This window comes from Pteropus medius, unplaced genomic scaffold, assembly GCF_902729225.1.
Source record: "Pteropus medius unplaced genomic scaffold, Ma_sr-lr_union100, whole genome shotgun sequence".
Lineage (NCBI taxonomy): Eukaryota > Metazoa > Chordata > Mammalia > Chiroptera > Pteropodidae > Pteropus > Pteropus medius.
The window spans coordinates 25,926,689-25,998,777 of NW_024347791.1; the positions used below are offsets into that span (position 1 = coordinate 25,926,689).

Consider the following 72,089-nt stretch of genomic DNA (forward strand, 5'->3'; position numbering starts at 1 on the left):
CATATTAACAATAAAAGTGGAAATTAAATTAATGAATGCCATTGTCTTAACAGACTAATAATCCCTAAGAATTTAGACTTTTGTAAAATGGTAGAACAGCATCGAACACGTTGTAAAGATGTTTTTCCAGATAACAATCCCTCATTGTCTACAAATGGCTGAATGCTACCAGTGTAAACCCATCCATTTATAGGTGTGGACACAAGAACCATGTTGGAACATGCCAATAGCCATACCCGATCGGGATGTGTCTCTTATAAATGTAGACTGAGAAGCAGCCAAGTAATCTCATCTCCTGGCTAAAAGCTTAAAGCATGATCTGAAAATCTGTAAAGTGGGATAATGGAGAATCAGCCAAGTAGTTTTGTAGAGAGTGAGAAAAGTGAGGGACAAAGGGGAAAAGAGTAGGAGAGTCAGAGAGATGTGGCAAATGGCTATTCATATCCTATTCAGTCTCTGCCTATGGCCTGACCTTCTTTCCTATGAGTTTTAAGAAATCTCCATGTCTCCTAATAATAAGTAAATATTTTTTCCTCAACTTGATATTTGAACCAAACTCATGTTAGAACAAATTATTTGAAAAAAATAATTTGGAAGACAAACCACAGACTGGGGAAATTATTTGCAAAAGACATAACCAATAAGGGATTGCTATCCAAAACATACAAATGGCTCTTAAAACTCAATGATAAGAAAACTAATAACCCAATTTAAAAATGGGCAAATGATCTGAATAGACACCTCATTAAAGAAGAAATTCAGGTGGCAAATATGCATATGAAAAGACTGGCATCAGATGCTATCAGGGAATTTCAAAATAAAACAACAATGAGATATCACAGCATATCTACTAGAGTGGCTAAAATCTGAATCACTGACAACACCAAATGCTGGTGAGCATGTGGACCAATAGGAACTCTCATTCATTGCTGGTGGAGATACAAAATGACACACCCACTTTGGAAGACAGTTGGCAGTTTTTTACAAAACTAAACATGCTCTTACCATATGATCCAGCAATCATGCTCCTTGGAGTTTAACCAAAGGAGCTGAAAACTTATGCCTACCCAAAAACCTGCACAGAGATTTATAGCAGCTTTATTCACAATTGCCAAGACATGCAAGCAACAATATGTCCTTTGGTAGGTGAATGGAAAAATAAACTGTAGTATATCCAGACAATGAAATATTATTCAGCACTTAAAAGAGCTACAGAGCCATGAAAAGACATAGAGAAAACTTAAATGCATATTACTAAGTGAAAGAAGCCAACCCCAAAAGGCGATATATTGTAAGATTCCAACTATACGACATTCTGAGAAAGGCAATACTATGGAGACAGTAAAAAGATCAGTGGTGACAGTCGTTAGAAGAAAGGGAAAAATAAATAAATGGGGCACAGAGAATTTTTAGGGCAGTGAAACTATTCTGTATGATGCTGCAGTGATGGATACAGTCGTTATACATTTGTCAAAACCCGTAAAAAGTACAATAGTGAACTCTAATGTAAACTCTGGATTTTGAGTGAGAAGGATATATCAATATAGCTTAATCAATTGTAACAGATATGCCATTCTGGAGGAAATGTTGATAGCGGGGAAGACTACATATGTGTAGGAACAAGGAGCACATGAGAACTGTCTATACTTTCTGCTCAATTTTGCTGTAAACTTAGAACTATTCTAAAAAAAAATGTCTTTTTTAAACAAGCAATTTGAGAATATTTTTAAAACTTTAAAAATCTCATAAGACAAGTTCAATAATCCTACAACTAAGCATATATCTTAAGGGAGAAAATTCAAAACAATCCAACAGCTATATTGTAAAAATGCATTGTGTAAAACATTTTGAACAAAAAAGTTAATTGCATTGTTATGTATAAAAGCAAAGAGCAGGAAAAAAATACAAACACTTAACAAATTAAAAAATGGTCAAGTTGTAATAGATTTATACAATTCAATATTATGTAAAATTAAAACCATAAAAATCTTATTTAAAATTGATAAATTAATAGTTTCTAGTACTAGGTGAGAAGATTATAATAGGAACATCTATTTCCTGGCTTTACATAGTTTTAACTGTAACATTCTGGTTTGCATTTTACAGCACAAATAGTTAAATAGTTTAAAACCATTAATAAGAAAATTATGTCTAAGATTGCAATTTTAGAATTTTAGGTAGTATGGCAATCTACTGGGAAATTTTTTGTTTGTTTTGTTCCAAGCAGGTTTTACAGTGCTCTTTATTATCTTCCATTTGATTGCTGCACTTTACCATTATATTCCAATGACTCTAAATGACAAGAGCAAAATTATTAGGAGCAATTTTCAAGTGCTATTCTCTCTAAATATCATTTATTTAATTTTAAATATATTAAATGACTAATAAACATTTATTTAGTTTTATTAGCAAATTCTCTTTTTAAACACACTGAAAAAGTACTTTTTCATAAATGTAAAGTCTAAAAATTATAAGAATTTTGCAAGAGTAAAATAAGTACTTTTGATTGCCTATAAACTTTTCTCATTAGAGCAGACTAACAGAGCTTCAAAAATATAGAATTCAAAATTGAAAAATATGTCATTTTAAGAATATATATTTTCAGGAAATATCTAATGATTTGGGCAACCTTATAACATCTTTATTATTTTTTTTTTTATAAAATATCAACTGGCTGTTAACAAACCAGCATTTACCTTTCATTTTTTAAAATGTATTCTTGTCGATATTAACATTAAATTAGCACAAAGCAACCAATATCAAGTTATCTTGAAACATTCTATAATATAAAATTATTTTAAAAAATCTAAAGTATAGTCTTTGTTTATTTCTAAGCCTGTCAAGTTACTTTTGCTTGCTGTATTATCCCTAGAATACACTCTAAAAATAGTATTGTATTTATTCATTTATATATAGAAATCATGATCATTGTAAAATCTCAATGCTGTTATTTATTTTTTACTCAATTGTTTGTAGCATATATTTTTTCCATTCTCAGATAATGTCAATATACTCTGTTTACAAAGTTTGCACCCAGTGCTACCATGGTTATTTTGGGCTCTGGAGCAGAATGGCTAAGATCGGAGGCTCTGGTACAGTCAAGTGTAGTGAGGATGGTATGATAAATAACTCACACAGATGTGAGATTTGCGTGACGTAAATGTAGAAAGTATCTAGTATCTGGTAGGTATCTAGTAAGAGCTTATTAAATATTCATATAATGAGTAACTGAAATCAAAGGAGAGATGTTATCATTCACATTTATCTTCTGTACAGATTACAATTTTATTCAATAATTTTTAATTTTCCATTTGTAATATTATAAAAATTAAATTAGTTTTCATAGTTTTTCAAAATCACATCATTGTCAATCAGTAGTTGGCAATATATTCATTCTCATATTTAGTTTTCTAATCTTCAATTTAAACGTAAATGTTTATACTTTCTTAAAATTATATAATGTTCTCTTGTTATTTTGCAAATTTAATGAGAAGTTAGCAAAAAAGAAAAATGTCACATATAAATTTGTCATTGGTTAGTAATGAAAAGACATCTGCTATTTTTCAATTAATTATAGCATTATTTCTTTGAGGAATTTTTTTTTTTTTTTTTTAAGTTCTTGATGACTTTCTAAAAGGTCTCAATTACTGAAGTTGTCAAAGAAAGTTTCAGCTTTCTTCCTTTCCCTCAGTCCATACCCCAGAACCAGCTTTCCTCTTGGGCATAGATTATACTTGAGTTAGAAGGAAGGCAGTTCAGATTGATAAAGCAATACCCCTGAGAAAAGATGATTAACATGCATAAAGGGATTTCCCTGCAGTATAAATACCAGCACGCGCCCTCTTGGTGCTTCAGAGCCTTCCTGATGTATATATGCAGGTAGTGAGATTTGAAAGAGCCCTTTGAGACGGTAATATAATAAAACTCTGATTTGAAGAGTAGCAGTTTTCCTCATTTTTCTGCTCTCTTGTGGGGATGAGTTGCCAACCTTTTACTTCGGCTGATACCTTTATACCTCTGAATTCTGAGTCTTCTGCAACTCTGCCTCTGATAATGCATCACAGTGCTGCTGAGTGCCTACCAGTCTCCAACCATGCCTCCAATGTGATGTCTACAGGTACTGACTTCAATAACAATCTACAAGTAGCTGGGCGTAAAGATTTTCAAATGGATACTTTGAATCTTGTTAGTTTAGAATGTGTTTGTTTTCTTTTCTTTTTTTTTCCCCTTCATTTAATATGCTTTCAGTTATATAGTAAGGATATTAAAGAAGTCAAATGTCTAAGAAATCTTTCAAAACATATTAATAAGTAATAATTTAAATATTGTTGGTTTGATTATAAAGATCTGTTCTTTACATAAGTAAACAATGAGTTTGGCTATTTTTAATTCAAAACCAATTTAATGGAAAGTTTATAAATAAAGGGAAAAACTAAAGAAACAGTCTAAAGAAATTTAGTGTTTTACAAGTGTTACTTCTGTAACTTAAAGATTAATTTGTTTTGTTAGGTTACATTTGTTACTACTCTAAAAACAGCCATTTACCTCATAGAACATATTACTAAATAATTCCTACTACCAGCAATTATGGATGTCAAAGAATAAACTAATAATTATAATAAACTTACCTTTTTAGCATAATTCAAAACTCAAAAATCAAAACTAGAAGCAATATATAACATTTAGAGCCCATGAACTGAGTTAAATTTTCCCATAATTGAGTTGTGAAGAGATTTCAACTTCTAACCAAGTTTTAATATTTTCTCGTATAACTTTTTTAAGTGAAAATTAAACTTGAGAATCCAAATATATTATCTTAAACACAACCAAATAAATGTCTTGCTAATGTATAATCCATTCTTTATGTAGTAACAAGTGTTTTAAAGTAGAATTATAAATAGACAAAGTCTTGAATTGAATAAATTTCTCCCATTAAATAGCAATATACTGTTAACTTTTCACTTGTTCTGAAAGCAATCAAAATATGAAATAAATTTTATACCTTTTGAAATTAAAATCTGAGTTGATAAATTTATATTCTGATTTCAAGAGTTAAGTTTTATCTTTTATTATAATTAGGCAGTTTCTGAATACGTATGTAGTTTTGGCATTAATCTTCAGCTGAATTTTAAAGATAAAATTACGTAAAGATAGAGATTTGGTAAAATTATTAGAGGTTTTTTTCATCTACCTAAGATTCTTATAACTTAATTGAAAGATAATAATGGAAGTGCACACAAATATATTTTTGAAAATATAATGAAGTATTTTAACCAACATTATGTACCATAAAAAATTTAAACTATGAAAACATAGCTAATTGTATATTTTAAATAATAGATCTTTCTATAAATAGAAGATGAGAAGAATAATATATTGTTTGTTTAATCTAGTGTATGATTATGATTTGGCCAGAATTAAAATAAAATTTAGAATTGAGGTAATGATATAGCATATTTAGGCTCAAAATCTTTAATTTATTTTTAAAATGTATTTGTTTTCAAATAAGTAAATTACACATTTAGCAAATTGGCCTCACATTTATCTAACTTCCCCAAATTAGCAAAACAAAAGGTATTTAAACATTATGAAGTAGAAAACTTTATAATGTGTAAAAATGACCTATTTTATTGTATCTATTATTTAAACATGTTTTTAATACTAATAGCATTGATTTTTTTTTATTTTTCCATCAAATTATAATCATATACCTGTAATTATCTAAACAAGGAATTAGAAATAGTGGTTATGAGAAAAGCACTTGTGTATTTAATGTGTTTTATGGTTATTTGTTTAATTTTCAAATGCATAGTAAGGTTTTTATGTGTAACATGTTGTAAAATGACCAGTTCTTTCTACATGTCATTTGTAAAATAAAAATTTATAGAGATATTTTAAAATATTAAATATTGTTCTATAGTTAGAAATATTTTACTTTTTGAAGAGACCTCATATTTTTAATCACTAGATTATATCTTAAAATTTTCAAAGGATCCACAGTCTACACTTTATAATATTGTTAATATTTATTCAAGAAGATATGATTATATTATATTTCTGAAAAATCCAACACTATACTTAGGATATGAAGGAAAATAAGAATAAAATACATAAGGAAACATTGGCTAATGATTTTATTGTCAATAGTCCATGTTTTTAGTCAGATGTTTAAAACTTGATATAAAAAAAATTAGAAATTCAAATTTACTTCCAAAATACACATTGATTCCACAAAGTATATGACTATTTACGAACAAGTTTATGTTTATATACCAGGCACAACCTTTATAGACATCATCACTCAATGATCAATGAATTTATTTTTTGACCAGCATTATTATTAGAATTGTTAATTGATTTTGTGCATTCAGAAAACCTTCAATCTCAAAATTTCAAAATCAATATAAACACATCATGCATCGTTAAAAGTTTTTCATAAACCTCTAAATCTACTGGGATTTTTATGATTGTATCCAATAGGAGGCTAGTTGCTCTGCCATTTCCCCTTTAATGGAATTAAATTTGTTATGAGAATAAGCAAAAGTAAAGACTGTTCAAGAGTCAATTTCTCTATTTATTCTTTCAGAGAAAGAACACTTTGTAATACTAGGTTATGCAAGAATTTTAAGAGACTATTCTTCTAGTCAGTTTGTTGCAATGTCTGTACTAGATGGAGTCTATAAGAATTCTGCAACTTTCAGTTAGCCAAGATCCAAACTGGTCAGTCATCTCTCACAGAGCATAGGATAATCAATGAAGGCTATATATAGTCCACTGTGATGATTTAGGATCTCATTATTTGAGACAAACTTTAACTAGTTTTAACCTATTAGACAACTTCCCCCAAATGAGAATGAAAAATTAGCATGTAAATTAAAGAATTAGCATGTAAATGTGTTATTTTTTAAAATGAAATGAATATGTCTTGAATCCTCATACATTTTCTTACCAGTCCCGTCTATTTTGTCTTTGACCCAAACTTCTAAATGTTTGTATACGTATTTCTCCGTGACAATGTTGGGAAACACAGCAACTGGACTTCATTACTCTGTTCCTTCCTGTCATTATGGAAACCAGCCATCAACCTATGGAGTGATGGCAGGTAAGAAAAATTGTCTTTACATATAAGATTTAGTTTGGGGACTCTTAGATGGACTTCCTGAGTCTGAGGCAATCTTGACCAGAGTGTATCATGAAATTCTGATCTCTTAACTTTGGCAATTACTGGTAAAACTACCATGTATTAAAATGTTCCCTTATCTCTGATGCCTGATTGCTCCTATGCTGTGCTTTACTGCTGTGATCCTTAACTCGTTTGCTTTGTATGATTTTTATTCTAATTTACTACTGTTGAACCGCTGATTGTCACTTGTCGATGCTGTTGATTGGTTTGCTGCAGTAATAGTATGGTAGCCATTATCCTCAAATGGCTATTTAAATCTAAATGTAAATTAACTAAAATTGAGGTCAAACTTAAAATTCAGTTGCTCGGTTGCACTTGCCACACTTCAAGTGTTCAATTACCTTATGTGGCTACCAAAGTGAACAGCATAGATTTCTAAAACATCTCCCTCACTGCAGTATTTCTTCTGGAGATTTGGTCCATAAAGATAAATAAGATATTGAAGGCTAGAAGTGATTTGCAGTGGCTTTAACAATAGCCCTTGGAAACTGACAGTTCTGAGTTGATTCTGAGTCTTAAAAGAGAGAAATGGTTGAAATTACACACATTTCTCTTCTGAATAAATAAAACATCACTAGATCAAGACTATCTATTTATTGATGTTTGAATGAGGGGTGGATAGCACCACATTTTGATTATGAAAACAGGAAATGATAAGCACATGGTCATGTGCTGCTCTCTCTTGGAGGAGAGGACTTGCTGTTCTTTCAGTGATTTCCATGAACCCAGGTGCAACTTTATGCACCCTTGAAACTCAGCAAATGCAACAATAGATTGAGGTTAGCACAAAGATAAAATTAGCCACAGACCAAATATTTGTGATGTTTCTTGTTACCACCTCTCTCCCCACCAGATCAAGGCCAGAGCCTGGGAGCCTGGTAAGTTCACAGCTGGCCTGAAAATTCTAACATCCTTACAGTTTCCAAAATTGGAGCGAACAGGTTCAGGTTCACATTGACAGTCCACAGGCAGCTCAGGTTGTGCTGGCACAAGTTCTCTGGGCAGCCACTCAGCAAACCTGGAGTGTCTTCTGGAAAAGCCTTTTAAAATGACTCAAAACCCGGGTTAGTGACATCAAAAGCAAATGGTTATCCTAAGATTTAGAGGTATCACTGTGGTATTAAAACAAAATTAAATATCTTTGTTACTGAAAGAAAAACTCACCATAGTAACCTTAGCGAGGATATTTGAATATTTTTTTAAAGCAATATCAATAAAATGTGATATGCTTTGTAATTTCTTAGACTGTCTCTATTTTGACATGTATTCAATATTAGTATTTGCATCATGGCAGATTAAATTCAGAGAATCTAAACTCTCCTGCCTTCATCCCCCGAGAAGCTACCCGAATTGAGTTATAAAACACAGGAATCCAGAAATAATATAGGAAAGGTATAAAACACACAAGAGAAACCTGGTTATGTCATTTGAATTTTCTGAGAAGTCTCAAGGCGTTCATCAAAGCAGCCTCTTCCACACAATCTGGAGAAGTGTCTAATCATCAACAAAAAAGACAGATTCATTGTCACATACTTCATATAAAAGTGAAGTTACAGAAAGCACTATATTTCAAAGGATGTGAAATTGCTTTATTTTAATGTGGTTATTTTATTATCCATGCTCTGATGCTTACATTTAGTTTGAGCATTTCATTAAATTAATAATCCACTGGAAGGGAAGAACGATAGCAAATATTTTGTTAAGGTTAGTAGAGAAGACTTTAATTATCATATTAATCCACTGTGCCACATAGTCCAGGTGTGGGCATACCAAAGATAATGACTAATCAAGAGCAATGAATTGGCCACACCATGAACTAATTATAAACCTTGTTTGTCACTTAACATCTCTTGAGTTTCAGTCTCTTCATATTTAAGTTGAGTGGGTACCAAATCTCTGTTGGATTTCAGTTATAGCTAATTCGTACTGACTCAAGCTGTCTTTCTCCTTTGGTCTTCTCTTTAGATACACTCGCAGATAAATTCCTCTTCAGTCCCTTTACTTCTGAGAATTTCGGTAATTCAACTGCCAACAGTATAGATAAAAAAACCCAGGAATTGTAAATGCTATTCAAAATCTCTTCTGGATAAACACAAACAAAACAAAATAACAACAAAAACCCTCTAAATTTGGATTCTTGGGTACCTGAGATTGTTTCTGCTCACTAGTTTTTAAACCTGGTGAAGGTTAGGAAATAAGCTCAATGAGCTGCCCACCCTGCCCACCATCCTGTGGAAACTGAGCAAATCAGCTCTACATGGTAATGAATGCTTACTCAGCCAACAAAGTTATATTACATGACGACCGAACCAAGACCTAGTGCGAGTCCTTGTTTAAAAAGTAATTTTAAGAGGAAAGCAAAATAACTGAGGTTTGAGAATTAACCAAAAAGATCACTTATTTTATGAGAAGTGGATAAGAGAAAAGATTACTATGGCTGAAAGTGCTTACTCCAACCAGACTAATGCAAAAGACAACAGAAATCAGTTTGATAGTTGACATAGAGAAATAGTCTACCTTGGGGGTATCTCTTCATTCTTAATCTTTTTTTTCTTTTCTCTCTTTTTTATTTTTTTCTTTTTTGTGTGGGGTAGGGAGGTTATTTTTCCTTAACTTGTTCTGATTATGTTGACTCTGGGGGAAGGAGTAATTCTGAAGATCTTTTGCCTCTGGATTATGAAGGGTCTTTCAGTAGCAGTAACATGATGCATTTTTCTTAAGTTTTTTAGTCTCTGTCTCAGCTACTCAATTAGGTAATTTTTAGCAGCAAAGCAGCCATAGGCAATATGTAAACAAATGGCCAGGGCTATATTCCAAATAAACTTAAATTACAAACCCGAGCGGAGGAACCCTGATGTACATGGTTAGGATTACCAATGTACAAAAGAGAAAATATAACAAATTTATGTGATTCAAATGAAATTCAAATTTATGATTTGCTTCACATTGTCATGCATGGGGAGGATGAATGAAAATATTTAAATGAACATTCCTGTACATGTCTATAGCAAGGTGATATATTTTACTAGTTCCCTCTGCTTCCCCTGTTTGTTCTTTTAAGGCTTCAAGTCCATAATCTCAGAGATGTTGTCAGTTAGCATTTGGCAGAGCCACATGCTACAGAAGAGCAATTTGCCCCATATCATGGTACACTGAGCCAGAACCCTGCAAGGCAAGCCAGTCCTCTGCATCCTCATTACCTGCTTTAAAAGATTTATCTCTGTTCTCCCACCTTCACTACACAGAAATACATACCGAGCAATTCAGAAAGGCTGTAATGTATTAATCCGCAATATGAAAATTTACTTTGGGCTATAAAGAACGTGCAGACACTTCCAAGCTATTTAGATGTGTGCTTGTCTAGACTTCTAGACAATTTTGTGCACTAAAGATTTGGCAATTGTATATGAGACCTCTGACGCACAATATTCACTACATCTTTCATCCTCTTCTTTTTTTCTTTTTTCAATAACCCAGGCTTTAGAAAGATTTAAAAAATATCTTGTTATATATACCATACCACTGGCTCCCTACTCTCTCCTTTCTCTCATTTGATAGAAACTGCAGTTTGTTTGGCTATGCTTATGACTGTCATTATGAATTTCTCTTGAAGGTTAGTTCCAGAAAAATGGTGTCCCTGTGGCTAATTATGGTTACTTTCACTTAAAGAAAAAAAAATATATATATCACACATTATGTTTTCCTTTTTGCTCTGGATGTCAAAACTTTAAACATGGTATTTCCTGTGTTCTTTTCATAGACTCTTGTTTAAATTTATTTTCTAAATGTTTGTTTTCCAGAGTATTTATAATGTATAAACTACCTTTAAAGTTTTCAGAAATGGAGATGGCACACTTTTAACATTTTAATGAATAATATTTTTGTATGAAAACATTTGTTTAATGTAGCCAAATACGTTTAAACAGCAAAAGTTTTAAAGGAAAGTCATTAGATTTATCTGAGCACAGACTGCCTGGAAAATGAACTAGGTGATTATTTTGATGTGGTTTATTGCAGTGTTCACTGGAGTTCAGTTCTAGTTTCAACTGCATAGTTAATTCAATTTTTTTAACTTAAGTTTTCTAAATTTTAAATTGCATTCTAAAAAATACATATCCTTCCTATCTGGTTTGTTTATATAATGATAAGAAAATGACAGATGTGAAATAAATACAGCACAAATGTTACACAGAAAATTTGTAGCAATATGTGACTATGATCAGCAAGAAAAATTGAAAATAATGATCAAGATTGCTAATAAGTTCAGATCTCATGGCATTGCATGTAAAAGATATGCAACAAATTACTTATGTAAAATAAAAATAATTTGACATAGGTTAAATGAGTTACCCAAAATGCATTAAAATACATTAAATGTTCAAAATCATACAGCAGCCTGTCTTTTTCTCTCTGTTTGTATTGTTTCTTAGAGTTTTTCATCATTAAGTATATTAAGTGACGTTTTTCTGAATAATGACAGAAGTGAAAGTTTTTTCATGTATATAAGAAGCAACTCTGTAAGTCATAAGCAAAAGAAAAAATGAGATAAATATTAAGAAATGCTAAAATAAATGTGATGAGTTTTATATATATATGTATATATATATATTTAGTCATTCTTTTATTTTAATGAGCAGAAATCTAAAACTCATAGAAAGCTAAAAATGTGCCCCAAAAGTAATGAACATTTTCAATAATGAGCTATGTAATAAATTTTAAAATAATACTTTTTAAAAAAATTTTATCTAGTCTGATCAATATACCACCCACTAAAGCACTAAGTAAATGATTAACTGACATTTTAGAAAGTAAAACTGGATAATTTGGTTTGTAAAAGCAGCATGACACTTTCTAGACAGTAATTTCTTTCAAATATTTTTTACATCTGTGAAGCAGCTTAATTTATTTTATGACATTTTGTTTAATTTCTCACTTGTATGTTTACTTTGCCTCAGAAAAAGAATATGATCTTTAGGAAAAAGGGACACTATAATTACATATTCTCATATAAATAATATAAGCCAACAATTTGCTGACTTACACTATTCTTTACTCATTACATATTGATATATTACTGTAACATCTACATATTCTGGCAAAATACATTATTACTCACATCTTTGATTTGTGAATGTATTTATAAAGAAATTATAGATAGCATAAACTCTTGATGTATTTTTTCATTGTTTCCAAAAATGATTATTTCATATATTCTGTAGTAATTTATTTGTAGCTTAAATATTTATTTATACTCATAAGAAACATGATTAATTACTAAACATTTTATTTATATCAAATGTGTTATTTAATATAAATTATAACGTGTCATTTAATATAAATTGAAGTGAAATCTCTACCAATTAAGATGTATTGTATTGATGAAGAAAACATAAATAAAATGTGTGTGAATTGGCTTATATTATTCCCTCACCCATGCTCCGCAGCTGAGACAGACTCTTCTTTACTAATGAAGAATAAAATCTAGAAGTAATTTAAAAATTTTTAAATACTTTAGTTATTTTGTGATTTACCATTTAACTCACTCAATCAATAAATACAATGCTTCATTATTTATGGGTGATTACCTATCACACCTAGAATTCCACCTTTCCTTGCCACTTATTTTTGCTTCTTATATAATTATCAAAAATCACTTCATTGTACTTTTCAAGAAACCTTGTTAGTGACTTTTTAATGGAACTTTAAAAATTGCCTTTTGGTCACTCCTCGGATCTATTTAACCATATTAATGTAGTTTATATTCCCATAATTCACTTTTTACCTGCCTTTGTTAAATTTTAAAAAGACCCAATTATTTCTCCTTGAAGTTAGGCATTTACTGATAGATAACATTGTAAAATAAATTTTCTAATTCTAATAAAACTTTCCAGCATAGCACTTAACTATGTGCCTTGATTATAACAAACATCACAGATTATTTGTTCAATAAATTAAGAAAATAGAGATCAAAATATATATTCTGGTTAGAGATGAACCTCAGATTCCCAGGAATAGTGTCTTTAAGAGAAAAACTGATGGGAAATGTACGCTTCTGAGAGAATTTGCTTATTTCTATTTTAATTATTTGCAATTGCCTACTTCTTTCCTTTGGCATTATCTTTGTTTTTGTTGCTCTGAGAAGGTAGAAAATAAATAATCACATTTATACTAAGATATTCTGACTTCTACTTCAGAAGACTGAATGTCAGTTAACCTTTCAGGATTGAAGCTGGGTATAGCAAAATAATGGGCTCTCACAAACGAAGACCTTGCTTGTGTAGAAAAGGGGAGGAGTAATTACAAATGTTCCTGTCCTTTTCTTTCTTTGTTTATTCACAGGTAGCTTAACCCCTTGTCTTTATAAGTTTCCTGACCACACCTTGAGTCATGGCTTTCCCCCCATGCACCAGCCTCTTCTGGCAGAGGACCCCACAGCAGCTGATTTCAAGCAGGAACTCAGGCGGAAAAGTAAATTGGTTGAAGAGCCAATAGACATGGATTCTCCAGAAATTCGAGAACTTGAAAAGTTTGCCAATGAATTTAAAGTGAGAAGAATTAAGTTAGGTATGCACTTTTTAAGAACAATGGGGAACACAACTTGGTCTGCAAATCCTTACTATATCAATGTTCAGTCTCTTCTACTCTGCTCAAAAGTCCAAGGCAGTTCTCATTCTACATCTCTACTGTGTATTTAAGTTAGTCCAATTGCGAAAATCCTACATAAACCTTTATTTCCTTGTAAATTCTTAATAGCCTAAAATACATAGATTTTTAAATTAATGGCACTTATTTTAACTTAACCACATCAAGATTAGTTTAGAAGTGCCTGGTTTTCTCTATATTTTAATCGAACTTTTGAATAGATGACACATTCATATGATTCAAAGGTGTAAAATTATAAATAAAATTTATCTCTTCTGCTTATCTTTCCTGTTTCTCAGTGTTAGTTTTTTTTTTTGTGTATCCTTTCAGAGATATTTTATGCATATATAAGCAGATACATATATTTATTTCTTTATACAGATTTTAAAAATTTAACTTTATTTTGAATATTTCTATATTAGCTTTTCAAGAGTTTTTCTTTTTCTTTTTTATTCCATTTTACAGTGTATTTAGTCCCCCACCGATAGTATATTTGTGTGGTCTCCAATCTCATGCTATTAAAAACAATGCTGCAATGATTAACTTCATAAATGTCATTTTGCATATATATATATATATATATATATATGCATAGGAAAAATGTTAAAAGCAAAATTATTTGATCAAAGAGTATGTACACTTGTAATTTTGATAAATGTTGTCAAATTGGTCTATCTAGAAGTTATTATTAAATTTTACTGCCATCATGTTTCTTTTGCTACCCTCAGAATATAATCTCCATGAAGGCAGGAGTTTTTGTTTTTGTTTTCTCTTGAATAGCATATCCTCAGCAGTTAGTGACTGGCCCATAGAATAATTAATTGTTGAAGGAAAAATATGCGGTTAGCTTTTTGGATCTTTGCAAATCAAATAGGTCAAAGTGATACCTCATGGTAATCTCATTTTAAATTTCTCTTTGAGTGAAGATTGAAATGTGTTCTTTTATGTGTTTGACAGTCATTTGTAATTCTTTTTCTGTGCATTGTCTGTTCACAACCTTTGCTCACTTTCTATTGAAAAGTGTTTTTAACATAACTACCTTGATTTAAATTCATGAATTAGTGATTTTTTTTAATGGATTAAAAATGATAGTACAAACTTCTGTACTCAAGAAATAAACCACAGGTAATTTTGCAATAATATTTATTGATGGATATCATATGTAACTACTATATGCCTAAAAGTATATAGCCTTAGGCCCCGAATTAATATGTAGTTACTATATATGAAAAACACAACAATAGGCATTTTATAACCTTCATTTTGAGTTATTTATATTGTGAATGTTTCAAATATGGTATTGATGGTTTATATCAACTTGTACTACAGAACTTCGAGCATATATCATCATATTTTATAATAGCAAGGAGGGTAAGAATGTTTAAGTGTCTTATGAAGTGTTTATGACACATCTATACAATATGACTAAATATTATGAATGGCATATGTTCTTATCTGAATTCTTCTGATTTGTAGGAAAAAAATAATCAACCAGAAGGAATATTTTTTGAAGTATTGGACAATTTTACACCGAACCTTACTGAAAAATTCTAAATTACCAACAAATATATGCCTACAAGCAGTATTTAATAATTGACAAAGAAAGATAGACAGATTTGTGTGATATTGGACCAAAACAAATGCTTTTTGAAAGCTGAAGCTAATGGCCTTTATTGTCCTTCCACAGGATACACCCAAACAAATGTTGGGGAAGCCCTGGCAGCTGTGCATGGCTCTGAATTCAGTCAAACAACTATCTGCCGATTTGAAAACCTGCAACTCAGTTTTAAAAACGCATGCAAACTAAAAGCAATACTATCCAAATGGCTGGAGGAAGCTGAGCAAGTAGGAGGTACTAAAGCTATATCTCTAAAGTCTCTGTGATCTTTTAACCTAAAAACAATGGCTTTAGTTGGTAGGATTAATGTTAAAGTTCAGTTTGATTTTGTTTTTCATTTCGAGACAAAAAATAAATATCTTGTTTCATCACACTAAAAGAAGGCTAATGCAAGTATAGAAATAAATTTACTGAGAGGGTAGTGAGAGAATAAACTGTGTAAGAACAGCTTTCTAGACAGGGTGACATAGGTGCGAAGTGGCAAAATGAATTTTTCTAACACATCCAGGTGTTTTTTTATTTTTTTTTGCCTCTGTGCTATACCATAGTGGTTACACATGAGTCATTTTTATAACCTAATACTAGTATAACAAGAGCATTTATACACATCAAGTCTTCCGAGTGAGTAACGTAAGCAATTGCTAAATGAGCCATTTTTAAAAATTTTATTTTTCAATTACAGTTGCCATTTAATATTATATTAATTTCAGGTGTATAATTTAATGTGGTAAAATTATGTACTCCTACTAATGTCTAGGTTGGAAAATTAGAATGGTTTGAGAGCATTTAGAGCAAAATGCTTCAACAAAAGTAAGGTAGGGATATGATTTATAGACAATTGTCTTTGCAATGATAATATTTATTTCTTAATTAACATTTTTATTTAGGGCTTGTAATATAAAATGACATAGATTGAAAAAAATTAAAATTAAAATATATAGTGATTTTGTTTTGCATTATTTTATAAAGAAAACTTGAAATGCGAATCTAAACTTTCTTTAAACCTATTTTGTTTTTGTAATTATCCCTCTTTCCCCCATTACAGCTTTATACAATGAAAAAGCAGGAGTAAATGAAAGGAAAAGGAAACGGAGAACAACTATAAGGTATGCTTTTGAGATATTAAGTTACTGGAGGAAGAAAAAATATATTTTACTAATGGAATATGCTTTTAGTGTAATATAGGTGCAATATAATATGTAAATGTAAGGTGAATAAAGTCAATTGAAAAAATAAGAAAGGTGAAAAAACATATTTTAATAACTTAATCATGAGAAGCGAAGAGCTGGTAATTTTAAACATTTAATGAAAAAGTGCGTATTGTTCAATTTGAGAACACTTTCGCTCCACAATTTTGGATAAAACAAAAACTGAACAGTTACTTTTAAAAAGGGTGACTGTTTTTGATGTCTTGTTATATATGGCTTGCTCTGGCAATATGGTATCTGTGTTATTAAAAATAAAACTAGTAACCAATATTGCAGCATCTTAAAGTCCACGGTGACTCCTTACAATTTAAAGCAAAAAAGATTGCTCTTTGATCTTTTTGTAATCTCCGTGAGGCTCACACAAAAAAAGGCTAAAATATAGGTTTTGGTTGGTTGATCGTTCACTAAACATTTCATCTACTGTAAATAACAAGGGATTTCTGGTGAGACTTTTAGAAATGGCTACAGAAGTGTTCCTCTCCTCAGGAAGTCAGCACCCTCTTGTGGCATTAAGTGGGATAAACATAGAAAATCTGGGTTTCTCTACTTATTTTTATCCAGGACTCTGATAATGGTACCCTGCACAGGACTAACATCTAAAAGTTTGACACATTTATCTTTGTTGAAGAGCTTTAAAGGTGTTTTAAGAATCTTTAAGTTTGGTTGTCATGCTAATATTTAGGAAATTCAGTCTTACTGAATTTTGATCTGCTAGAAACATCACTAAAAACATAACCTCACTCTTCCTCTCCAACCTCATCCTCTGCTCCCAAACCCATCTCCCAGTATTGCTGCTAAAGATGCTCTGGAGAGACACTTTGGAGAACAGAATAAACCTTCCTCTCAAGAGATTTTGCGGATGGCTGAAGAATTGAATCTTGAGAAAGAAGTAGTAAGAGTTTGGTTTTGCAACCGAAGGCAGAGAGAAAAACGAGTGAAAACAAGTCTGAATCAGAGTTTATTTACTATTTCCAAGGAAAATCTTGAATGCAGATAAGATTTCTTATTGTGTAATCGCAAAAATTTCTATTTTTTGTTCCTTTCTCTTCTTTAACAAAAATTAGTTATTTGTTTGGCTTCAAAATTATATCAATAATGTTTGCAGAAGCTTTTCTTTTTGATGTTCTAAGAAATAAAATTTAAGTTATATTGATAAATTATTCTCTTTAAAATAATTATTCTCAGAAGCCACATTGTACATTTTAACACAAAGATATAATAGGAATAAAACAATGATTCTCTTTCTCAATCTCTCTCCCTATCCATTCACCCACCTATCTATCATCTATCTGTCATTTGTCTATATACACACACACACTGACTAATGTGCACAAGTGTCTTCTAGTTTAAAGGTTCCTTTTCTAAAGGATGTATGTTAGCTTTTTAACATTTTAGTCAGTAATATCGCATAGTTAATCACCAATGTCCTGCTTACCATAAGTTCTAATAGTTTAACGTTTTGCACATAAGAGCCAGAGGTGCCTTAGAATTTTATTATTACATTTAGGAATAACCCTAATCAGAAGTGATACCTCTGAAGCTAATATAGTTAGGGCATAGCACTCATAGAAGTGTTTCAATAGAGATTTGTAGAAACATTATGATCTTTTTATTCTCCTTAGACATTAATTTTTCTAATGTTCAGCTATAGAAAATACACTTTATGGAGTCTCGAGCCCCAAAGTACTATTCTATAGGCTACATCAGTACAGGGGAGATGCCAGCTTGTTTGCTGTTTTTTTTCTCCAGTGCCTGAGAAAGCATTTGGTCATAGTGGGCATGCAATCTTTAATTTGATTAATGATTTATTCATTGTTAAATGAAGGGGTGTGCTGTTAATGGCTACAGACTTGAAGGGTGCCTAATTTAATAACATAATTTATTTTTGAAATCTCACAACCCACCAAATTGGGGTCCTATAAGAAAAGCTATTACTTTTGGTTTAATTGGTTGGAATATGATTTATTATTAATAAAAAATTGATATATTGAGCTTTTAAATTCAAGGAATTGCATCTCAAGAAACATGTTAATTTATTAGAATGCTCTTCTTTGAAACTTTCAAGTAAAAGCAAACTATAATGTGATATCAACATCAAATAGTAACTTTTTTTGCATTTTGAATATAAATCTGCTAGCAGTGTTTATCTAATTTATTTTATATAACAAAAATAAGAATTAAGCCAAATTTTATTATTGACTTAGAATGCTTACTAAGTAAATTGTACTGTCCCGTCTCTTGCTTTTTGTGATATCAATAAAAACCAAGTATCATACAGGTCTTAATCTATATAGATCATGTATATTTGTGCATATATAATCACGATCAATTGGATGATAGAAACTTTGATATATTAACAACAAAATTTTCAGTGCCCTGATCACTCATGCTTAAGTACACATCTAGCACCTAAAAGGTATTACAATAAAATAAACATATAAAAGCTTCTTATTCAAGAGTAAATTCCAAATTACTCAGCTATGTAGATGTCTAAATTTCTTCTTTTGATAATTCACCTGCTTAAAACATACATTAATTGAGGAAAGAATTCTTTACTTTGCAAAAGGCAGAGTAGGATGTACATGTATACATACAAAGATAAAAATATATATGTGCACGTCATTAAAACTTGCAAATAGCAAAATATAATGCCATATAAATCCAGGATAGTGATTTTTTGCACTTTAAATATGAATTTGCTGGGACTGTTTAATCTGATTTATTTTATATAACAAAAAAAAGCATGTATGCATGCTTAATCATCACACATGTACATTTAAATCATATTATCATCAACATTCACCCACAGATCATTATTTTCAGGTTTAGATACAACTAGCATTGAGAACCAATTTTTCCTCTTAAATTATTTTAAAATAATACTTAATATCGAAATAACAATTCTTAGGTTATTTAGATATTCATGTTAGTTGTAAATGTATTGGTATCTACTATTAATTTATTTGTATTGAGTTTTAAGACTACATTTTCTAACTATATTGAGATATTTTAATAGATATTGATCTTTTCAAAAAATAAAAAAAATAGTTATTTATAATTCTAAATTGCAATTAAATAAATGACAAATGTAATTTACTGTGCAGTATCTATGTGCTCATTCTTTCGGGAATAAACATTAAAAGCTGACTTTAGCCATACAGCCTTTTTATCTTATTTTCTTGTGAGCTCTTCTGTGGTAAATCTTCAATAATTCAGTAGAGTAGTCCATTAAAATGAAAAGATCTGTTTATCACTTATACTTATTGGTTCATTCAATTTTATCTGGTAGAGGTGGTTGATTACTCATTCATAAAATTGATCTTCCCATCTCTAATCATTGAAAGATTTGTCTAGTTAAAGAAATTCTTTGTGTTTACAGATGAAAGTGTGTGTGTGTGTGTGTGTGTGTGTGTGTGTGTGTGTGTGTGTATTTTCAAGTTCGTGAGAGGATGATGTTGGTGGGAGGAAGGTAATGTGTGTGGTGTTACAACAATAGGGTACCAGAAATCAGACTTCACAATCCTCAGGCAAATTGGATCCAATTGAGTCTTGAAGGAATTAAGAAGAAATGGTCTTAAATCCTTTTATGGGACTCAGCTTCCACAGAGAGGAAATTGGAAAGTTGATCTGTTTTTCTACAGCAGCAAAAACCTAGAAGAGTAATAGCATCAAAGGAGATAGTCATCATGATCTCTTTTCACCCCTTGATGCACACCTTTTTAATGTGTGTTTGAAATAGGAGTGCATATTTAAATTAGGGTCACAGGTATCAGGCTAAAAGTGTGGCTACTGGGCTAGTAAGGAATGTACACGTGGCGGAGGGGAAAGTATTAAGCTTCCCTTAAAGGCATTCAAACACAAATAATAAAATAGAGGTCACCATGCATGTCAAATAACATAAAACCCATTGGCTGCCACATTGCCCCCACTAATTTATAGGGTCACAATCGTAGGCCCCTTTCCACCAGGCCCTGCCATAACCAGGTATTATACTCAGGGCATAGGATCTGTGCAACACAATTGTCTGACAGATGGTTAATTTTATGTTTTCTAAGATTAGATACTATTATTAGTATTGACATTTTTGTACCACATCCTACTTCTCTTGATACTCTGAAATCTGCTCCATCCATGTCTTTTACATTCAGCAACAGAATGTGACAGTGGGTTGCATCCTCTTCAGTAACAGAGAAATTGCTATACCCTTCTGCTCTACTGGCAACCTCTTGTTTGAATGCAGTTGTTAAAAAATCCTTTTGCCAAAAATGGGAAGTTAGGAAAAGCAAGTTAAAAAAAAATCAATATTTTCATTAAACTCAATGTACAAGAATCCTTGTTTTTGAATCTTAAAGGAACAGTTTTATTTTTAGGAAAAATAGCATAACGTTACAAATTTATAGTGATTGTGAAAACTGTCACGAGAGCATTTTATAAATGTAGCCGAGTAAGAATGACTACTCTCTCCTTTGGGTCCCTAAATCTTCTTTGGTATCCACATTTGACTGAAATGAATGACTTCACTAAGACTAATGTGTTTAAAAAATTTTTTTTCATGTTTATTTCCTGGAAGTGCTAGGAAACAAATTTTCAGATCAATTTCGTGTGAAACCACCTAATTCTTAGGCTTACTCCATTCACAATCACTAGTCCTGTACCAACTGCTAATTCTTTTCTTCAATTAAATTTATTGCGGTGACACTGGTTAATAAAATTATATAGGTTTCAAGTGTACAATAACACATCATCTGTATATTGCACTGCGTATTTGCCAAAGTCAAATCTCCTTGTCACCATATTTGAGTCTCTTTATCTTTATTTCTCTCTTCTCCTCACTAAACTGTTATTTGTGTCTGAGTTTTTGTTTGTTTGTCTAGTTCACTGTTGCTTTGTTTTATATCCCACGAGTGGAATCATATGGTTAACTTTTTATATCTGACTTATTTTTCTTAGCATGATTATCTCAAGATCCATGTTGTCACAAATGGCAGTATTTCATCTCTTCTTCTAAAATTCCATTGTATATATGTATCACTTCTTCTTTATCTAGTCACCTATGAAAAGACATTTTAGTTGTTTCCACGTCTTGGCCACCATGAATTTGTTACAATGAACATTGGGGTGCATATATCCTTACAGATAAATATTTTCATTTTGCGCGGAAGGGTAGATACCCAAGAGGGATTGCTGGGTCATTTGGTAATTCTATTTTTAATTTTTCAAGGAACCTCCATACAGTTTTCCATAGTGGCTATACTAATTTACATTTCCACCAGCAGTATATGAGGGTTCCTTTTTTCTCATAACCTCCCCAACACTTGTTACTTGTCTCGTTGATGATAGCTCTTCTTACATGTATGAGGTGGTATCTCGTTGTTTTGATTTGCATTTTTCTAATAGCTAGTGAAGTTGAGCATCTTCTCATATGTCTGTTGGCCAAGTGTATGACTTCTTGGGAGAAGTGTCTGTTTAGGTCCTCAGCCCATTTTTTAATTGGATTGTTTTTCTTTGTTGTTGTTATTGTGTGAGTTCTTGATATATTTTGGATATTAGCCCCTTATCAGAGGTGCTGTTTGCAAATATCTTCTCCCATTCAGATAGTTGCCTCTTTGTTTTGTTGGTGACTGCTTTTGCTGTGCAGAAGCTATTTAGTTTGATATAGTCTCATTCCTTTATTTTTGCTTTTACTTACCTTGCCTTTGAGGCCAAATTCATAAAATCCTCTCTAAAACCAAAGTTTATGAGTTTAGTACATATATTTTTTTCTATGCAATTTGTTTCAGGTCTTATATTTAGGTCTTTGATTCATTTGAGTTAATTCTGGTATATGTTGACAGATATTAGTCTAGTTTCATTATTTTACATGTGGCTCTCCAATTTTCCCAGCACCATTTACTGAGGCTTTTTTTTTCTTTTTTCTTTTACCATTGTATGTTTTTGGCTCTTTTGTTGAAAATTATTTGCCCATATATGTGTGAGTTTATTTCTGGGTTCTCAATTCTGTTCCACTGGTCTGTGTGTCTGTTTTCCTGACAATATGATGATGTTTTGATTATTGTTGCTTTGTAGTATATTTTGAAATCAGGAAGTGTGATACCTCTGGCCTTTTTCTTTTTTTCTAGGATTGCTTTGGCTATTTGAGGTCTTTGTGATTCCATAGAAATCTGATAAATTTTTGTTCTATTCTTTTAAAAATGCCACTGGGGTTTTGATAGGGACTACATTAAGCCTATATATTGCTTTGGAGATTATGACAATTTTAACTATGTTGATTTTTTTCAGTCCATGAACACTGAAATATCTTTACATTTCTTTGTGTCTTCTTCAATTTCTTTTAATAATGTCTGTAGTTTTCAATGTATAGGTCCTTCACATCCTTTGTTTATTCTTAGGTACTTCATTCTTTTTGTTGAAATTGCAAAAGGAATTTTCTTTTCATTGCTGTTTCTGAAATTTCATTGTTTCAACTAATTCTTAAAAATATAATTTTTGTTAAAATGTAAGTAGCATAGTTATCTAATTTTCTTTCCAGGAAAATAATAAAAATCATTCTTTTGAAAAATTACCAGATATGCATAAAAATTTTAACTTTGGCAGAAGCCAAAAATAGAGCAAGAGATTTTAAAAAAGAAAAATAGCAATAAATCTTTATTGGGATTTTTTAACAAAATAATTTTTAAAAACAAAAGCCCCCATGTGTAAACAAGAAAGTAAATTAAGTTAGTTGGCATTACTATGTACATCCAAGAATCAAAACAAGTTCTCAGTTAACATTCCATAATCCAGAAAATCTTGATTCATAAATGTTCTGGGTAACGGTATTTAATATTATCATAATGAAACCTTACCTTTGAACATTATAAAAGGGTTTACAGATTATAAACTATGTTGTTTAGCTTTTCATTTTCCCATCAATCCAAATACTAGATCTAAAATGTACTATATTGTCAATGTTAGTCTAAAATGTCCATCATTCCAAATTAACCAAGTTACACCTATCTGATCTCCTCCAGGAGTTTTATGGTGGGATGTGCTAGAACCTATATATTACAATATCATTTTTCAAAACTAACCTAATTCTAAATTCTACTTCTAACTAATCTACCATTTATTGATTTCTTCTCACTTTCTATACATACATTAAATACCAAAGGAACTTTATCTTAAAAAAATACTGCTAAGACATTAATACACATTTAGGCAGTAATTTCTAACAAAGTTGTAGTTTATTCACTAAGAAAAAAGTGCTAATATTTATTTTAAAATTTAAGTCAAGTATTGTCATAGTGGTGTTACTTAACTGAGAATGACGGCTTCAATTTAGAGGGTTCAATATGCATATTAATACAGTTCAAAATTAAATAGAGATTAAATTATAATTCATATGGAGAAAATCTCAGTTCTTGGAAGACCAAAATATATTGTTTTTTTACTATTAAATGTTATTAATTTACTGTCTGTTTTTGATAACACATTCAATTCACTTTCATAAGCTTTACAAAAGACAGCCTGGATAATTTTTGTAAGAAGTCTCAATTTTATTTGAAAATGTAATTCTTTTCTGTCAGTTAAAATAATTTAAAGATGTGCACAATATGTTTGTGCTGTTTAAGGCAAGTGCCAAGCACATTTCGAAAAGTAATAAACTTACCAACTAGAATGTCTCTCAAAGGAAAAAAAAAAGAAAAACTCATGACAGTTTTTGTTTAAGACAGATGTTTAAACAGCACTCTTCATTTAGGTCATTTAAAAATAATTTAGTATCTTAATCACCTATGTTCATAACACATATCACTTACAAAGGACAAGTAACAGACACAGAATTAATGATATACTTTTAATATTTTTACAAGACTCTTTTAAGTTGGTGCCTACTAGCATTTAACAAGATTTTTGTATTCATTGTAAAAAGATTTAGAACATAAACTACGCAAAGTAATGAACATAATTTCTCTATGCCATGCAAAAAGAAGTCAACTTTTTACACATCAACACTCCTAAATAGTTCTAATTAAAATCCAAAGTGTTCTCATTTTCTAACGCTGTCATTCTTTGGCAAGATTCAAAATAGCTATGAGTTTAGGAAACAATGTTCATTTGTGGTCTTCATTTTTGCAAAATCAATGTGTTTTGTAAAAGAAATCTTCAATGTACCTGGTTTCCAGTAAATAATTATAAGCAAAATGTTATGGCTTTTTGGACTAATCTACTCCTAAAGCTTTGAGTTGTCGTTCAATCTCTTCGTCAGAGATCGTAGCCTTTGAAGTAGAGGCAGATGGTAAGCTTCTGGCAGCTGATGGAGCTTTGGCCATCTATATTAAAGAGAGAAAAAGAAAAAAAAAAGAGTATTACTAAACATTTGGGATAGGACATAAAAGATGTGCTACAAAGAGGCTTAATTTGCTTTTCAAACAAATATAAAATCACGAACTTAACGGTAAAGGACAACTTAAAATAATTAAGTGACAAAAGCAGTAGAAACTATTTCCAGCTGCGAATAGGTGACACTCCTACCTTTCCAGAGATTTCAATTCCAATTTCATCAAGAACTTGATTCACAATATCTTGGCTTTCTTCTTCATCATCAGAGTCATCAAAGATGTCATCAAGTGTGTCATTGACTTGTGTATGGGGGAAGGGGTGAAACAAAGCAGTTACTTTCAAATAGATTTCAGGTTAGATTTACATTTTTAGAAGGTGGTCCAACTATGTGTTTATAGTTTGTATATTACAGAAAGGCAAATTTAAGTGAACCAACAAATTACAAAAGTCATTTTCAAATGTCAATGAAGTTCATGATAAATACATTTTTGAGGCAATAAATCTGGAATAACATTCATTTCAACACAAATTATCCTATAATAAAACAAATATACTCAGATTTTTAAAAATTATTTAACAAACCTTTAATGAACAACTATACAATATCCATAGCTATAGGATTAAAATTTTTTAAATATGATTCCGCAAATTGAATATGAGCTATTAAACCTGACCATGGAAAAAAATATAAGAAACAAATATCCTATAAACATTTGGAAGAAAATTTCCTCTTTTTATGCCTATAATTATAATTTCAGCTTTCTTAAATTTACATTCAACATGTAGGTAGAATATTCTAACAAAGTGTAAGGTTCAATATTTTATTAACATTGCAAAGCATAGGGAATATAGTCAATAATATTGTAATAAATATGGTGTCAGGCGGGTATTAGACTTATTGTAGTGATCACTTTGTAAGTTTAATTAACACCTAATCGTTATGCTGTACACCTAAAACTAATATTGTATATAAACTATAATTGAAATAATTTTTAAAAATCTTTGCAAAAATGTTGCTAGTTTTGAGATCATCACATAAGTAATAATTTAATGTTGACTAGGATGCTGAAAAGAGTCACTCATTCATTATGGTGAAATAATAACTGGTATAGTCTTTCTGAGAAGAATTTGGTAATATGAACCAAAAGCCTTATAAAAATTCATACTCCAAGGAGATTTAAAAAATTTACACAAAGATAATACATACTGAAAATTTAAAAACAATCTTATTGACCAATGTAAGAATGTTTCAATAAATTAGAGTTGATGTTATTTAATATTAATGTTATGCAATAATAAAACATTTTTTTAAAAAAAAGACCAAAGAAGATTTAAGATCATGAGTACATGCTTATGTTATACTATTGTTTTTTAAAAGTAGGATGAAGTTCAAAATTGTACATGTAATATGATATAACTATTATAGGTTATGGGAAAATAAAGAAAAAAACACAACATCAACTATATCTGAGTGGTGTGATGATAGATGTTTTATAATATACTTTTCCCCTTTGTTTTCCATATTTTCACCACAGCATGCAATAAGTTTATATTAAAAAAAAAAGAAAACTAAATTTTAAATAACTTTGGGAGAGGAAAAAAAAAAAGAATGAAAGAACTCCATCATCTCTGCCTCCAAGATCTACAGTATGAAAGAATCAACACAACTCTGAAACCACCCAACTTATACCAGGAAGAGTTATTTTATTCACAAGTTGGTTTTGGTCCACTAATCAATAAAGTAAAACTGCTAGGGCCAATAAGACATAAAAATATGGCATTTTCTATTTATCCTTCAGTTAATAAAATTTTGAGCCTTATACATTGCCAATTTAAAAATACATTAGAGTTACAATAGAGATGTCTATCTAGAAGGGTCCTGTATCTTTTTTCAATATTTGTGCTTTCATGGATGAAAATATGAAGTTACTTGTAAATAAACTTGGATAATTCAAAGATGAGAAAACTGTACATTACATTAAAAGTTATTAAACTTACTCATTTCTTCAGTCATTTCCATTTTCATGTTTTCCTTCTGAAAATTCTGCATTGTTTGTAATGTCTTTTGTGGATCCATCTTCTTGTTAACTGCCTGCATTGTCTTTAAAATATGAAAACATTCATATTAGCCACATAATTATGAAAATGTTACTGTGGATAAGTCCAAAGGGAATACATCAAAGAGAGGTGAGCTTTGAAAAGTTATACGTTCTGCTATAACTACACATAAAAATGTTATGTATTCTTGAAAAAAATAAAATACTGGTTTGGAAACCATCTGTTTAACATTTATATAATAAAGACTGGCATAAAAAAAACAAACAAAAAAACTCATCTGAACGGTAAGCAAAAAATCATGTAATAAAAAACAGTATCAACAAAATCCATTGCTATTCGAATGGGAAAACTATATTTATTTATTATGTGGTATGCTTACCACATAATTTAATTTATATAATATCTTAATTAAAGCAAATTTTAACTTAATTTTTACAAGATTTTTCACTAATTTAATGTCTAATTAAAAATGATATATTAGCATATGTACTTAAATCCATTAATGTATTTTAAACCATGGTTTAAAAATAGAAAACACTGAATTTTGCAAAAATATGTGCAAAGAATTCTCTTACATTTAATTCGCAACTTATTTAAGAGGTTAATGCCATTAGTATAGCCAAAATATGTACATATAAAATATATAATTTATATGTGTTATGTAAAGTTAGTTCAGTATTAAAAGACACTATGCAGTATAAAACATTGGTTTCAAAGATGTAAAGCATACAGTCTTTTCTCAGACAATCTGTAGGCAATGCTGCAGCCAAGGTAATCTTTAGTTACGACACTACATACCCCTCGGCTCATACACACCTAACTCCCCAGTGGCTTTCCATTACTCTTAGTATTAAAAGTCAAATTCCATAAGGAGCCTGTGAGACCAAACATCAATTAAACTCTACTTAACAAGCCAGTCTTATTTCACACCATTGCCCTCTAATCACACTGATCTTTCATTTCTTTAAATATATCATGTTCCCTCCTACTACAGGACCTTTGAAAATGCTACCACTCACTTCTACATTTGTTTTTACGATCAACACTTCAGATTTCAGTTTATATATCACTTTCTCAGAGAGTAGTTCCTGATATCCCATATTAGAATATGTACCTCTGTTAAATCCTACTCACTATAGATGAAATTTTTTATTTATTAGCGTAAATTATAATACTTTACTTGCAACTTATACTATTATACATACAATTATTTATTGTAAAGAAATTATTTTCAACAATAATAATTATAATACAGCATTTAATGCCTATATAACCTGTGTGTCAGACACTATTCTAAGCACTTTATATATATATATCATATTTAAAATTAAATGACATTTATACTTGATAAATCTTTATGTGCTAAGTACTACCATTTTCCCTGCATCATTAATGGAAAGTGAAGGCACAGAAAGGTGAAATAACTTGCCCTGGTCACACATCTATTTAGTGGAGGTGAGATGTGAACCCAAGTAATCTGGCTCTAGAACTTATGTTCTTAATCACAGCACAAAACTCTCTCTCGAATGGGGTGATTTTTAAACAGACTGCGATCTATTACAGTTTAAGCCCTTGGTTTTCCTTTCTACTTCATCCTTATCACTTGTTATAGTTCCTACCTTTAGGATCTAAACAAATACTTGCTGAATTAACTCATTTCTAAAAAATTTAAGTAAAAATTCCAGTCCAGACATCTGTATATGGCAGGACCATATTAGGTATCTTCTCCTTCTCTACCACATGCAGAAAATTGCAAAAACAATTATAGTCGATCCTCATTATTTTTGGATTCCATATTTATGAATTTGCCTACTCACTAAAATTTATTTGTAACCTCAAAGCAATCTCGCAGTGCTTTTGTGCTCATTTGTGGACAAGCACAGAGCAACAAAAATTTGAGTTGCACAACAGGCACATTTTTCAGGTGAGGTCAAACAAGGTAACACTGCCTTCTTGTTTCAGCTCTCAATGTAAACAAGTATCCTTTTTGCTGTTTATTTATTGACTCATGTGTGTGCCATGTTGGTGATTTTGCTCTTTAAAATGGTACCCAAGCACAGTACTAAAGTGTTACATAGTGTTCCTAAGTGCAAAAATGATGTGATATGCTTATGAGAAAATACACTTTGTTAGATAAGCTTTGTTCAGGCATGAGTTATAGTGCATTAACCATGAATTAATGACAGTGTTCCCAACTTTATAGAGTATTAAATACTGCAAATAAAAAGAATCAACTGCATATATCATCTTCCGAATGTGAACCTTATACTTTCTCTCCTTTGTGGCTTTTTTTGCCTTTTGCTTTTTCATATTCATACTTCTTCTTGACTGTATATAACACCTAGTGAAGTTTTTAAGACCTAGGTCTTCTACAAAGTCTTTCGAATCATTCCATTCAAAGATCTGTGCAGTTCACTAACGTTTAGCAAAGACTGACACACAGTGTGTTTCCTTCTCAGACAGATCTTAACCACTCATCCCCAAGTGAACAATAAGATCTGTGAGAGCAGAGTTTTTGTCTTAAACTTCTTATTCCTCACAGTACTTCATGTGCAACGAGAAGCTCATTATTTATTAAAAAATCAAAAGGCTCAGAGCACTTTAAATTCTATAGTGGAAACATTTTTTATATAAAGACTAAGCTAAACGTAAGTTCCTATTAAAATTAACTGATAAATCCTCCTGATAGTATTCATGTGTCCTTCTGACACATAAATAAAAATGAATCAAGAGGAAATTACAACTCTAAAGTAATCAAACCTTACAGCTTAATGAAATAATAACCTCAAAAATCTCTGACAATTTAAGAAAAAAAAGCAAACACTGTTTTAAGTCAATTTAAAAAATTTAAAAGCCACATGTGAGCTTGGGACAATGGAAATGTCCTTGAACAAGACATTTTATATTAAAACAAATGAATAAAGTATCTAGAAGTAGTTACCAGGATTTTCTAATACTCTAATTCATTTTACTAAAAATTACAATTTCTTTACTACATATATTTCAGGAGGTACTTTTAAATCTGATTTGAATATTGATATTTAAATATCTTAAACTCTAAGCCTATAGACATAAAGGCTCCCACTTACTTTTGCTGTAGTAGACATTGCTCCAGCCATCTTCATCTGGGAATTCATCACTTTTGTTTGTGTGGACATAGAAGTGACTTTTGAACTTACAGCAAAAGTTCTTGTTTTCTGTTTCCGTAGATGTACAAGCTGTTTGGCTAAAACTCTGCAAGCTTCTTTATTACCAATTTTGGCCATTTTCTTAATTTCTAATTCCTAAGAGAGGAAATAAAAAGAGGAAAATAAAATCATTAAGGGGTAGGCCTCAATGATTTATTTCAGAAGAACAGATCTAATGTATATACCCTACCCTTTCCCCTGATCATGAAGTGAGGTAGAGGCTGTCATAAAATCATAGAAAGAAAAGAGTAATTTGAAAGAGCAATTTATTCCACACGTTTACATGAGAAAGAGCCAACTAGGACCTTCATCCCCAAATACATAGTTGGTCTAAAAGAGTACAAGAGTACTCATATAGAGCTCAAAAGATTAAAAAAAGTTAAATAATAATAATAATAAAAAAAACCTCAACCCGAAAATAGGTAGAAAAAAAGAATAAAAAGAGTTGGTGAGACACAACAACAAAAAAAGAGGACAGTGGTAGATTTAAATTTAATAATATAGACATAGTAAGTGAAAAAGTCTATCTAGTATTTAAATAAAAGGAAACTTGTCAGATAAGAACCCAAATATGTGCTATCTCAAGAAATCAACTTAAAAAAAAAGTTAAATAAAAGAATAGAAAAATATATTCTACATAAATACTTATTAAAATATGGAAATCTGGAGTGGTTATATCAACATCAGATCAAAAAAAGCCTTGAGAACTAGGAATATTACCAGAAATAAAAAGGAGCCTTTCATAATGATAAAGGAATAAATATCTAAAGGTGTCAAAACAACCCTAAATGTGTATGTACCTAATAACAGTGCTTCAAAATAGATGAAGCACAACTGACAGAATTGAAATAACAAACAGACAAATACACAATTAGCATGAGGTATATCAACGACTCCTTTCTTATGTATATTGCTATAATTGTTAGAACAAGTGGACAGAAAATCCGTACTGACACAGATTTACAAAAAACACTATTACCAACTTTAACTAACAGTAATATATATAAAAAAAATTCACTAAGAGCAGCATAAAACTAATTTTTTACAAGTGTACACTATAAAGAAAATTACCAAAATATACCATATTCTGCATCGGAAAACAAGGTTCCATAAATTTAATGATATAATGATACAAAGTATGTCCTCTAACCACAACAAATTAAACTAGAAATCATTAAGGAAGATATGGAAGGAAAATCACAAACGAGTAGAAATTAAACAATATGATTCTAAGTAAGTCATAGGTTAACAATAAAAAAAAAATCACAAAGGAAATGAGATAATATTTTGAACTTAATAAAATAAAAATACCACAGATCAAAATATGTGTGCTGCAGTTAAAACAGTTCTTAGAGGGAAATTTCTCACATTAAAGCTTATATTTAGAAAAAAAATCTCAAAAGCTTCAAAATAGAAAAGCAGAAAAAAGAAGAGCAAATAAAACACAAAGTACACAAAAGAAAATAATATAATTAAGACATCTATAAACTAGAAGAGAAAAAAACAGTATTGACTATTAATGAAATCAAAGTGTTTTTTTTTTCTTTTTTAAACAAGTGATTGATCAAATTGATAAACCATTAGTCAGGCAGATGAGGAAAAACAACTGAGAGAGAAAGAGAAAACACTTAAGTTACAAATATTGGGATTGCAAGGCGGGGGGCATCACTTCATAACCTAAAGATGTTAAAAGATAATAAAATATCATAAACAACAATATGTCATTACATTTTAAAATTTAGTAGAAATGAACAAATTACTTGACAGATGCAAACTACCAAAGCTCAGTCAAAAAGATGGATAACTTGACCTACATCTACTTTTTTTTAAAAAAAATAAACTTGTAGTTTAAAAACCTATCCACAAAGAAAACTTTACCCCTGATGGCTTCACTGAATCCTATCAAATGTTTAAAGAGGAAATATACAAACTCTTCCAGTAAAGTTAAGAGTGACACTTTTCAACTCATGTTTTTAAGATAAGCATTCTTTGATGTCAAAAGCAAATAAAAGACATGACACGAAAAGACAACTACAAATCAATACCTTTTATGAACATAGATGCAAGCATTTTTAACAAAATTTCAGCATACTGAAACAAAAAATATTTCAAACACATTATTACCAATGAAGTTTATCCTAGGAGCAAAAAGCTTGATTCAACTTTGCAAAATTAATCAGTGCAAGTCACTATATCAACAGACTAGAGAAAAATTATATGATAATCATCTCAAGAGATGCAAAAATGGAAAAATAATTTGACAAAATTCATTCCCGATAAGTCTCAGCAAACTGGATAAAGAGGAACTTCCTCAACCTGAGAATGGGCACCTACAAAAATCCTACAGTTACTATCATACTTAATATGGTAAAAGACTGAATGTTCCCCCCTAAGGTTAGTAAAAAATATGAGGATATTTGCTATCATCACTTCTATTTAACACTGGAAACTCTAGCCAGTGTAATAAAGTATGAAAAGAGAAAGCATCAGGATTGGAAAAGAAGATGAAAAGTTTAATTTATTCACAGATAACATGATTGTCCATGTAGAAATCTAATAGAATCTACAAAAGGCTACTAGAATAAAGGAATTTAGGAAGATTACAGGATTCCAGATTAATATACAAGATATTAATGCATTGTTTTATACCAATACTAGACAATCAAAAATTGAATTTATTTTCAAAATATCATGTAGCATCAAATATATGAAATAGTTACAGATAAATCTGACAAAAGAAGTAGAGGATCTGTATAATTACAAGTACAAACACTGTTAAATATCTAAATAAAGAGATAAAGCATGTTCGTGGTTTGTTAAGGATCAATATTGTTAAGATGTCAAGTGTTCCCAAATTAGTTTACGTATCCAATGTAATCCCAATCAAAATGTGATCTTTTTTATTAGAAATTGACAACTTTATTCTAAAGTTCATATGGAAATGCAAAGAACCTCAAAAACGGCCAAAACAATTTTGAAAATATTACAAAGTTGAAGGATTAACAGTAATATAACTTTTAGACTTACTATAAAGCTATATTAATAAAACATGTGGTATCGGCTTAAGAATAGTCACATAGATCAATGGAATAGCATAGAACCCAGAATGAGTCTCATGTGTATTTGGACAACTGATTTTCCACAAAGATGACAAGGTGTTTGAACAAGGAAAGATGTCAGCAACAAATGATGTTGATGCAACTGAATTCCATATGCAAAAAGTAAACCTCTACCCTCGCCTGACAACACAGTGAAATTTACTTCAATATGTTTCATAGTTCTAATGTAAGAACTAAAACTATAATAGTTCTAGAAGAAAACAAGGAAAAAAATATTAATGACTTTGGGGTAAGCAAAGATTTCGTAGATAAGACACTAAAAGCACTAATCATAGAAGAAAATAATAACAATAAAATAAAATAATAATAAAATAAAAATCTCTGTTCCTCAAAAGACATTATTAGGAAAATAAAAGATAAGGCCAAGAATTGGGGAGAATATTTGCAAAACATGTATTTAATAAAGCACGTGTATCCAGAATACATAAAGAACTCTTAGAAGTAAATAATTAGAAAACAATTTGATGGAAAAAAAAAATGGGTAAAATATTTCAACAGACACTTTGGCAAAGAAGATATGTAAATGGAAATATGCACATGAAAAGATGCTGAAAATCAATAGTGACAGGAAAATGCAATTTAAAATGACAATCTACTACACACCACTAGAATGGCCAGGATCTAGAACAACTTTACTTGCATACATAGGTGGTGAGAACAGAAAACAGTATAGCCACTTAGCAAAATTTTTTAGCACTCTTATGAAATTAAATATACATTTAACCCAGCAATCCTACTCCTAAGAATATATCCAAGAGAAATGAAAACACATGTTCACACAAAGACTTCAACTGACTGTTTAAAGTAACTTTATTCAAAGTAGCCAAAATCTGGAAATAACCTAAATGTCTACCTGCTGGTAAATAGATAAACAAATTGTGGAACATCCACACAACAGAATAGCATTCATTAAAAAAATAAAAAAAAATAAAAAAATAAAATAATAATAATACTGATGCATGTCACATTAATTAATCTCAAAATAGTTATTAGTGAAAAAGTCATATGCAAAACGAGTTCATAATATATAATTCAATTTATATAAAATTCTAAAAATGTAAATTAATTTACAGTGACATTAGTGTTTGCCTAATTAAGGAGGAGGAAGACAAGAAGGGGTAGGGTAGGAGGGATGACAAAGAGAATAAGGAAACTTTTGGGGAATGATGGATATGTTTATTACCTTGACTGCAATAATGGTTTCACCAGTTGATACATATGTCAAAATGTATCAAATTGTATGTTTTAAATATGTACAGTCTATGGCATGTCAATTATACCTCAATCATGCTGTTTTTAAAAATATTTTAAGCAACGTTTTAAAAAATAATAAAAATATTTAAAGATAGCCAATCTATTTTTAAAAGTGCATTCATTATCACAGACACAATGATAGTTAAAATATCAAGTTAAAATATCAAGTAAGACACCTATAAGTTAACATAATTATTTTCTTGTAAACCTCTAGTTTCCAAGACTATTTTATCTTTGTTCGTAACTGAGATGTTGGCTCTGTCTTGAGCAATATTTCTTCCTAGTCATTTATGACTTTTACAAAATAAAGAATAACTTCATTTTATAATCAGCAGAACGCAAAGAATTCTGATAAAAGTCTGCAGAATGACACAATAAACAAAGGTAAGCAGAAATTGCAGAAAGACATTGCCACTTCTTGGTAAAGCAAATCACCACCTGCCATGTGTCTTTTTCCTAGTTAGCAAATTATTCCAACGCTAATTTCCAAATTTGTTTGAAAACTTAAACTGAAATTTAATGTTCAACTTACCAGCTGTTTTTCTTGTTTCTCTAACGCTGCTCGATCTCTGCTTATAGCCCTCTGTGTACATCGTAACTCTCGATTCTGCTCCTTTATTACATCTAAGAGAACCACAAAAGAAACCTAAATGTATGGGTTGTAAAATTTTCTTCAATACCATTTAAAATATTGGATTCAGACATCAATAAAAAATAAACCTTGATTTACTAGATGTTATAATTTTTTCTTGCAATATATTAAACAAATATTCGAACTTGAATTATAAATAATGATTATATAAAGAATTACAAAAGGGAGTACAAGTATGTTATAATCTGAGGTTTAGCCAAATGGACATATAAATCACAATAAACTATTCCCTTAGAGAACTGATTTGTATACAATGTTTTATATGGCACATATATATGTCACATACACACATGCACACCTTTTTCATATTTCCTTACTCCTGTATTATGTGAAATTTTAGAAAGAATGACAGGTTATGTTTTCATTAAATCTTTTTTATTTTTACACTAAGTCGTCATAACAGAGTGAAGCAGCAGACCTTCCAATGATTCCCACATCTGCCACCGGATCATTATATGATGGTTATGTTGGAAAAGTTTGTTTACACTCTAGACCTCAGGTTTCTTATAAAATAGGGGTTGTTGTTAAGGAGTAAATAACATATACAATGCCCTGCAGTACTGTAAGGGTCCATTCAATGTATTTCTAATTTACTTAAGTTATCTGGATCCATCAGTCTTTCCTTCTAAAGAATGAAAATACTAGTCTAGGCCTGACGGGTGATAAGTTAGATAGTTGTTAGTAAATAGTGATTTCTTCAAAGGATCACAGATATAGATGGTAATTCTTACACAAACTGTTGTCTCATTGTCAGGAATCTTTTAAGTGCTTTATGCATATTATACAATATAATGTCAATAATGCCATGGGGTTGATTTTTCTATTATTTTATAATAAGAAAATTGAGTGTTAGCAAGTTTAAATAACTTGCCCAAGATCACAAGGCAGTAAGCAGTAATGTCAAATTTGGATCCAAATATTCTGTTTCCTGAATCAGTGATATTAATCACTTCACGAGTACCTTCTTAGTAAAGAGATTTTAAAAAACAACAGAAAGAACAGTCTCATTTCTTTTTCATGTGGATATCCAGTTCCCCCAGCACCATTTGATGATGCTGGGGGAACTGGATATCCACATGAAAAAGAAAAACTGACCCCTGCTGCACAGCATATATAAAATTTAACCCCTAAATGATGAATGACCAAAATATTATAGATAAAAATCATAAAATTCTTAAAGAATACACAGGAATAAACATACATGAGCTGGGATTTTGCAGTAGATTCTTAAATATGACACTAAAAGCACAAACCACAAAAGAAAAAATATATATAAATTGGACTTTATGAAAATTAAAAACTGTGCATCAAAAGACATTATCAATTGAAAAGACAACCTACAACCTACATTATCAATTGAAAAGACAATTCTGCAACTAATAAGCATTTTACTCTGTAAATTCTTTCAAATAAAATAAATGGAATTTGAAAGGTAAAAAACAAACAAACATTTTTTTAGCAGACTTTATAAATAAGTCTGCTAATATATAAGGAGAAAAATATGTATATTATATGGTAAGAGTCTATTATCCAGAATATATAAAGAACTCTTACAACTCAAAAATAAAAGACAAACACCCCCATCAAAAATGGGTGAAGGATTTGAATAGACATCTCTCTAAAGAAGATATAGAGATGGCCAATAAACACATGAAAAAGATGATCAATATCATTAGTCATTAGGGAAATTAATCTAACAGAATGGCTGTCATCAAAAACCAAAAAGGAAATAACAAGTGTTGATGAGGATGTAGAGACTGGTACTCCTGCACACTACTGGTAGGAATGTAAATTATTTCAGCTACTATGGATAACAGTTTGGTGGTTCCTCAAAAAGTTAAACATCATGCTCACTTCAGCAACACACATACTAAAAAGTTAAACATAAAATTACCATATGATCCAACAATTCCACTCCTAGGTATTTACGCAAAAGAAGTGAAACAGGAACCTAAAAAAATACGTCTACACAAATGTTCACAGCAGCACTATCCGCAACAGCCAAAAGGTGGAACCAACTCAAATGTCCATGAACAGACAAATCAATAAACAAATTGTGATATATATATATATATAATATTATAATACAATATATTAATATATATTAAAATATTATTGTTATAAAATAAATGAAGTAGATACTACTGCAACATGGTAAATCTCAAAAATATTATGCTAAATGAAAGAAACCAGACACAAATGGCCACGTTTTATGATTATACACTTATATGAAACATCCAGAATAGGTTAATCCATAAAGACAGAAAACAGATTAGTAGTCACCAGGAGTTGAAGAGAGCGGGGAATGGTGAATCACTGCTTAATGGGTACAGAGTTTTAGTCTGAGGTGATGAAAATGTTTTGGAACTACAGGTGGTGGTGGTTACACACCACCGTGAATGTATTCAGTTCCACTGACCTGTTCACTTTAAAATGATTAATGTTATGTGAATTTCACCTCAATTAAAATAACAAAGCCAGCAACTACTATGCTTTTTATGATAGAGAATCAAAACTTATGTTCTATACCTTTCTATATGTATAGTGTAACTTTTTTCAGAATAAAAATAACTAATTATACTGAGTAATGGGCACTATATTAAGTGCCTCACAACAACCCCCAAAGGTAGGTACTATTACTTCACTTATTTCAAAGGAGGAAATTAATACTTGGTGAGGTTATCTGCCCAAAAAGGAGAAAAAGTGCTAAGATTCATATACAGGTGGTCTGATTCTAAGGGCTCTGATTTTAATTACTATATATTGCTGTGAAACCTTTCAGGCAAAGAAGAAATAAAGTTATCACAGAAATAATCCTTATAAATGTAGATCCATATCAATAAAAACATATAGTATTTCAAACTGGGTGAAAAATATTTCAAGTCATTATATAAAATACAACTAATCAACTAAAATGGCTTTCTAAATAAAGTTAAAATAAGATGCTAGATCTCCTATATCCTACATACAAGACATTCATTTCCCCTTCTTTGCTTACTCTGTTTTTCAACTAAGTTATAGTGGTGAACATCTCATGCTCAGGATTTACTAAGAACACATTCTATGTGCTCCTTATATATAGAAATATAAAACCATGCCATACCTTAGGGGTATATGAAGAGAGAAGGAGATGAAGAGGCATATGTCTCTCCCTCCACCTACTTTCTTCTGGATGAGAAATGTACAACTCATTTAAAAAGAAGGACGTGTTCTGTAGACAAATATGTTTGAGAAATGTTGAAGTTGAAAAAAAAAAATTAAACAGATTTCTTTGTTTCAAGGTTTCTAAGAATGTTTAACATATGAATGTGCACTGTCAATCCTTAAGGGGAGAATATATTATAGATTATTTCCCAAATTTATTAAGCCAAGGATCCCTTTTCAGAAATCTCTATTAACATTTCCTAGATACTAATGTTCCATGGAGCATTTGTTGAAATCTTATTCTAAAATAACATGATTAGTTTGCTAGTGCTGCAATTACAAACACTTCAGACTGGGTGGTTTAAAAAACAGAAATTTATTTTCTCACAGTTCAGGAGGCTAAAAGAACAAGATCAAGGTGTTGGCAGGTTTGATTTTTCTTGAGGCCTATCTCTTTGGTTTGGGGATGACCGCCTTCTTGCTGTGTCCTCACATGGCCTTTTTTCTGTGTGTGCCCATCTCTGGTGTCTCCTTCTCTTCTTATAAGGATACCAGTTCTATTGGATTAGAGCTCTACCCTCATGATTTCATTTAACCTCAATTACCTCTTTAAAAACCCTATCTCCAAATATAGTCACAAAAGGGTTAGGGCTTCAACATACTTATTTTGGGGGAACACAGTTCAGTCCACAACACACAATATCTTTCCTCTGACATCTATAGACTGGCACTAAACGAAACAGTAATGAAAGCTCTCATTTCCCTATTTTTCAAAGAAATCATCAGCCTTTTCATCCTCAATGCTCAAACATTGTCAATTTTCTTCTTGGTATGAAAACATTCACCACTTACCCTACTGTTTCAATGGAAAATATGCTCTAAATTTAAAACTGTGAAATTACAAATGAACTTTTGTATATAACCACTTTGTATACTAAAATCTCCATAAACTCAACTAGTATAAGATGAAGTACTGAGATAGTAATGATGGTCTTCTAATAATAGTAATAAATAGTAATAAACTGAAAAAGAAGTCACCATATTGATGTCACCATATTGATAACTGTGGCCAGATAACTGACACAGGTGCAAAGCAACTGCTGAAAGCCTTGACTGCTAAGATCTAGAATTCTATTAAGATAATTTCTCATTACTAGGATGGTATCATGAAAAAAATATATTTGGTCTTCGTCCCGAGTTCCTGGCCCAGAGCTTCTAAAACCCTTGGAATTTCCTGAGTGATAGTAATGTCTTTTGACTCAGGAAGGGGAATCCTGAGATAGCTTCAGGATAGGGCTCGTTACCAGAAAGACCAAATACTTGATTAGCGGGTGGGCATTTTCAGGGCCATTCCTCATAGGAGGGGAGTAAGGCTGGAGACTGGTTTATAAAAACTCTTGAACAAAGAGATTGGTAGAGCTTCTGGGATGGTGAATATATGACATACTGGGAAGGCGGCATGCCAGAGAGGGCATGGAAGCTCTGTGCCACTGCCCTTCTCCCTCAATACCATATTTCCATTTAGCTGTTCCTGAGTTTTGTCCCTATAATTAACCAGTAACAGTACGTAAAGCACTTTCATGAGTTCTGAGAGTTGTTCTAGTGAATTATCAAATCTGAAGAGGGAGTTGTGGTGACACCTGAATTTATAGCTGGTTGGTCAGAAGTAATTGTGGCAACCTGGGACTTGTGACTGGCATCTTAAGTGAGGAGAGTCTTGGGGGACTGAGGCCTTAACCTGTGGGGTCTGTGCTAACTCCAGATAGTGTTAGAATTTAACTGAATTGTTGGAAACATCCGGTTAGTGTTGAAGAATCAGAGAATAAAGAATAGATCCAGCCATCTTTGTTGAAAACAAGTATTATAACATAAAATGTTAACAAAACAGAATTTAATCAAACAGCTTGATTTTGCTTTTCTTGATTTTATGTAATTATGTGTACCATAACTGTCACAGTATATTAGAGAAGGAAAAATAAAGAAAATTAACTACTAGAAATTCCACAGCCTATTGTTAATAGACCTATTAATATTTAAACAACTCCAAGCTATAAACTGAGAGAATCTAATGTTATATACTAAAACAGAGGCATAATATTTTAAAACATATTATGTGGTACATGGAAAAAAGTAGTAAAATATTTTTTTTCATATGAAATGATATGTGTATCCTATAAAACTAATTACTTTCATTTTTTAAAACAATCCCTAACTAAACAGGAAACAACTACTATGTTTCAACATAATAAATTAGAGAAAAAAAATCTCTAACTAAATGCACGTTTAATGATTTCGTCTTCTAGATAATTCAGAAGGAATAACATGAGAAAGGTTGTGAGACACTTTTAATGTTTTGAGGCAAAGTTTATTTCCCATGACAGTTATTTCTTAATAGGTCTGATTTCTTGCCCAAGTCACAAGCTCTTTGAATAAGGAATGCATGTATTTTATTGTTTTAATCTATTTCTATTCCCACCTTTATGTCAGCTATCGCAATATATTAGTAAACAGTGATCTAAGGGAGTATAAACATATATCCTAAAATGTAAAATAATTTGCCTTATAAGCATATAAAATATATTCCCTTAAAATGTATAATAAAACCTATTGGTTATCAAAAATTTAACACTAGTAAATTCTGAATCATGATAGATATCCTTCTACAATGGAAAAATTGAGCACTGAAATAATCAGATATTTCCCTTATAATTTTCTGCTTTCCTCTCTTTTTGTTATGAGTCCAGACACTGACTGAAACATATACAAGGTGTTGCTGATATCTATGAAAGATGGAATGTTTGGCTCTTGTCCACCCTCTGCTTCCTTGTCCAACATCTGCTTCTTTCTCCAGGCAAAAAAGCATGCCCTGAATTCTTATACTACAGCACTTCATCTACTTTGTGGTGTTAGATGTGAAGCATTTCACAATAGGTGTAACAGAAAACTTTCAAATTGTGAAAATAGTAAAAGCACACGGATGTACCTAGGGTATGCTCTCTCTTTCACCATTTGGTGATGTAAAAAGGGTCTGGAGGCTGCCTCACCCACCGCCCTTTCCCCTCCCATATCCAGCTTAAGGCTTAGAGAAAGCCACCCAGGACAACTCCCTCCTTGGCAATTACAAGCCGGCCTCAAGGCTTTCAGACTCTTAGCACTGAACAAGATAACATACTGCTTATACTAGAGTCATAAGATCACAGAGTTAAATTTTGGACTTAAGATATAGACAGAAAAGGTCATTCTGCCTTCTTCAGTTCTAAGTCAATAAAGTCTATCTATTTACAGTTAAAAAAAAAACAAAAACAAAAAATAAAAACAGATCTGAAAGAGCCTCCAATTGGACCAGCCTACCTTACTAGAATTCTCCAGTGGGGTTTGAGGCTAAGCCCCAACATGAATTATGGCCGTCCTTCCAGACCTTGCTCATTTACACACAATTTACACATTTGAGGATTAAGGCAAAAGTAATTAACTGTAAATATGGACATTCATTAATCTGTGAGTATTGTTTTAAGTGCCTACTTTTTGAGAGATGGGAGGGGGCCTGTCTCAAGCTTGCAGGGTAGTTTAGGATTACTGAACCAGGAACGCTGAGGCACAACCTGCAGATGGGACCACTCAGCAGGGTACCACTAGACAGCATCCCTCTACCATAGACTGGGTTTTGTGCTTTATTATAAGGTCATGATGGACTTTTTATTCTAATATATCACACTTTCTGCAGGCATAGTGAAGCTCACCAATGACGATAAAGTAGAAAGCAGTCCCGGCTATGTGGTGATGTACCATCATCTTCTTGGATTGATGAGGAGAAAAAAACTGCAAAAATCCTACAAGCTCAAAGGTTAGGGGCAAAAAGGAAACATCAAAGGTCGGTATCTAGAAAATGCTGGCTCTAGGAAACAAATTTACTCAAAGGCAGGAGGAAAATGACAATGAGAAAATGGGTGAGAAGGAATCACAATTTGATGTGCAAAGCAAATTTGTTTCTCAGGTTTTGGAAACAGTGTATCAGAAACCAGAAAGGAATGGTATCAGCTTAATAACCAGTTTTGATACATGGTTAAAAAAAATTCAAAAATTAAAAATTAAAAAAAAAAAAAAAACTATAGGAAACATAAAGAACAGTGGAGGGTCATGTCATCGACTTCAAGTATAGTCCAGGGAGGCAAGAATCCACTTGAGAACTAGGCTGAAGTTGAAAAACTCAGCAGGACCTGCTTGGAAGAAAGAAGCAAAATAATAAAGAGAAAACAGGAGAATCTAGCCTTACAGTAGCATAATTTTTTTCTCTATCAGTAAAGTCTCAAAAATTACTCAAGACCTGAGGAATTCACTGAAATGAATTTATTATTATTGAAATATCATTTTTCTCAAGAGCTGAAGGAAGGTATTGAGATGGGCCACCTGTCAGCAGATCTATGGGTCACATTTGGTTCTCAAAAACACAGGCTTTGGCACTATCATCAATAACAGCTCCATTCAGAAAACTATCAAAGGGCATTTTTCAGCTTAAATAAGTGGGGGAATTAGAGGGAAAGCTCCTCTGAAAAAAAAGTCTCACAAACATCTGGACTTGAAGATAAGCAATGGTAGCATGAAAAGAAATACCAGTCTTTGGTGTTATAATAGGAATGGAGCAATACAGAGGGAAGACATTTTCCTACAGAAATATTCATTCTAAAAGTATGGAGAATTTTACTTAGAAAATCTCTAAAAAGAGAATACTGAGTTCCTGAATCCCACACGTTGTTGTTGTTGTTGTTGTTGTTGTTGTTGTTGTTGTTATTTTGGTGTGCCAGGAATGTTGGGGCTAAATAGAAAGTAAAGTTAGAGTTTTTAAATATTAAGAATAATAAGCACTTAGGAAACACACAACATCCAAGGAAAGATCTGAGTACTGTCGGTAGCACCATGAGAATGTTATATTTTATTTGGAAGAATGCAGAAATATTTCTAGAGGGAATTCAGTTTATCTACATGGTAGATTTTATTCCCTCTTGAGCTAATGAAAATGTCACATCACAACTGACCTCTTGACCAGAGATTTATCCCAACTTAGTCAAAACTCCACAGGTTCTGAATTCTGGACAACTTACATACATGGACACCATCCCAATGAGAGAAAAACCAATAAGTTCTGTTCCTGTTTCTCAGCGGTGTTCCTGAAATTATTTCTAACTCTGCACTAAAGTTCAAAGTTGGTAGCGATTATATGGATGTCAATTGTATTAAGATCTGGTTACTGGAAACACTACTTTGGGTTAGTAAATACCATTGTTTTGGAATTTAGTCTCGAAACTGTTAACTGCTGCAGGGATATTTTCATTTATGCTGAAGACTCTTGCAAATATGGAATGCAAGAAACACTCAGAATAAGCATTATCCAACTTTGGAAAAACACAAGGATCTACTTTGGTTCTGCTGAATGCAAGTCAGGAAGAAGATGCTTAAAAACAAAACAAAACAAAAAGCCACGAAGAGTGAGGGATTTAACATAATTTAAGGTGGCATCAGAGAAGAATTCTTAGAGAAAGAAACAACCTGAGATAGTTCAGGTTAGCTAGAGGAAGAGAAAAAGAGATTTTTTATTTTTTTGTGTGTAAGGGCATCATAAGCAAAAATATCTCAGAATGCGAAAAAGTATGGTATACATAGATGAATATGAGAACAGTTGTTGCATAGTGAAATATCCAGAGACATGGCCAAAAAGGAAAACAAGGACCAGACCAAGGAGGGCCATATATGCCTTATTAAAGAGCACCCACTTGATCCTGTTGCAATTCAGTAAAGGGTTTTATACTGAGGAATAGAAAGATTTGGGTTTCAGTTATATCAATCACACAAGCAACTGTAGATGAATGATTTGAGGACTAAGAAGCTGTAGCAAAGAGAAGCAGAAAAGTGATTTAGTAAAGTACAAGACAAATGGGATCTGAATTAGAACAAGAATTTGAAGGCATACAGGAATATCATATGTTCAAATATTTAAGATGCAAAAGGCGCAGGACTTGGTAATTATTTAAAGGTGGAGAGCAAAATCAAGAACTCTCAAACGCTAGAGGATGAGAACCCGGTAAAGGAACTGACTTAAATGAGATGGTGATGACTTCTGTTTGAGATCTCTTTAATGTGCTGTGGAGCATTTAGGTAGAGATAGTCGGCAAACTATTGGATGGATTGGTCTAGAACTAAGAAAAATATGTCTAGAGATATAAACTTGGAAGCCATCAATATTTAGGTTATAATTAAAATAATAAGAGTTTGGATAAGATCATGCAGATAGTGTACAGTTAGCATAGTTGTAGCCCATGCTGGAACCAAGAACACTAATATTTAAGGGGTAGGTTAAAAATAAAAGAAAGTAAAGAAGATAGGAGGGAGGAAGAAAGGAAAGAAGGAAGACAAAAAGGAAGAAAGGATGCAAAAAAGGAAGAAAGGAAATAAGAAAAGAAAAAAAAAACCTGAAAGGAGAAAGATAAAGAGTGGTCAGAGGAAGATGAAGAAAATTAAGAGAGTGTTAATGTCATGGAAGCCAAGAGAATTTTAAGGAAGAAATTATTATTGAGAACAAATGTAAAACACAAGTTCAAGAGATGATCACCAAAAAAATGGCAATCTTAAAGTCACTGATATTCTTAGCAAAATCTCATTACATGAGATGTAAAGCAAACTGGTGTAGAATGGGAGGCATTAGAAATAAAGAGGTAGAGATAGGAGACATCGCTACTGCATAAGGTTTAGATAAAGAGCAAAAAGAGACTGGACAATACTTCCTAAGAAATGCTGGTCAAGGGAGAGTCAGGAAAAGGAGGGTTGTTTCTAGTTCTACCATCGTTAGATATTAAAGAGCTACCACTAATTCGGAAAGAAAAGAAAGAAAAGAGTCCAGTTCACAGAAAAAAGGTAACTAGGTTGAAGTTGAGAGCTAGGTACATTACATGATACCTACCAAAAGTTGAGAATTCCAAGTACTTAGCAAGAACAGCAAAATTTAATGAGCTATAGGATATTTACTAAGAAAAAAATAATGGTAATAGTCAAAAAGGATGAGGTCCTGGCTCTGCCATTTAGTAGTTGTATGATCCTGGGCCAGTAACTTAGTCCTTAGACTCTCAATTTCCTCATCTATAAAGGGTATAATAACAGTACCTATAGGTTTTGTGAGAATTCTAATAAGATACTGCATACAAAATGCTAACTCAGTGTTGGCTTAAAGCTGGACCTCAAATTTGTCTTTATTTAGGATAACAGACAAAAACTATATAGTGCATAAAGAACTTCATCTTTTAAGAGGCATAATTAGTTGTACACTTATGACAAGTCCTCATGGCATCCTGATTTACAGGTTCACGATTAGCTATAATAAAGAGGTAGGTCACCATTCGTCCACTGAGGAAAACACTGTAAACACTTTACCCTAACATATACATATATATACACACACGCATACATACATATATACACGTATTAAATATCAGTAGAAGGAAAACCAAGGACTCAATTGTAATTTCAAATTCAAAAGAATCTTTCTCTTCTATGGCATTGAGGTATAATACTAATTAATTTCTGTTACAAAGTATACAGTGCAGAGACTTGTTCATCTCTGTGTCAAAAATGAATTAAACATAACTCTGAATAGTAATATGCTGTAATGTTGTCTCCCTTTTTAATTTGCATGTGCAGTAGTCTTTAATGATATAGTGTGCAACTCTTCCAGCCAATCCAAAGAGACAAAAAGATTCAATTATTCTCTAGATCTATAAAGTTACATGTTTCCCTTATATATCAGAATTTCATTACTGTTGAAACAGACAAAAAGATACATACTGTAAAAGATCTTATGATCAATAACCACTGAGTCCAAAGATATGGCAGAACTACATAAAAACACATTAAGTTTCATAATATATAGCCTCATTACTGTTAAGAAGAATGCTGTCATCTTTTATACAGGCAAAAGATCTTTTTAATAAAACAAGGAGTAAAAACATCAATAAAGCTCTATATCAAAATAATAAAAACACAGTAATAGAATTAAGATGTCATTAAGTGATTTGAATTGACATGATAATTTAATAAAACATCAAGTATACAGTTTGATAGTTATAATAAATGTACATGGTGGCCAAATTTATATTCAGAAATTTCAATACAGATTTTTAAATCAATAGCATAAGAACTATCAACAGTCTTTAAGACTTTTTTCCCACAAATATGTCTATTTAGCAAAAACATTATTTCTTGGATGAATTAACCCAATTCCAAATGAATACACCGTTAAACATCCTCACTGCACATCCTCATTGTCTTTTTTTTAATTCAGTTCTATACTTCAAGCACAATAGTCACTAAATTACCAAAAGCACCAGGAAGCATAGCAATGAGAATATAGAACTGTTATTTATGTCTTTAAAACTATTTGACAGATATTAAGCAATTAAAGCAAGGACGTCTGGCATTTAATGTTAAAAAATTTAATATAATTTGTAATATCACAGTAAGAAAGATGCAACCCCTTCCCTCTGTTTAGTAAAATCTAACTATATAAAACTGAAACAAAGAAATAAACCTCTCCCCCCGCCCCCCGAGTACTATACAATAACTGAAAATCAATATTGGTACTGGAACACTGAAAAAAATAAAGTTCCACATTAAATATTAAACAGCCTTCTCAGGAATAAAACACATAAAAACCCATTTCACATAATTGCATTACATCCTATAGCACCTTGGTAGTTATTCTGATACTACAAATGGTTAATAAGTCTCAATTAATAAAAAGTAAACAAATTTAAAAAACATTTTCAACTATTAAAGGTAAGCAAAATGTATTATTGCACTAAAATGACATTGTGTGCTGAAGGGTAGAGTGGCAGAGTAAAAATGATGTCTTTGTTATCCTCCCCAAAATAATTTTGCTGGCATTGAAATAGTCAATACAAAGGAATAAAGGAGTTACCCCAGGTCTAGATTGAGCATTCTGTTTGTACCAATCACTGTCTAGCTACCACTGCTCCTTCTGTGGCAGAATTAGACCCTTAAAAAGACGCGATTCTTTGGTTGAACCAGCAGCAACCTAAACTCAGCATGTAATGGGAAACACTATTTTTAAATAACTTGAATGAATTTGATTCCTGGTAGCAGTCAATGTAAACATCAAGACTATCAAGACTAATCAGTGTTATGTAAACATACATTATAGGCGTTGCTTATAAACACCAATTTGTGCGCATTCACTTTTCCTCTTTAGATGACATTGAGCTAAACGTCTGAACCAATGCAAGTACCTTAAAATGTAAACGCCTATGCAGATAAATCCCACATCTCTTACTTTAGGTAGCAAAAGATAATCACAAGAGGGAAAAATTCATTATGAAACTAAATCCAGGCACTTCCCTTGGGTTTTATTTTGATACTGAAATCAGTCAAGAATTATTTCACATCTCTACTGATGGAGTGTTCTTAGGAACAAGACCGACCCAGACTCAAGTTCATTTTGATAACTGGATTCTGTTTACCCTCCCCACCTCAACCTCTGTAGGCACAGGTTTCCGGATTGCATGGCAAGAAGTAGTACAGATCCAAACTGAAGAAGCAACAAACCAAGCAGATGAAACTAACAAGAAATTCATTAAACTACCAAGGCTAATGACACTCAAGGGCCAGCAGCATCCTGCGCCTCCTCGAAATGCTCAGGATCTCCCAAAAGAAAAAAGAAAAGAGAAAGCGGGCGGGGGGTGGAGTTGGTGTTGTGTTATCAGAGGGAAGAAGCCAGACTGTCCAGGTGAGGTTGAGTTGGGCCAGTAAGAAGAGATGGGGAAGCAGAAAAGTGACGCATGAGGGCGGTCACCTGTGGGGCCAGTTGATCCAGCCCCGCCCCCAGGGACAGGAGAAAGAATCGCGGCTGGAAGCCCCCAAAACACGCCATGGATACATAGGGCTGGGCCCCTTCGGCCCGACCTGGAACTCACCGTCCACGGTTTTCTTCTTGAAGAGAGACGCCATGGTCAGGGACCACGCCCGCGCGGCCCGGCTCGGCCCGGTCCGGCCGGAGACTGGTAAAGAACAGGAAGGAAAAGCAGGCCCTTGGAGAGTTCAGAGTGGCGAAGCCTATGGGCGAGAGAAGAAGGCGGGGTCTCCACGCAAGACCCGCAGAGGGCGGTATCCGCGAAGCCTACCGCAGCCGAGTCTCCCGGAGCTCAGGTGACTGCGAACTAAGGCACTTTTTGGAGAAGTCACTTCTGGGCCGCGCCTGCGCGTTGTGAGCCTGCGCCTGCGCACTGCGGTGCCTGAAGCCGCCGCCGCTGCCCTCACCTCGGCTGCTGCCGTGTCTTGGCGCTGTTAGGGTCAGAGCGCGGCTTTACTGCGGGGACTTGAGCTCACAGCTGGTCGTGGGAGACTGCGGGTGGTGTTGGGGGCTTCTGTATGCGGGTTCCATGCTAAGTGCTGACAGAGTTGACCCTCGATTAGCTCTTTCCTTTTCGCCCTGTGAGAAGCTGGAAGTAGGGGCGTTTCATAGTCCTAGGACAAGTGTGGGTGGCCACGGTACCAGTTGATTTACGATCATCCCATTGCTGTCTATCAATACTTTCATAAATGAAAGGGCTGGTAGAAATGCTAAGGCCCGTCCCCGTGGTGTTTCACCCGAGTTCATATTCTTTTCCGCCCTGACTCGCTCTGCGATCTCCCCGGCGCTCACTGGCGCAGCCTCCTGGGGGACCCAAGCGTTCACTTGCCATCCCCGGCCCAGGGCTCTGAACACCCGGTGTCAGTTCCTGTAGAGCCGGTTTCGATGATCGGGGAGGAAGGAAAAAGAGAGCAAATTAATGCAACACTTGAATATTCGTGGCTGGAAACATGAGAGAGAAAAAAAAACATTTTTATACCGGTTTAAATGTCTCCAACTCTTTCCTTATAAATCTCGACTTCTTATAATTGCTCAAGAAAAATTCATGGCTATACTGTGAACCTACTAGAATACTACGTAACTGTATATTGTTTACTGTGGGGGAAAAAGGCGCCATATCATGTTGAAGGAAAAGCATAACAAATTATTTAAAGAATTCTTGTGTGTATAAGCAGGAATACGGAGAACACAATCTTTGGATCAAGACTTTAAGTTCATTGTTTTACATGTGTGTGTGTGTGCGCGCGCGCTAATCTCAGTTTAATATATTATTTCACTATTTAGAATCTTAATTTTGCTTTGAACTTTTTCTTCCCAATCTATTAGTACTTTAAGCGACACTCTTTTCCACAGGATAAATTCATGGCTATACTCTTTCTGTTGATGTGATTTCTGACAGGGAGGACACTCTAATAATAGTGTCAATGTTATCAGTCACCTCTGGCTTTATGAATCATATCTCAAGGATTTTTAAGTATTTGTGGTATTCAGATTTCCTTTCCCCATTTTCTCCCCCTCATAAAATATGAAAGCCATTAAGGCCACTGACAGTCCTGCTGTTGGTGCTAAAATTTAGCTACGAGTTTGCTCATGAAAACTTTCTCAGAAGGACATGGTAATATGCAAGGCAAATTGTCTTTCTCCTCAAGTTGTTCTAGGTATTATAGGAAGATGAATAAGTAAGGAAACAGGAACAATTTAACTGAGGAGACTTAGTCTCTGCACCCAAGGCCTGGTCTTTCATGGAGTAGACTCTGTGGCAAAAAGGCAGTTTGTCCTGACTGCCTTTTGTAATGAATGGCATTGAGCTGTGCTTGAATGCATGAGAGGCAATAAGCTGTTATGTGTGTAGTAATCATACTCCTCCCTGCTGCAGTCACCCTTGTTTTATTACTCCTACATGATCCCCCCTACTGACCCAATTGTAACAGTTGGGAAAATGCCAAAATACTTAGCAGCAACCATATGGAAGATCTTCCAAAAGTGCACAGCAGGAGCTAAAGAGAGGGCTTGTTCATTACAATAAAGACAAAATAGAAGTATGTAGTATTTAAACTCAGCACTATAATAGCTTGATTATTCCATAGTTTAAAACAGGCTGACATTTAACTGACGTGCATCAGGCTGGCTGGCATCTAGTCTGATTAGATGGTGGCCAAAATATACCAGTACGTATTTTGCATGTATATCACTCCTTATTTGAAGGGCATGTACAATTAAATATAGCTGAGATTTAGGACACCAAGAAGCCGTAAACTACAAATACAATGCTACTTTTTATTTGTTTAAGTGAAATCATACCATACAATCTCACTGAATCAACGAGACATAGTGAATTGAGAAATTTACTCTTCCAAATTCTCATTAAGAAATAATTAACTAATATCCTATGGTCTCATCATTATGACCCAATACTCTTCTTCCAAATTGCTTAGACAGTTAAAAATATTTATTACATATCAAATGACACATACCATGCTGTGTGCTGAAGACATACCAGTGAAGAAACAAATACAGTTTCTCTCTTCTTTTTCTCTTATTCAACTTCTTACCTTTTTCTCTTTTTACCTTTTCTCTTTCACTTCTTACAATTCTAACACCAATTCAAATGTGTTTATTTTTTTCCTCACACCAAGACGTTCTCAGACACCATGGGGTGTTCTAAAATTCAACTTAATTCTGACACTATACCTGGAGATAGCATGAGATTCCACAGGTTAAAGATTAAGTCCCAAAAGACTGCTTGCACTTCAAATACCAATCCAAAGTCCAGATTTTTATCTGTGCTTCTGACTAAATAGCTTTAAGTCAGGGATTCCCATGACCCCCTCCTTGGGTTCCATTAATTTGTTAGGTTAGCTCACAGAATTTAAGAACTCCGTTTACTCACTAGGTTATTGGTTTATTACAAAAGACATTAAAGGATAGAATCAATAGCCAGAAAAAGAGATACAGAGGGCAAGGTGCTGAATGCAGAAGCTTCTGTTCTCCTTGGAATTTGGGGCCCAGGCACAGAGGCACATAGATGTATTCTGGTTCACCGACCTGGAATCTCCCTGAACACTGTCCTTTTGGGGTTTTCATGGAGACTTCGTTATACAGGTAAAGGCACTTTTATAGCTTTTATTACTTAAGAAATTCCAAGCTCTACCAGAAATGGGGACAAAAACAAAATATGTATTTCTTGTTGTAAATCACAATATCACATTTGTCCATCACAGAGCAGCAAGCTTTGGCTCAGTGTAAGAAAAACAGCTTTAGTTATAAAATGTCATAGGGATGTAATGTATAGCATGGGGACTAGAATCAATAATATTGTATGGTGACATGATAACTACCCATTGTGGTGATCATTTTGCAATGTATACAAATATTGAATTATTTTGTTGTACACCTGAAACTAATATATGTCAACCAGTAATAATAATAATAATATAATATTTTAAAAAAAGAAACAAACAAACAAAAAGAGAGCTCTTAAAAGCAGAGCTATTCTAAAATGGAATGGTATGTGAAATAGTGAGCTCCTGGTCAAGGAAGTTTTCAAGCAGGGACAGGTAGGTTGTAGGCAGGATTCCTTTACAGAGTTAATGGCTTGATTAGAAAAGTTCTAAGGTTTCTTTAAAATCTGGAATTTTATTATAAGTTATATATAACTCAGGTCAAATATCTTGGTATATGGCATTTCACATCCTATAAATAATGCCAAATTTATTGGCTTTACCTCTAAAAATATAATAAAGCCAAAAAGATATAGCATTCTATCATTTTGAATCATCTGAATTTAGGTAACCTTCATCTCTTATCTGGATCATTATCACCTATCTTATTTCCCTGCTGCCATCCTTACCTCACTCTACTCTTAAGAGGAGAGTGGTGCTGTTAAGTGTGAATCAGATCATGTTATTCTGTTTCTCAAAAAGAGATCAACATATTGTCAATATTTATGTCTGAAACACACATATGTGTGTACACATTCACATACATACATACATATTCTACAGATTAGACTTCTGTTGTTCACCCATTAAATGTTCAAATTTTTACCATCCAAGTTGCCCTCCTAATTATTTCCCTTCATTATGTGTCATTCAAGTAGAACATAATTGTTCAGATTATATGATAGAATTATGCCATCTATTACCTCCCTGTTCTGTACATTATTTCTGATAGCACTCTCTTTGTTTTCATTAACATTTTTGACATTTATCATATTATTTGAATTGCTTCAAACTTTTAGTCAAGTAAAATTTTTAGCATATTTTTAAACTATACATTTCTACTCAGTCTTCTCCATCTTGTACTTGATGGATAGATAATTTTAATCCAAATACAGAAACTTTTATGCATCATTAGAGACATCTATTTATTTTTGAATCAATTAACTTTGAAGCACTTTTGAAGCATTGTATCTATCTATGTATCCATTCATATTAAGTCATCAAGGACAGTGAAGAGTGTGGATTGTCTAAGGTCACTACTTCCAACATTCACTCACAAAGGAATACAAGGTTTGACTTCAGGGAATGATAAACTGGAGAAAGATCTTTTGTCGTACCTTTTCTTCCTGGCTCCCAGTTCTCCATGCTCTACGCTTGGATCCCACTCTCTCAACTTCTCCAAATTCAGAGAAAGACAGGCAGCATTTATTCTACCTGACTAAAGGACAACACTCAAATGAGATTATCTCAACCACACGGATAATTTTTGTATATTTCAAGTCATATTGTGTATGTAACATTTTCTCGTTTCACCATGCTCACCGTATTTTAGTGTTAAAATTTAGATGTTTTTCTATAATTTCTGCCTTCATTCTTTAACAGTTTCAGAATTTCATCTCATTGCTCTATTTATCAAATCTTGCTTTTAAAAATATACGCCATAAGGAATGAGTCAGACTAGCCAAACATATAGTCAATGAAAAAGCTAAATGAGTATCCTAAATGTGTGTGGCTGCACATCATTGATTTTATAGTCTAAAAGAGAGTTCATGTGTTATTTGGAATGTGTAACAACATGATCCTTTTTTGAAAAATAAACTAAACTTTGCCCTGAATTCCTCACAGTGTTAATAGTAGTTGCACATGAGTAAATCAAGACAGAATTTGTGCCCCCGGCACAACAGAACATATGTATATATTTGCCTTTCAATCTAATAAGGGCTCTAGAGTGCAGAACTACTACCATGCAAAATAAAAATGAATCTCAATATAGAGGTAATGGCTTTGGTTCTTCAATAAAATAAACCTTAATAGCTATCTTACTTTCTATTTCAAATGAATAGAAATCAAGATAGGCTCTGGATGTTAGATTTTGGTAAATTAGTAAGTATAAATAATTTACCAAGACAATAGCATAGTATTTTTAATACAAATAAGGTGACCTTTTTATAATGGTACCCATTTCAACCACATTTAAATGGCCTTCTCTTCACTGCTCTATTAAGTCACATAAGGAATACTTATAGAACACCTACTATAAGAAATATGTGATGCTAGTTAGTAATTTTGTGGGATCAAAAAATAAACTAGACATGGGTTTTGTTCTCAAGAAGTTAAAAGTCCGGTAAAGTTATTAGAGGTACATCAAGAATTAAACAATAAGGCACATTTGATGGCCATAAAATTTGGGGCCTCTAAGTGAAGTTACTGTAAATTCAATGTTTGGAAATCTTTCAGATAGTTAGACTGTAATTAATACATTGTATTTAGAAATATTTTCTCACTTTTAAAATGTCTCCTCTTAAATTTGTTTCTTTTATATGCAAGAAAGTGATTCAGAAGCTCAAAGAAGCCTAAGAACAGATGAAAATCTAAAACAATTTTGAAAATAATTTTAGATATTTTTGATGTAAAAAATATAAGAATATCTAAAGTGTATAAGCCTGAACTTACTAATGGACATAATAATAATAATAAATAACATTTGAATGTATATAATATTCAGATTCAGATTCTGGGAGAATGTTGTATCATATTTTCATAGTTTAATACTAGAGTTTCTTATCTTCCATCTCTTTATTTCTACTTTATCTGTGAGAATTATAATTTATGCTACAAACCACCATTTAAAACCATTAAATAAAAAAATAAAATTTTAGTACTACTTTTATAAAATTGTAAGGTGACCATTCATAAACAAAAAGACTTCGGCATTCGGTTTGTTGGAATCTTGTTAATAAGTATTTAGACTCAGGTTGGAGATTCTACCTGAGACCAGCTTTTACAAGGTTCTTATCATAACAACATCATATTTAGTGATGGCCTATTCTATGTAGGGCATAAAGAGATATAAAGAAATATTAAGATAGGGTCTCTGCCCAATTAAAAATAACCTATTTTAGATGATGATAACTAACCCACAAGCAAAATAACTTGTATTCAGAGGGTTAAATTTGTCATTCAAAATAGCAAGTTATCTGTCATGTCAGAATAGACTTTATATGTTAAAACAGTTTTTATGACAATAGCTGCTGCCTTTGGAGATGTGGAGAGTGTCAAATACAATTCTGAAATTAATTGGCACAGAATATTGACTTAAAAGGGAGCCTGTTCAGAAGTCGTTTTCTGCTTATCTCTCTCCTGGATGTCCACCCCTGGTTTTACTACCGGAAGGATGCTGTATGAGTTTCTTACTGCTGCCACAACAAATTATCACAAACTCGGTGGTTTAAAACAATTCAAATGTATTATTTTATAGGTATAGAGGCCAGAAGTCCAAGATGGGTCTCACTGGATTAAATTCTAGGTTTCATCACAGGTAAGTTCCTTCTGGAAGATTGAGGGGTAAATCTGCTTTCTGCATTTCCAACTTTTAGAGACTGCCTGAACTCTTTGGCTCCTTGCTCTTTCCTCTATCTTCAAAGCCAGCAGTGTAGCATCTTCAAATCTGTCCCTGACTCTGACTCTTCTGCCCTTCTTCCACATTTCAAATCACTCATGACTACATCGGGCTCACCCAGATATTCCAAGATTATCTCATTTTAAAGTAATCTGACTAGAAACCTTAATTCTCCTTTGCTGTGTAATATAACATATTCACAGGTTCCAGGCATTAGAATGTAGATATCTTTGAGGGATAGCATTCTGTTTACCTCAGGTGAGACTAATTTATTTATTTATTTGTTTGTTTGTTTGTTTGTTTGTTTTTAAAATTTATTTTTTTATTTTTAATTAAATTTATTGGGGGTGACAATGGTTAATAAAATTATATAGGTTTCAAGCGTACAGTTCAACAATACATCATATGTATAATGCATTGTGTATATTCACCACCCAAAGTCCAATTTTGTTCTGTCACCATAATTGATCCCCTTTACCCTTATCTACATTTCCCCTTCTCCCTTTTCCTCTGGTAACCACTAAACTGTTGTCTGTGTCTATGAGTGTTTGTTTTTTGTCTTGTTCATTTGTTGCTTTCAGTTTTATATCCCACATATAAGTGAAATCATATGGTTCCCAACATTTTCTGTCTGATTTGCTTAGCATGATTATCTCAGGATCCATCCATGTTGTCGCAAATGGCAATGTTTCATTTTTTTCTTTTGGCCAGTAATATTTCATTGTATATATGTACCATACCTTGTGAGACTAACTTTTTAAATAAAGTATGAATCATTGCCCCTACATAACATCTTTGACCTATTCCAGCAGTAGATTGTTTTCCCAATAGTACCTAACAGCTCTCATATAGTTATAAAGGGCATCGTTGACCTTACTGACAGATGGTAACTACTGCTATTCTTTTCTACATGGTTAGATGTGTTTAGAATGTTAACCTAGCTAACCTTCATTTAGCAAGAGTTTTCTTGGTGCTTTTTCACACCAGCCTTAACAGATTTCTAAAAAAGGGAGTAAAAAATATTTGGACAAATCCTGACATAGAATTTTTTATTGAAACAGACTTGCTTTAATACTTTGTTTCAAATTCTGCCCTGTGGATATAGTGCATTAGTATTTAATCAAAATTTTACTTCAATTGATATTTAATTCTGGACTCAAGCTGCATTCATAGAATTGACCATCAACAAATTTAAATGTTCAAATAACTGAATGCCTTTTTCTTTTTATCTGTAACATATATTTGGCATAGAGGAACCCAATAAATATTTATTAAATATTGTTAATATTCAATTAATATTTAGCTTATAATTTAAATATATTTCAAAATGCATATTTAAATAACATCACGGCAAGAAGGACAAACTAGTTAGAACTAAACCAAAATGCTCAATAATTTTATTCAGTCATTTGTTTCTTTGTATGTTCATTCACTTACGCTAAAATTTTAGAGGTGAAAGAGATTGTATAGGCCATCTATTACAAGCTCTTCATTTTACAAATAGATATATCAAGACCCATAACAAAGTATTGTTGAACCTCACTGTTGGTCAGTGTAAGCTCTATAACTAGGAAACTAGATGACCCAACTGTCAAGCCAGGACTTGACCTGTACTATAGATCTTTCTTAATAAAGAAGAGAATAGATCTGAAAAGCAGTCTTTGAGAAAACTTCAATTATTGTTGATACATTTAAACATCTTTGCTTATCAAGAAATGATAAGATGTCCCTATCACTTATAGTGCCCAGTATATAATTTATGTAGTTCATTGAGGCTGGTTGTGTATAAATGGGAAGACAGCCCTTTGAGTAAAACTTCTCATTTTCTTAGGTTAATTTGAACTTGGAATTGTTTTTTTCAGCAAGTGATTTCTGCCATTTAATATGGTTAGGTGGAATACTCATTCATATTTTGATAAAGGTATCCTAATTTTAATGAAGACAAAATGATTTTAGTTTAGAAGCATAAAAGGGCAGAGATGAGATCAGTCTCTGAAAGGAATGATGCAGAAATGAGACGGGATTTTTTTGAAGCCCTATACACAATCTGCTAAGGAAATTGGAAAGAGAAAGGTAGCCTCCATGAACAAGTCAGAATGTACATAAGTATCTGGATCATCATTCAATTTCTAAAACATCAGAAACAGTTCTTAATTCTCACAGTTTCTTCAAACCCAGCATAAGGTTATCCTGGTTTTGGTGTGATGAGATAGGTATTAAGAGAAAGTACTCGTATTTTTGTGAAACACATTCTGCATTGCAGAAGCAAAAAGGACAAAAATAAAAAGGGCAGACATTTAAACTCAATTAAAATTACAAATATTCTATATTTTCTAGGATACATTTGTAAATTGAAAAATAAATTACAACAGGTTTTATGTCAAAAGAATACCTAATGACAGGGAATACTTTTCCAAAATAGCATCAGAAATGTTTGTCAGATAAGTTATATAAATACAAATATAAATTATTGGTCATTTTAGTAATATCTAACATTACAAGGGAGGGCAATTTTCTTTTTCTACATTTTGCCCATAACCCATTACACAGTAAAGCAGATCTAAGCACAGGGATGTGTTACTAAGGGAGGTTAGGGACTCTTCTCCTTTGGGGTCATAAATATAGTTTTCCATCTGCTGGAAACAGTTTAGGTGAAACATGCCTGAAGTCAGGGGCTGGATCAGATGATCTCTGGGGGTCTCTTTTGAGTCTTTGAGAGAAATTTCTAATCAGCATGTTAATGAGTGCTTTAAATTTATATTCTGGTTTCCTTGAAGATAATTACCAGAAACACTAAGTGGAGAACAGCATTTCTAAATGCCTGTTTAAAAAAGAAGAAAAGGAAACGGGGCGGAGGGAGGGGGGAGGGAAGCAGGATTCTGTTCAAAAAGAAAAAAAAAGAGGTAATAATATATGACCTACTTGATATCAGAGAAAGCAATTACCTGAGAAGGTAGTATGGTTTGATGGTTTTGGTAATGTCTGAGGAAGTCCAAGGCTACTGCATCTTTTCTCTGTTCTTAACGATGTCTTGCTGTGTGACCCAGGGCAAGTCACTTGACCTTAGGTTCCTCATCTGAAAACACAAGACCCCAGGAGTTGTGCTTGATTACCTGACTAATATCAAGCTACAAGAATTAAATGAAGAATAGAATTTCATTTTTGGCTTCATCACTGCTGCATTGATGACAGATGGGAATCATATGAATTAGGTTAGCCCCTGCGCTTCATTAACTGACAGAAAAAAATGTCTGAATAACATGGATGGTAAACTAAACTTTGAAAACCCTTTCAGAAATTTTAACTTGGACATTATGTAAATAATAAATATAGCAAAGATTTATTTTGATTTCTGCCTTATGTAAAATCAATTGTGGTATTATCCCATATGTTTAATTAATCTAATTACTCTGAAATTAGCCCCAGAAGAAAAGGAATGAGAAAAAAATACTAGATTAGACTGACATTTTTCCTTCCTTACTTAGTTTTTAGAAGGGTTAAAAACCTTTTTATTAATACTGATGTAGAGCTGCTTTATAAATAAGAACAAATGTGTATCAGTCCAAATTATTTTTCTCTTTCTGTCCTTTCTTTCTTTACCAGTAGTAAAATAAGTTAAACTGACTTTTTCTATTTCTTGGCATAAATGTGATTTTCTCTGGGTGATTAAACTGGCAGGTTTCCAGACCTGGTACATAGGGTTAAATGCTTAGCTTCATGCTATTTTCAATAACATATTTTTCCATGAGAGAGCACTGCTTGTTTTAATAAAAATGCCTTAAACAAGAAATCAAACAAGGAAGGAATTAAACTCATGCATAACAAAGACGATAATGCTTTCCAAAATCAGCTAAAAGTTATGTTTCTGACATACTCTTTAGAGAAGACAAATAACAAACTTAAAAAAATAAAATGATATAAAATAAATTAACATATGGTGTGAACAAACTTGGAAAACTAAAAAACAGATAAGATCTTTGAGTATTACTAATAACCACTATCTCTATTTTAATATACTATATATTTGCATTAAAGTAAAAGAGCCAAACACATTCTGAAAAAAGTAGTTGGCATTTCGATTAGAGATTGCAATTATATGCAGTGTTTTGTTCACAAACATTAAAGAGAAGTCAGGGATATCACAGGAAATACTGCTCTACATGAAGTTTGGGGAATCATAAATTCTGGTTCCACAGCTCTTCAGCTTTTAGATGGCTTTATACCTTAGCCTCACCATCTGTACAGTATGAATAATCATATTTTGCTAACTCACAGGTGTGTTGTAAAGAAAAAACAATAAAAAAGTAACTGAACATACAACCATTCTCAGAGCCCAGACTACAAGAAAAACAAATATGCAAAACAAATGGGTTGAACTGTCTAATAAAACTCTGAGAATCACATTTAACTTGGTTAAAAAAAAACAAAAAACTATGTTTACATACTCCAATTTTCACATGACAATTTTATCTGCAAAATTTGTATGATTTAGACTTTGGAATTTTATTCCAAAGTCTATGAGGGATAACAACAACAACAATAACAACAACAACAACAACAAAACACATTCTGACCCTACAATGTTTTTGTATCTCTTACCTGAAGGATACAAAAGTAAGAGCAGGAACTCAGGCAACTGTTAGGAGTTTTCATTCCAGGTATTAACATTTATTAATGTGACACCAGTGGAATGTCCAACAAGCTTTCGTATCTGTCCCTTCTAAGTTTTAAATTCCAAGGATACTAAATTTATACTTCCAATTTGGTCAGCTGTTTACCTCTGGATATTCAGCTACATTCAGAATAGAAAGGTCAGAGTGCATATGTGGACATTAACCATTTTTGCTTAATAATAGACTATTCCCAGATATAGGAAAAATTGTCGTGAAGCAAGAAATCACCCCAGGTGAATTCTAAAAGCATGTTACTAAATGCTGATAGTCCTTTGGTATATTGGAAAAAGATAACTCTCTTTTTCTACATTTTGTCTATAACTTCCCCCCGCTTCAAAAAAAAGAATGTTATCTTCTTTTTCTCTTCATGCTTGAGAGACTGTATCTCACCATCTATTGCCAGATAAATACCTGTTTTTGTTTTAATCCCTTTACCTTTCATGGGGGAAAAAAAAAAAAAAAAATCAGAGCTTGAAATGTAAAGTTGGAAGTTGTTTATTTTCAAATTTCTTTCTATATGTGACTTTCTGGAAGGATTTTGTTTTTGTTCTTAACGTACCATTTTCTTTTACCAACCTTTCTTACTGTCTTCCTTTTATGAAATTTGAGCTTTTTACAAAAAAAAAAAAATGATGTTAACAACATAAATAAGTTAGAGCAGTTGTTCAATGTAAGGAAAGTCAGAAGGAAAAAGAATTTCAAGGATGAGTAGTTGAAATTGTTAAATTCATGCACAGTGAATGAAAGTATAAGACAAAAAAAAAAAGCCTTTTTATTGTGTGATTCTCATTAGTCACCTCGGAAATGTAGTTTCATTAATATGGGGGCAGAAGGTCAAAATACTTTTAAGTAAAGACCAGGTAATGGTGAAAAAGAAAGTGAAATCAGCAAATTTAGAGTACACGTCAAAATTTTGAGTTAAATAAAAAGGAAGTAGGATGTTTTCAAGACACTTGGAGTGCAACCTCACATCATCTGGTTATGTGTGTAAAAATCTAAGAAAACTTTTTAAATTAGTCAATCCAAACATGCTTATAGAAAAAAAATGAGACATGTCTTCATGTTTTGTAGAGGGCTTCCTGTAGTTCATGCCCTATCAACTTTGAGTGGGTGTCCACAAGTACCTTTGTTTTTTAAATCATTCATCAGTTTTCTCCTTTTTAATTATTCTCTTCACTTTCAAAGGACCAAGGTGAATAGTGTAGTTTGCAGTCAAGGTAACTGATACTGTTGTTTTGGGGTTCATTCTGTCCTCAGTTTAGAATAGTATAAATCAGGTAGATTCTTTTGAGTATAAATTCTAAAATTCAAACATTTGTTAATATTAACTACAAAAGGAATGAAGTATCCAAAAGGAACAGGAAACTTATAGTTTCCCATGAGTATATTTATAACAAGAGAGCTCCTAGTGGAGATGTAGAGGTGAAAAACAGTGGCACTATTATTTATCAAACTGATTTAAAGACTACCTATATCACAATTGCCTGGAGTGTTTATCTATGTTACAGATTTGTCAGGCAAAGAACAAAAGAGAGTTCATCTTTGTATATCTTTGCATCAGAGAGTTAAATAAAGGAAAAGTGCCTAGATGAGCTTTATGGAAAAGTGGTCAAGTGAGCACATAAATAGCTTACTTTTAACACTTCACTTCTCTATGTAATGTAGGAAGCGAAGTCATCTATTGAGAGGTAAATAGATGGAATTGTGAGTGGAAAAAAAATAGAGACATTTTAGAATGGCCACTGTACTGAATTCTCTAAGAATCAACATTTTGCTGTTTATAAGGCACTTTCTTTTTTTCTTTTTTCTTTTCCTAACATTTTAACAGCTAATGGCAACTTAAAATCATTGCTGGCTCAGTTTTGATGTAACTGCACATATGGAAACTTGATCATGGCTATTTATATTGCCACTTAAATTGAGTTATGTGACAATATGAATAGTCATCAAAAAGATTTCTCCATGATTCAGCATTGAAACAATAAGTTATTTTGTACTCAGAAAGGCATGGAAACAGAGCAGTGGGGCATGAATTTGATGTTAATGAAGCAAATAGTCATCAAAGGAAGAATGAACACAATTCTATAATTTCTTGCAAAGAACAACCAAAAGCTTTAATGAGATCCAGGAATATAAAATATACATATATTTGTTACTGAGATGTTTGTAGAAAGATTGGCTATCACATACCAAGAAATGCACTGAAGGAAACAAAAATTTCCATATACCTCAGAATAGATGAATGAATTTTCAAATTAATGAAAACTGGCTTGACTAGTTCAATTTTAGCACAAGATTATCTTTAAAGTGTTGGATATCCATTGGTCAGAAAGTTTTAGCTAATTGAACAGTGGCATTTACACTTCTAACAATATGTGATTCAGTTGAAGAAAATTGAATGACTATATATTTAGTCAAATAAGATAAGCTGACATGCCACAAAATTACACTGTCAATACCAAAGCAATAAAAAGATGAAGATCATGAGCATAGATGAAGAAAAGTAATGTGTCACAATGAAGCTCTGCATAACTACCAATAGCCAAATGTTTCCTTCATGCTGAATTTTAACCTCGAAATATTTCTAAATAATATCTTCTCAAAAATATTACTCTGATTTGCATGCACACACATGGGTGCATATGTGTATACATGCACACATACACACACAGGTGGCTGGAGAATAGCTGAGCTGATAAACTGGATAAATGTTTTCTGAAGGAGACCACCTAGGAACTTTTCTTCACATGTATCAATATTTTACTTCTTAATTTTAGTTAGTGTACATGCAGTGGACCAGTCTAAAAATAAACTTACCAAAAACCATAATAACTTTGTTGTTTATGTTGCCGGTTTGAGGGGACAACGGAAACCTCATGATTTTCAGTCAGCCACTCATTTAAGCACCAGTTAAATGGTCCTTAAAGGGCATGGGTCCTTGTTGAAAGAAAACTATCTATTGACACCTGCTAGTAAGATTAATGAAATGTCAGATATCAAAAACTGACAAATGAGGGTCAAGTGTCTAGATAAAAATCTTGAAGAAAATAGTGAAGATGTAATAAATAACTGTACATCAACAACATACTTAGCACAGAGTATAATTGGTATGAAAATATGGTCATTGATTAATGAGTCAGAAATAGATTTTAAAAAGTCAGCTCTGAAAGTGAATATATTTTAGGAATTCTTTAACTAATTGAAATTGAGACAGAAAAGTTATGTTACCTGCTCAAAGTGATGTAGTTTGCTTATATTTTTTATATGTGTGCATGAAATTATATTTTAAACTTTTTACATCTAAATAACTCTAGAGCTCTTTTAATAAGTATAAAATGTTTGAAATGTAAGTTTTAGCAAAGCATTATGATATAGTTTAATTGGCAGGATATTTTTCTTTTTCAATTGCACATAAAATTATGTTACTTCTGGGAATCAATGGCATCTTACATTGAATAAGGTGCTGTGACAGGAATTTTTACAATGTTATTTGACACTTTTCTTCCTCTTCACTCTCACTCATTCATCTATTTGTGCAACCAATAATGGTTAGCAACTTTGTTCTAGGAATTCCACTAAAAATTAGGAATAAAAATGCTAATGAGGCATAGTTTTGTGATTAATATGATCACAGTCTATTGGGGAGAAAAAATAAAAATAAATAATTATAATATAAGGCATTAAGCCTTGCTGTAAAGGTATATACAAAAAGTGCCTCTGAGGAAGTCACTGGCTTCGTCTGGAAGATTTTGAGCAAACTTAACAGAAGAGAGACTGGGAGTTAAATCATAAATAAGAGTTCATTCGATAAAGAAAAGAACATATTTTATATAGATAATTGAGTATGGTAGGGAAGTTATGAAATTTTTGACTGATATACATCTTTTCTAACAGTGTGAGATATATTTGAGAATTTAAAGACTGTAATAAATATCTATAACAAATATCTCAAGGAACTGGAAGGAAGTTTTTATAGTGAACACCTTAATGTGCAGTTTAAATTAGAAACCATAACTTTGTGTGAATGTCAGTAAAACTTGTGTGATTCATCTTTACAAATGTGTGGGGCATTGATAATAAAAGAGGATTGAAGATTGTGCTTGTATTGCTCCATGAACAGCGATTATTTTCGAGGGTAAAGTAGAAAGATGAGAAAGGTAGATAATTCAGTAAAATGGTAAAAATGCCATTATGGTGCAATCAGAACAGAGCTGCTAAGCGGAGTGGGGTTAATTATAGAATTTCTACTTGAGATCAAAGTAGTACTTCTGAGAGTTGACTAGTTCCCGTGTTCCATCTTAAAAGGATTTGCTAAAGAAGGAGACTCGAGTGATTAGGTCAAGATGGTAAATGATGTGGTTGTCTCCTCTCACAGCCACATTAAAATGACAACTAAACTACAAAACAATCATCATTGAGAGTTGTCTGAAGTCTAGCTGAATGGAAGTTCTACAATTGGGGACATATAGAAGAGGCCACCTTAAGATTGGTATGAGGGGCAAAGACATGGAACATGCTGGACTTACATCTGTTTGTGACAGTTAAATATCAGAGAGGATATCTTGGCTGTATAGTTCCCCGCTGAAGAGCAAGAGGTCCTGGCTACACACTGGGCTCCCCAGCCCAGAGTTCCAGTGCCAGGAAAAGAAGTCCCCAGAACTTCTGGCCATGAAAACCAGTGGAGATTGTGTCAGAGTGAGACAAAGGGCAGTTGGAGTTATAGATGTCTCTCTTAAGGGTTCTGTGCACAGATTTACTTGCTGACAGACTCACTGAGCTCCAGCGCTGGGCAGCTGCTTGAAAGGTCCAGTGACATATGAGGAAAAATTGAGTTGTTAGGCTTCAGGGCAAGGTCTAGAAGGGTAGCTTTCTCCCAGACAGACATAATGGCAGAAGTCATTGTTCCTTTGCTGAGCTCTACCCTCTCCAGGTGCATAGATTCAGGCAGCCACTGTATCTGAGTATCCAACAACCTGGCTAACATTAGCCACTTCACCCTGGTGATTTCCTGAGACCCTGCCCCACCAAACTTGAGGGCCCACCCAACCTGCCTCTAGTGGCTTTTCCGTATAAATGGCCTGTCTTGGCTTATGCTGCAGATTTTCTAAAATTCATCAAATGTTCACAAAACTGAAATAAGCAGCATCTGGCCTCGCACATGCCACATATCTCTTCCTGAGCAGCCCCAAACCTGGCACTAGCAGCAGCCAACCTCTGTTTGACCTTTGAGGCACCTTTAAGTCCGGTGTGAGTGGTATCCATCTAAAAATAGCTTGGTGACTCTTGCCAGGTGTCCCAAGATAAGGCACAGCCTGTGGCTCAACTTGGCCTGTGGCATAGACCCTCCCAGAAGATCTCAAATGCTGGCATACCTAATGGCCTGCTTCAGACCAAACCAGAGCACCACCTGGGGTTATAGCTAAGGATTGCACACCCAAAGGGCAGAAAGAGAGGCATGAGAGCCCTGCTAAAGTGAATCCTGCTCTGAAGGATTAGCCCCTCACCAGCCAGTCCTCATAACCAATTATCCTGAGGGTTAATCCCTCTCACTGACGTGCAAACAAAAACTAAGGTTTAACTACAACAGGATGCATAAAAGATACATACCTGGAACATCCACCTCCGGTGAACAGGAAAGGCTGTGCCACTGGGCTCCATAAGACACCTACTACATGAGACCACTTTACTAAGACTGGAAGACATAAGACCTCTATTTAATACATAGAAATAAACGCTTGGAGGCAACCAAAATGGGGAGACAAAGAAACATCTCCCCTCCCTCACTCCCCCCCAAAAAACAAAACACAGATCCAGAAAAAGAACTAAACAAAATGGAGATAAGCAATCTAACAGACACAGAGTTCAAAACACTGGTCATCAGGATGCTCAATGAACTCAGGGGAAGAGTAAATGAACTCAGTAAGAACTTTAACAAAGAGATAGAAAACATAAAAATGGAGATAGAAAACGTAAAAAAGAATCAGTCAGAAATGAAGAATACAATAAACAAAATAAAGAATACATCAGATTAGATGAAATAAAGGATCGAATTAGCAACTTAGAAGATAAGGTAGCAGAAAACACCCAATCAGAACACCAACAACAAAAAAGAATCCAAGAAAATGAGGATAGTTTAAGGGGTCTCTGGGACAACATCAAGAGTATGAAAATTAGCATTATAGGAGTACTAGAAGGAAAAGAGAGAGAGCAAGGAATTAAAAGCCTATTTGAAAAAATAATGACTGAAAACTTCCCTAACCTGATGAAGGAAATAGATATACAAGCCCAGAAAGCACAGTGAGTCCCAAACAAGATGAATCCAAATAGGCCCACACCAAAACACATCACAATTAAAATCCCAAAGGTTATATACAAAGAAAGAATCTTAAAAGCTGCAAGAGAAAGCATTAGTTACCGATGAGAGAGCTCCCATAAGACTGTCGTTGATCTCTCAACAGAAACTTCGCAGGCCAGAAGGGATTGGTGTGAAATATTCAGTGATGAAAAGCAAGACCTACAACCAAGATTAGTCTACCCAGCAAAGCTATTATTTAGCATTGAAAGACAAATAAAGAGACTCCTAGACAAGAAAAAACTAAAGGAGTTCATCAACACCAAACCAGTATTACAAGAAATGTTAGAGGGTCTTTAAGAAACAGAAGAAAAAGAAAAAAAAAAAAGGAAAAGCAAAAGTATAACTAACAAAATGGCAATAACTACATATCTGGCAACAATTACTTTAAATATATACGATTAAATACTCCAGTCAAAAGATGAGTGGCTGAATGGATAAGAAAACAAGACCTTACACATGCCGCTTACAAGAGACTCACTTCAGATCAAGAGACACACACAGACTGAAAGTTAAAGGATAGAAAAATATATTTTATGAAAATGGAAATAAAAAAGCTGGAGTCACAAGACTTATACCAGAGAAAATAAACTTTAAAACAAAAGCTATAAAAAAAGACAAAGAAGGACCTAATAATCCTATTTATAAATATTTATCCAAACAAATCCCAAACACTGCTTTTAAAGGACATGTGAATCCATATGTTTGTTGAAGGAATATTTACAATAATCAAGATATGGAGGCAACCTGGGTGTCCATCAATGGATGAACAAATAAAGAAGAGGTGGTACATATATACAATGGAATATTGCTCATCCATAAGAAGAATAAAATCTTGCCATCTGCAAAAACATGGATGGACCTAGAGGGTATTATTCTGAGTGCAGTAAGTCAGACAGCAAAAGACAAATGCCATGTGATTTCATTTACATATGGAATCTAAAGAACAAAATAAACAAACAAAATAAAATAAACTTATAGATACAGAGGACATTTTGATGGTTGCCCAATGGGAGAGGGGTTCAGGGTGTGGGTTAAAAAAGAGAAGGGATTAAAAAGTACAAATTGATAGTTAGAAAATAGTCATGGTGATGTAAAGTATAGCATAAGGAATACAGTCAATAATATTGTAATAACTATATATGATGTCAGATGGGTACTAAACTTATTGGGGTGATCACTTTGTAAGTTATATAAGCGTCTGATTACCATGTCGCATACCTAAAACTAATATCATATGCCAACTATAATTGAAAAATTAAAAAAATATTTAAAAAATGAGAAATGAAAAATCTGCAAATTAAATTATTTTTGGGAAAGTAGGGGTTTTAAATAATTTGGATTTTACTCTTGATTGAGGAATTCTTCTAGTGATATCATTTTAGTGGATCTCAAAAATACAATTCTCAATGAAAAGTAATTCTCCAAAATACAAGTCTAAAAAAAAAAAAAAACAACCCACAGAAATTCCTAGGCCTAAATAAGATTTTTGTGAAAATTAATTCTTTTCTCATCACTCTCTGAAACAGACCCTTTAACTAGTACACTGGACTAAGGGTAGTTTCTCATTGATCCCAAGTTCTGGTTAATGTGGTTACTGCTGTTACTCTATTTCTAGAAGCCTTCATTTCCCTCAAGGTTAAAGCTTGGATCTGTGAGAACATAATCATTATCCCCCTCAAAGGTTAGTTTTTGTATTCATGATCAGTCACTGATGATTGGCAATAATTTTTGATGAAATTTGCTCATGTTTTCATATCTCTTTATTACTAAGACAATGCTTAAATATTTGCATAGTATCAATTTGCATAATGTACTCCATCAACATTTATGTGACATTTTGTTATTTCATCTCTTATTTTGTCTTCTCCAGCCTTTGACTTTACTTGCTACATGGTTAAAAAAAAGTTTATTTCAATGACAAAGACACTCTAAGATAAAGCATAAGCAAATATTCGTGTCTAGTATTATACTATTTTTCTATTTGGATAAAGTTCTTGGTAATAAGGCAAAAGATTTCTTTCCGAGTTGCGTCTAGTTCACATTTTGTTTTGTTTTGTTTTAATTAAGAGTATAAAAACTTCCTGAAAACTGAAATCTATATATAATCAGCTAACCTGCATTTATATATTTTCTTCAAGGCTAGCTTACTTTATGATACTTAATACATAGAAACATGGGCTTTTACCATTTTTTCGGACCCTATTCAAATGTTACTTATTACAAAATATTTCCTTATTTTCCCAGGCACAATTAATTACTTCCTTATCTGTATTCTCAAACAACTCTGCTTTATAAGTCATTTATCACTTATTATATTGTGCAATCTATTTACAGGTCTGAATTTATCTTTAGAAATTGATCAGTTTGAAGATTGAAGCTGTTTTATTTATCTTTGAATTTATAAATGCAACAAATATGTGACTCAGATTTTATGAAATTCAAAACAAGTTTTTAAACATTTTGTTACAGTATAAAATATATAAAAAATCTACAAATCTTAAGTGTATAACCTGATGAATCATAATGTGTTCCCAGCTTTGGTCATAAAATAACCTCCCAGAATCAATCTCAGTTACTCAGAGAGAGACCCCTCAGACCTATCCTCATGACACCTCAGAGTCACTCACTACCCCTTTCCCTTGTCCAAATGTAATCACATACAGACTTTAACAGTATAGTAGGATATAGTATGAAACATTTTACATAGTTTTTGAGATCCTATGTAATTTTGGGGTAAATAAATTTGTATCTTCATTATTATTTTTCTTTATTTTATTTTTGTATCAATAAAACACAAACTGATGACAAGTTCAAGACTCAGAGTCATTCAAATTAACCTATACCAATAAAAGTGTCAAGTAATGTTAATATTGCTTATCTAATTTGAATAATGAATATATGTATGAAATACTAAAAACTAACTGATAATCATTTATCTTTTGGGAACAGAGAAACAGAAAATTTTACATTTTATTTAAATCAACGCACAATTTTTAAGCTAAAAAATGAATAGTTGTTATGAACTGAATGTTTCTCTTCCCCCAAAATTCATACTTTGAAGCCCTAATCCCTCAGTAAGATGGTATTTGGGAGGGTGGGGAGGGTTGCTCTGCGATGTCATTAGATTTAGATGAGGTCAGGAGGATTCAGTCCTAATCGTGGGACTGGTGTCTTTGTAAGAAGAGACATCAGAAAACTCCCCTCTCTCTGTCTCTCTGTCTCTCTGTCTCTCTGTCTCTGTCTCTCTCTCTCTCTCTCTCTCTCTCTCTCTCTCTCTCTCTCTCCTTGCACGCACAACGAAAAGGCCACAGGAGCCACACAGTAAGAAGGCAGCCATCCCCAAATTAAGAGAAGGTCTCTCACCAGAACTTGATCATGCTGGCACCCTGCTCTCAAACTTTCAGCTTCCAGAACTATGAGAAATAAATTTCTGTTGTTTCTGTTGTTTAAACAACAGTCTATGGTATTTTGTTACGGCAGTCCAGACAGACTAAGACAATGGTATTTAGAAATTTTCATGATATTTTGACTTTAAGTATCTTGTATATTCATGATAAGATTTCAATTTCCCAGAATGTGTACAGAAAATGTATGTGAAGCCTAGTTCTGCCTTGCCACAGCTAGAATGTGTATTATTTTCTCAAATCGAACCTTGCGACTGAGACTGGTGATAGTTCCTTTCTCCAGTGTTAATGATGTATTTAAACACTGTCGAATTTAGATTAGGTCTTCAACTTAGAGCAGTGGTTCTCAGTGAGGGTGATTTTTTCCCCCCGGGAGATATTTTTGTTTGTCACACTCATGGTATGAGGGTGGGATGGAATGGACAGTACTAATGAAATCTAATGGGTAAAACTCAGGGATGCTGCTAAACATCCATTGATACATAAAACGGTCACCCACAACAAAATATTATACTGCTCTAAATGTCAGTAGTGCCAAGGTTGAAAACATGTGTGTTAAAAGAATTTCAATAGAAAAATAATTCGATCTTATGTTAACCTGTTATACTCTGTTATTTATTAGATTTTGTGATGTCTAAGCTTTAAGAAATATTAAACGATATATTTGTGCTATTTTTGTTTTGCTTTTCATTTTTAATCTCAGGAGGATTAATATCAATTTAAGGGAAATTAATCTAGAAAAACCTGGAGAAATTCAATTCAGTAACTAAAAATGCTCACATATCACTTTTGGTATCTTCCCTCTTGTAAGTTTCAAGGAAGGGGCTGCCTTGGTTTAAATGTGCTTTGGACAATACTCAGTTCCAGGTAGATATTATTATTTACAATAATAATTATAGATAATGTGAATCTTCAAAATATATTATTCACCTTTTGTTAACACTACTGCATTTTATTTCATAAAATATGATCTCACATTTTAAACAATTTTTCCCTAAACTTCAGTTTGACTATATTTGCCTTCCCTGTCTGCAAATTAACAATATGTAAAAACAACTTTTCTAGTGGAAAGAATACCAGGTATAGCTTACTTTCTAGAGCATAATCATGGAACATTACTATACCTATTCGAATATTGTGTTTGGCTTTTAAAAACGATGATCTATAAGCAAAGCAGTGATTCTTTATATGACTTTGCCGAGGGTAAAACTTCAACTAATGGTGTCATTTTAGTAGAAAAATGCTGCTGTTTACTTCTTATCATGCTTCACAATAAGGCAAGTATAAACTAGGGGAGAAGGAGAGAGGCAAAGAAAGAGCAGCAGAAGAGACAGATTACACGGGGCTGTATATATTATCACCCTGAAGTCAGTAGGGAAGGCTGCTAAATGCTCTTACAACTGTAATAGCCTATCTCATGTTAATTCTAGCCTGCAGCTTCCTGACACTTCTTATTCAGAGATAATGGGGACAAAACTACTTTTTTTTTTTTTTCTTCTGCTGGTTGAACAGCAGTTTTTTTTCCCCCCAAGGATGTCAAATAAATTAAGCAGTCTTTGCAAACAGCAATACAAAAGCCTTTTGCTTTGCAGAATTCCCAGTAATAACATGCAAGAGTTATTACCCTTGATACTTAGTAGATTTTTTTAATGGCTAGCAATAATCGTTTTGATTGAATATTGGCTTGTAATAGGCTTGTAAAGGAATTCAAACACCCTTAAATGCTTTCAACCTTAGCTTCGTGCGCCTTGGGAAAATCCCTAACACAATAGATCTTAGAGTCATTAGCATGGAAATATTTTATAAAAATGAAAGTTAATACCTATTAACCTCAAAATTGAAACCAATTAAAATTGACTTTATATTAATTTTTAATAATTCAATATATTACTTATCCTCTTACAAAGAGAAAATTATTTTATGGCAAGTTGCAATTTAATTTTCTTGGACACTCAAATCTCTTTTAAACAAAGAAATGTCATAATTTTTATAATTTCTGGTATATAAATCAACTAGGACTTTATGTACGAAATGCCTCATGCAATTATTCCAGATTTCTTCAACTAGTTGGGAAAAATTGAAATATTTATTTAAAAGAATACATTGTTTGAAATATTGGAAAACAAGGTAGTTTCGATATTTTGTTTTATATTTATGTCTCCTCTGAGGGAATGCTTATAGGCTATACTCTGTTTTACTAGACTTTGAGAGTAAGAAAAAAATACTCTAGAGGATAATCTATTGAAAAATATGTGAAGTGATTCCACTCTGAGGCTCTAGAATTCACTAAAACTCAGCTTCCACAGAATGAAGGACAACATGGGAAGCAGGTTTGAGGCTGGATTGGACCCTGAAGAATTGTGAAAAAATGATTTCTTACTTGTTTTTATCACTTCTTACCCATCAGGGCAGGATAGTATCAGTAATGAAAAACAGACTAGTTAGGACCCAGGATGTTTATGTCCAAAAGACCCCAGAGGATAAAGCTCTGGGAAAAATGGTTGTAAGTAGAAAGGTCTGCA

At 32.6% G+C, this 72,089-nt stretch overlaps 2 protein-coding genes across 3 annotated transcripts; one reads left to right on the top strand and one right to left on the bottom strand.

Annotated features, from left to right (window-relative positions):
* Positions 1 to 3,851: 3,851 nt before the first annotated feature.
* On the top strand, positions 3,852 to 18,340 carry POU1F1 (POU class 1 homeobox 1). 2 transcript variants are annotated; one of them, XM_039878262.1, is made up of 6 exons: positions 3,852 to 4,117; positions 7,031 to 7,102; positions 13,523 to 13,747; positions 15,513 to 15,677; positions 16,489 to 16,549; positions 17,438 to 18,340. In XM_039878262.1, the coding sequence occupies exons 1-6, from the start codon at positions 3,976 to 3,978 to the stop codon at positions 17,646 to 17,648; spliced, it is 876 nt and encodes a 291-aa protein (XP_039734196.1). In that variant the 5' UTR covers positions 3,852 to 3,975; the 3' UTR covers positions 17,649 to 18,340. The 2 variants fall into 2 exon arrangements, with proteins under 2 accessions (XP_039734196.1, XP_039734195.1); XM_039878261.1 differs by having other exon boundaries at positions 3,854 to 4,117; positions 6,953 to 7,102.
* A 5,825-nt stretch (positions 18,341 to 24,165) lies between these two features.
* On the bottom strand, positions 24,166 to 48,616 carry CHMP2B (charged multivesicular body protein 2B). The gene is made up of 6 exons (XM_039878263.1): positions 48,360 to 48,616; positions 35,122 to 35,213; positions 30,118 to 30,312; positions 26,969 to 27,071; positions 25,163 to 25,269; positions 24,166 to 24,960 (listed from the first exon to the last, which is right to left on the bottom strand). The coding sequence occupies exons 1-6, from the start codon at positions 48,391 to 48,393 to the stop codon at positions 24,850 to 24,852; spliced, it is 642 nt and encodes a 213-aa protein (XP_039734197.1). The 5' UTR covers positions 48,394 to 48,616; the 3' UTR covers positions 24,166 to 24,849.
* Positions 48,617 to 72,089: the final 23,473 nt, after the last annotated feature.

Bases quoted from the DNA above. Each gene is read 5' to 3' on its own strand.
- POU1F1 (XM_039878261.1), top strand. From the start codon at position 3,976: ATGAGTTGCCAACCTTTTACTTCGGCTGATACCTTTATACCTCTGAAT. The intron at 7,103-13,522 runs GTAAGAAAAATT...GTTTATTCACAG, and splicing joins AACCTATGGAGTGATGGCAG to GTAGCTTAACCCCTTGTCTT. The intron at 13,748-15,512 runs GTATGCACTTTT...GTCCTTCCACAG, and splicing joins AGTGAGAAGAATTAAGTTAG to GATACACCCAAACAAATGTT.
- CHMP2B (XM_039878263.1), bottom strand. From the start codon at position 48,393: ATGGCGTCTCTCTTCAAGAAGAAAACCGTGGACG. The intron at 30,313-35,121 runs GTAAGTTGAACA...TTCCTCTCTTAG, and splicing joins AGAAACAAGAAAAACAGCTG to GAATTAGAAATTAAGAAAAT. The intron at 24,961-25,162 runs GTAGGAGTGTCA...TCTTTAATATAG, and splicing joins GAATTGAAATCTCTGGAAAG to ATGGCCAAAGCTCCATCAGC.